General features: G+C 46.6%; 1 protein-coding gene across 4 annotated transcripts; it reads left to right on the top strand.

Annotated features, from left to right (window-relative positions):
- Positions 1-654: 654 nt before the first annotated feature.
- On the top strand, positions 655-53,091 carry l3mbtl2 (L3MBTL histone methyl-lysine binding protein 2). 4 transcript variants are annotated; one of them, XM_078430821.1, is made up of 18 exons: positions 678-744; positions 2,027-2,640; positions 4,236-4,479; positions 6,193-6,326; positions 8,486-8,609; positions 10,214-10,293; positions 12,478-12,595; positions 14,923-15,057; positions 19,077-19,165; positions 21,640-21,871; positions 25,494-25,567; positions 31,260-31,364; positions 32,577-32,724; positions 34,353-34,432; positions 38,776-39,010; positions 41,878-41,934; positions 44,187-44,279; positions 46,780-53,091. In XM_078430821.1, the coding sequence occupies exons 2-18, from the start codon at positions 2,089-2,091 to the stop codon at positions 46,884-46,886; spliced, it is 2,607 nt and encodes an 868-aa protein (XP_078286947.1). In that variant the 5' UTR covers positions 678-744; positions 2,027-2,088; the 3' UTR covers positions 46,887-53,091. The 4 variants fall into 4 exon arrangements, with proteins under 4 accessions (XP_078286950.1, XP_078286947.1, XP_078286949.1 ...); XM_078430822.1 differs by having other exon boundaries at positions 681-744; positions 2,073-2,640; XM_078430824.1 differs by lacking the exon at positions 2,027-2,640 and having other exon boundaries at positions 655-744.
- Positions 53,092-53,654: the final 563 nt, after the last annotated feature.

The following is a 53,654-nucleotide window of genomic DNA, read 5'->3' on the forward strand; positions in this document are numbered from 1 at the left end:
GGGCTACTCACTATCCCGCGGTCTAGGCTTAAGGTCTGGGGTGACCGTGCTTTTGCGGTTGCAGCTCCTAGACTGTGGAACAGCATCCCTCTCCCCATCAGAACTGCCCCCTCCATCGACTCCTTTAAGTCCAGGCTCAAAACCTATTTCTACTCCCTAGCGTTTGAGGCTGTGAACTGTTTATGTATGTGCTGTTATGTTTGTGTGCCATTGTATGTTCGTTCTTAGTACCTGAACTGTTGTACAGCACTTTGATCAACGTGGGTTGTTTTTAAATGTGCTATACAAATAAAATTGACTTGACTTGTCTTCAGGTAGAGTAAGAAAATAACTGCAGATGCTGGTACAAATCGAAGGTATTTATTCACAAAATGCTGGAGTAACTCAGCAGGTCAGGCAGCATCTCAGGAGAGAAGGAATGGGTGACGTTTCGGAAGGGTCTCGACCCAAAACATCACCCATTCCTTCTCTCCTGAGATGCTGCCTGACCTGCTGAGTTACTCCAGCATTTTGTGAATAAATGACTTGTCTTCTACGCTTGGACTACATCTCCCAGAATCCTTCGCCGACCCAGGGGTGCGTGTGACCCATGCAATACGAGCAGTGTCCATTGGTTGAGGAGGATGGTGTCTCAGCCAGTAAGGAGACGCTTTATAGCCGAGGTGCCGACCTTCCCAAGATGGCCGCGATGTGGGCAATGTGATCTTGGCTCACTGACCAAGTTAAACTGGAACAGAGCAGCAGGTGAGACGTATTTTGAGTTTTTTTTAAATTAAAGGCTAAAATAAATTGAAAAAATAACACTTTGTATCTGATATAAGCTGCAAATCATGCGAGGATTGACGGCCTCGCCTCTCACAGTGAAGCACCACCATGTTTTGTTGTTCCTTCTTTAACCCTTGGATTGGGTTTATAATATCTTTTCAAAAAGCTTTGCTTTTAAGTTAGTTTGTATCCAGATTCCAGATTGTACTTCGGAAGTAAAAAGAATGACACTGTTGTAAAGAGGTGCAAAGTGAGAGTTGGTTGGGGTTAAACGGGGTATTATTGTTACTAAGATAGACACAAAAGGTTAGAGAGTACCAAGAGTCTGTTTTATTATGTATTACTTCTGAAGCATCAGAGTGGTGTCCAGAAAGTTGGAGGTGATCATTACTGTAACAATGTTATCACATATCGAGGCGTTTTTAAAAACTTTGTGCAATCGCTCTCTGCTCAATGAGCTAAAAATAATTTTACTAGAATGAACTTATTTGACTGTGGACCATTGGGTGCTTCTGGTGCCCTCATTGTAAGCAATTATCTTCTACCTAAGTCTTAAATTGTTCCATTAGTGAAAATAATAACCTCTGTAAAATTTAAGTTAAATGCTGGAGTAACTCAGCAGGTCAGGCAGCATCTCAGGAGAGAAGGAATGAGCGACTGATGTCTGAAGAAGGGTCTTGACCGGAAACGTTGCACATTCCTTCTCGATTTATTCACAAAATGCTAGAGTAACTCAGCAGGTCAGGCAGCATCTCGGGAGATGTTTAGGGCTATGTCCTCTACTATGCGCATTCCGCAGCTATTCGAATAGTATCCATTAATGAATGTAACATATATTAGCTGCCTTTAGTGTTTATTGTACATATTAGTGCTATGTTCTAGTGAATCCTTTTTGTTCGGATATGTTTAAAACAACATAAGTATGTGCACAATAATAATATATTCCTTTATTCGTTCCGCACTGGGGAAATTTGCTGCCATATATATATTTTTTGCAAGTTTTTGTGAATTTCATAGAAATACATGCTTTCCCGTACAAATTGGTAATGGATGATATTTGGTTTATCTTCCAATTCTGTGAAAGATTAAGTCGAGTCTATTTTTAGTGTGCTGGAAAGTACATTTCCAAAAGCTTGACAAGGGGAATATCTAATTGCATAAGTGGAAATTCCCCTGCCTATTTTTAGTGATAGGGACTGTCTGCAAGCCTTATTGTGTTGAAGTGAATTGGGATTATTTATCATTTTCATCCCTGCTTTAGCAACTTATGATCCTTCTCGCTTTCATTTGCCTATTGTGAAATAAAGTTTTACACAGCTGAAAATGGACGGACAATCAACTGGGAGTCAAGCACCGTCGACTCGACAGTCTGTGCGATCTAGGAAACGTACATCTGCTGCAAAGGTGACACGTAAAACAGCTGAAATCTTTGGTCTTGGAAGTGGAATTACATCTTCAGATGCAGAAATCACAGGTTCACGTCTACCAACATGCCGCCAAGTACTACGCTGTTTGATGTATAACCTTCAGAAGGGAGTCTTAGAATCCCGAACTAGAACTGAAGCTGCAAAAATTGTTCTTTCCAAAGTTCTTCCATTTTATGGAAAAGCAAACATTCCAGTGATTTCTGAGGGCAAGGCTTGTCAGAAGATGATAAAACTGTTAGATGAAAATGCAAAAATCAGGGCCATACCAATGGCACGCAGAAAAGCATCAGCTACCCTTGCTAAGCTTACACAAATGGACACTGAACTTAATAAGACCTTTCAAATATGGCCACCAAATGTTGAGACGTTGATAGAAAGTCAAAAAGATCTTCAATTTCTTCAATCAATGATGGCAGATCGTACCGCATCAATCGGATCTAGTGACAAGGTACTTGCTGGAACAATGCAGTGCAAATGCTGAAGCAAAAAGAAAGGAAAAAGCTCACCAAGAGATGGCTGATTTAGCTTCAACTAGTTCACAGAGATTCAGTAGCAGTGGAGACGGTGGCAGTGAAAATAACATGATTGGTATTGGTAATAGTGTACAATGTACATCTGCACCTTCATCTGGTATCCCCAGGAGTCATTGTTGCACCTACACTTGAACAACTGCCTTCATTCCACACAATATATTGAAATCACCAAAACTAGTGTCATTGGCAACTCTGATGAAAATAAAACATAAGGCAGCTATTCTTTAATTATGTCAATAATAGCTGCCTCATGCTTAATTTTGTGGACATGAACACTAACCTTAAATAGGGCAAATATGCAGAATGATTATACAGGAGCCATTATTTTTCAGAGTAGCTCATTGCATAAATATAGCTGCCTTTTGGATGAAATGATAAAACTTGCGATACAATTTTGATTGGCCTGTGGATCCCCTAGACAGTAACTGATTTCAACCAAATTTTGTATGAGTGGTCCATTTAGGAAGGGGAACAAGCTGGGGGTAGGTAGAGGTTTAGTGCAAACATTTAAAAAAAGCACCCTAGTGGACCATAGAACATACCAATGCTGATGGACACGAAGTACTGGAGTAACTCAGCGGGTCAGACAGCATCTCTGGAGAAAAGGAACAGGTGATGTTTTGGGTTGGAAAAAAAAAAAGATAAGTTGCATGTTTCAGGTCAGGACCCTTCACAGTCTGAAGATAGGACTCGACCCGAAACGTCACCTATTCCTTTTCTCCAGAGATGCTGCCTGACCTGCTGAGTTACTCCAGCTTTTTGTGTCAATCTTGGGTGATATTTTGGGTCGAGACCCTTCTTTAAACTGAAGGGCCCTGATCTAAAACATGCAACCTATCATTTTTTTTCTCCAATGATGCTGCCTGACCTGCTGATTTACCCCAGCACTTTGTTTTAAAAAAAATTGTAAACCAGCATCTGTAGTGCTGGGTGTCTCCCTTGTTGTTTGATGGGTCATACAATGGGCGGAATGGCCTCTGGCAATGTCGTGTACACATATGATTTGAAGCTGCCCACACACTGGTTAGCAATTTTCCTAATCGCATCTTTGGCAGAAAATGTTCCATTGTCAACACCTGCCACAAAACTATAAGGACTATTGCAGTCCTTATAATATTGCCTTCCACTGAGGGGGGAAAGATTGAATAACAATCTGAGGGGTAGGTTTTTCTCTTATGTTAGTCTTGGGTCACGACTGGCCAAAAGCAGACCCAGTCGAGGTCCTGTGCTGAGATGAGGGAAAACCTTTTCACCCAGAGAGTTGCGAATCGGTGGAATTCTCTGCCACAGAAGGCAGTGGAGGCCAATTCACTGGATGTTTTCAAGAGAGAGTTAGATACAGCTCTTGGGGCTAACGGAATCAAGGGATATGGGGAGAAAGCAGGATCGGGGTACAGATTTTGGATGATCAGCCGTGATCACATTGAATGGCAGTGCTGGCTCGAGGGGCTGAATGGCCTACTCGTGCACCCATTTTCTATGCTTCCTGTGCCCCCCGTTGTTGTTACAGCTGCAGGATGCTACAGGAATGGCCTCTGCATATGACGCTGATGAAGACTGCAGGCTGTCCGATGGATCCGATTGTGCGGAGGATGGTGAGAGCGGCAGCGATGGGAACTACAGCACGGATGAATCGACGGACAAGAGCTCGGAAGTGGAGGAAAAGGGCCAGCAGCAGGATCTGGAGTCTGGATCGCTATCGGGAACGACAAATGAGGACGAGGATTCATCCGTCAATGAAGTGTCCGGACTGGGTATATTGTTTAATGGCGAAGATAGACACAAGGAGCTGGAGTAACTCAGCGGGACAGGCAGCATCCCTGGAGAGGAGGAATGGGTGACATTTCGGGTCGAGCCCCCTCCCCTGACATCAGTCTGAAGAAGGGTCTCGACCCCAAAACGTCACCCATTCCTTCTCTCCAGGGATGCTGCTTGTCCTGCTGAATAACTCCAGCTTCTTGGGTATATCTTTGGTTTGATCCGGCATCTGCAGTTCCTTCTGACACATATTGTATAACTTGTGAATGTCTGTTGTGAGTTGAATGTTGGGAGCTGATTTTTGAGGGGCAAATGTGGAATAGGCACTTTTGCATTTTTGGGTTGTACTAGACCAAGTGGACACGTTGGGCCCAAACCTCTCCTGCATTGGTGCAGCATCCCTCCCTCCTCCCCCCTCCCCCCTCCCTCCTCCCTCCTCCCCCCTCCCTCCTCCCCCCTCCCTCCTCCCTCCTCCCTCCTCTCCCCTCTCCCCCCTCCCCTACTCCCCCCTCCCAGTGAGTTAGGGACGACGGTGAGTAAGGTGGGTCTAAAATTGTCACGCTATTGTGTACCATTTCGGCTGTAGTTCAGGAACAAACAAACAAACAAACAAAAGTTTTAGTGTATAGATTGCCAACTGATCGGTCCTCTTACCAGCTAGAGCGTGGTCCTAACCTCCCATCCATCTGATTGGAGACCTTTGAACTATCTTATCGGACTTTATCTCGCACTAAATATTAAACTATTTATCCTGTATCTGTGGATGGCTTGTAAACATGTACAGTTTTTTTGCTGACTGGATAGCATGCAACAAAAAGCTTTCCACTGGATAGCACGTGACAATAATAAATTGAACTAAACCCATGTGATTATAACGTGGCTGGAATGTTGGAGCTGATTTTCCTTCCTTACTTATCTTTGGGCTTTGTTCCAACCAGCTGCCCTGTCATAGCACCCCTCTCTCCCCTACCTGCCAGCATTGTCGTCCCGCTTAGTTTCACTGTCTGTATCCGCTTGTTAACACCACCAACAGACCATTGTGGGCTCCCCCTTTGGTCATCGTTGGTGGCTTTCATTTGTCCTTTTGCCTACCTTTCATTCATTTGTTCTTTGTACCTTCTCGCGTCTCTAGTTTCCCTCTCCCACGACTCTCAGTCTAGAAAGAGGGTCTCGACTTGAAACGCCACCTATTCCATGTTCTCCAGACCTGCCGAGTTACTCCCAACGCTTTGTGTCCTAAAAGTGAATTTCTATTTTTTTCTATTTTGAAAGAAATGATCGTTAGAAGGCAAACCCGACCAATAATGCATCGAGCGGCAAATGTCACAGCCCTCTGCTCTTGTCCTGTGGTCCTGCAGATTTCTCTGCTGCTATTGACTATGCATCCTTTCAGGAGGTGTATCGCAGCCGTTTGTATGCGCGTACACCTCTGTGTGTGGGTGTGTGTTTATGTATGTGTGCATGCATGCATGTGCACACGTAACTAGGAAGGGTAGAGGCGAATATAATTACAACATCTGGACAGATACATAGACAGGAAAGGTTTGGAGGGATGTGGGCCATGTGATGTCAAGTAGGTCTAGCTCTGTTAGGCAACTTTGTCGGCATGGGCGAGTTGGGCTGGGACTGAATCTTGAACTGCTGCAGTTCTGCTGTTTTTTTAATAAAAACCCACAAATCTTGTGCTTTTCTTTTTTTTTCCCTTGAAGCTACATGTGAGATGTGCGGCATTAAAGGAGACAGGGATACTTTCTTTTCCAAAACCAAAAGGTTCTGCAACGTCTCTTGCTCTCGGAGTTACTCCTCCAACTCGAAGAAAGCCAGCATCCTGGCTCGGTTACAGGTGGGTCATCCTTGCCGCCCCCTGCCCGTCACCTTGCGATGTTCTGAGCCAAACCTGGTAGCTGTGGAGTGCTGCTTCTTGGTGCGCGGTGTGACCTGCTGCATTAGGGTCACAGTTTGAAGTGATGAAGAACTGAGGGTCTGCAGATCACAAGTAATGGGAGCAGAATTAGGCCATTCGGCCCATCATTTGGGGGGGGGGGGCACGGTGGCGCAGCGGGTGGAGCTGCTGCCTTACAGCTATTGCAGCGCCAGAGACCCGGGTGCGGTCCCGACTACGGGTGCCGTCTGTACGGAGTTTGTATGTTCTCCCCGTGACCTGCGTGGGTTTACTCCGAGATCTTCGGTTTCCTCCCGCACTCCAAAGATGTACAGGTTTGTAGGTTAATTGGGTTAGTAAATGTAAAAATGGCCCCTAGTGTGTGTGTGTGTGTAGGATAGTGTTAATATGCGGGGATCGCTGGTCGGCTCGGACCCTGTGGGCCGAAAGGGCCTGTTTCCGCTCTGTATCTCTCAACTAAACTAAAAAAAGTCTACTCTGCCATTCAATCATGCCCGATCTATCTCTCCCTCCTAACCCCATTCTCTTGCCTTCTCCCCTGACACCCCTGATCTGCAGGGGCGGCACAATGGCACAGCGGTAGAGTTGCTGCCTTACAGTGCCAGAGACCCAGGTTCCATCCTGACCACGGGTACTATCTATACGGAGTTTGTACGTTCTCCCCATTACCAGTGTGGGTTTTCTCCGGGATCTTTGGTTTCTTCCCACACTCCAATGACGTACAGGTTTGTAGGTTAATTGGCTTAGTATAATTGTAAAATGTCCCTAGTGTGTGTAGGATAGTGTTACTGTGCGAGGGTCGCTTGTTGGCGGGGATTTGGTGGGTCTTGGGGCCTATTTCCGTGTTTTATCTCTATATTAGATGCCGCTTTACAAAAAAAGGCACAAAATGTGGGAGTAACTCAGCAGGTCGGGCAGCACCCAGGAGAACATGGATAGGTGGCATTTCGAGTCAGGTTTGGGTTTCGGGAGTCCTGGTCTGAAATGGCCTCCTACCAGCAAGGAGAAGGATCCCAACCCATAAGGTCTTGTTATCCACGTTCTCCAGAGATGCTGCCTGACCCGCTGAGTTGGTCCATTACTTTGTCTTCTTTTTACAGCGATCGGACAGTTTATAGAGAATTAATCGACATGACAGCAGGTGGCTGAATCAACACCATTGTAGATTTCCCCAAAAGTCAGCTGTAAAATTCAAGCTCTGTACATTTAATAACCTGGAACGAATCATCTGCAATTACTGTGAAACAAACATCAGTTAGTTGGCTTAAACTGGACACGGACTCACAGCTAAACATTTGACTCAATCACCTCTCTGAGTCCACCAGAGTGAACTAAAGCACAGAAACGGCCTCTTCAGCCCACCGGGTCTACATTAATCACCAACCACCCATTTACACGAGCATAGATTGATCCCATTTTTTAAATTCTCCCATTCTCATGATTTCCCTCTGATTCAACCACTTAGACATACACTAGGAACATTTTACTGTGGCAGGAAACATGTTCCCAATGTTGGGGGGGTCCAGAACCAGGGGCCACAGTTTAAGAATAAGGGGTAGGCCATTTAGAACGGAGCCTTTCAGTCAGAGAGTTGTAAATCTGTGGAATTCACTGCCTCAGAAGGCAGTGGAGGCCAATTCACTGGATGTTTTCAAGAGAGAATTAGATAGAGCTCTTAATGATAGCAGAGTCAGGGGGTATGGAGAGCAGGCAGGAGCGGGGTACTGATTGTGGATGATCAGCCATGACCACATTGAATGGCGGTGCTGGCTTGAAGGGCAGAATGGCCTACTCCTGCACCCATTGTCTATTGCCAATTAACTTCCAAATGTGCATGAATGTGGGAGGAAACTGGAGTGCCCGGAGGGAACCCATGCAGTCACAAGGAGAACATGCAAACACTACACAGACAGCCAAGATTGGGAACAGGCCCAAGTGTCCGGTGCTATGAAGCAGTGACTCTACTAATTGCAGGTTTATGCAGACCTCGTTAAGGTTAACTGTCTCTCCCTCTCACCCTCATGGCAGTTCTTGCCTGCCCTACTGATCGTCTCATCAGTTTCTGTACGTGTAACAATTGCTTTCTTGTTGCTGCACAGGGAAAGCCACCGACAAAGAAAGCAAAAGTGTTGAACAAGGCTTTGTGGGCGTCCAAACTGGGCGCATTTCTACAATATCACACTAGGGGGACGCCGGCAAACAACACTCTGAGAGGCGGTTCTGGTAAGACGTTGGAGCAAAACGCAATTGGAAAACCACGTCGGGGTAGTGCAGGAGATGGGGTTCTGTTTCCGAGGTAGGATTGGGGAGTTTATTTAAGAACCTGGAGTAACTCAGCGGGGCAGGCGGCATCTCTGGAGAGAAGGAATGGGTGACGTTTTGTGTCGAGACCCTTCTTCAGACCCGAAACGTCACCCACTCCTTCTCTCCAGAGATGCTGCCTGACCCGCTGAGTTACTCCAGCATTTTGCCTGTCTATTTTTGATTTAAACCAGCACCTGCCGTCCTTCCTACACTTATTTAAGAACCTAACGGTTGTAAGAAAGTAACTGTTCCTGAACATGGTGTTGTGGGACTTCAGGCTTCTGTACCTCTGGGCCAATGGTTGCAGCGAGGAGAGGGCACGGCCAGGATACTGGGGACCCTTGATGATAGCTACTATTATTGGTATGCCAAGAAAATAGCAGGAAACCAGTATCTCACCTGTTGCACCAATCCATTAGTCTGAAGAAGGGTCTCGACCTGAAACGTCACCCATTACTTCTCTCCAGAGATTCAAGGTTTTAAGGTTTGTTTATTGTCACGTGTACCAATTAAAGTACAGTGACATTCAGATTGCCATACAGTCATACCAATAAAGAGCAACAAGACACCCAAATAAATTTTTAACATGAACATCCACCACAGCAACTCCCCCACCTTCCTCACTGTGATGGAAGGCAAAGCAAGTACAATCTTCTTCCCTTTGGTCTCCCGCGGCGATCGTGGCTCCCGCAACCGGCGGTCGAGCCCTCCGCATCGGGGTGATTGAGCTCCCGCTTCTAGGGGATCTCAGCTCCCCCACACCGGGCGATCGGACCCCGGTTCGGAGTTAGACGAACCTCCTGCGGCTTGGAGCTTCCCGACATCAGTCTCTACCCGAGACTGCGAGCTCCTCGAAGTTGAAATCCGCAAGCGTCGATCCCAGGCAAGGGATCGCACGCTCCGATGGCAAGTCCACGGCCCTGCGGTGGGGCTCAAAGTCGGTCTCGAGCAAGGCCACCAGCTCCATGATGTTAGGCCGCAGAGCGACCGGAGATACGATCTGGAAAACAATCGCATCTCTGGCAAGGTAAGAGATTGAAAAAAAGTTTTCCCTGACCCCCCCCACATAAAACAAACCAGAGAACATTAACACAAACTTTTTAAAACACTAAAAATAACAAAAAAGGTGAAACGACAGATTAGGCGAGGCTGCCTGTGTTACTCCATCATTTTGTGTCTCGCACCAATCAGGTATTTAGAGCTTGAGTTCAATTAGGATTGAGCACAATCAAGTTTATAAACAGAAAATGGATGGAAAAACACAGCAGGTCAGTCAGCATCAGTGGATAAGCAAAACAGAGTGAAGGGTTCAAGTCCGAGATCCTTTATTCAATGAAAAGTCTCGGAATTGAAATATTAACTCTGTTTCTCTTTCTACAGACCCTATGTGACCTGTGTGTTTCCAGCAATTTTTCAGTTTGTTTCTGATTTCTTTTTTTTTTTGGGGGGGGGGGGGGAGTCTTCAAAAACAACAAGATTTTCAAATCTCTTGCTTCCTCTAATTACTGTTTATTTCTTTCAAGATGCTGACCAGGGGTTTGAATGGGGGAAATATATTGAACAACATAACTGCAAAGCTGCCCCTGTTAGCTGCTTTAAACATGTGAGTAACCTGCAGAATGTTAAAGGTTATCTCCGTTAAAGGTGCCTCCCCAGTTCTTTCCATTCCTCGCCGGTGTTCCTGACCAATTGGTTGATGTCTGTCATAGAAACATAGAAAATAGGTGCAGGAGGAGGCCATTTGGCCCTTCGAGCCAGCACTGCCATTCATTGTGGTCATGGCTGATCATCCGCAATCAGTTACCCGTGCCTGCCTTCTCCCCATATCCCATGATTCCGCTAGCCCCTAGAGCTCGATCTAACTCTCTTTTAAGTTCATCCAGTGAATTGGCCTCCACTGCCTTCTGTGGCAGAGAATTCCACAAATTCACAACTCTGGGTGAAAAGGTTTTTTCTCATCTCAGTTTTAAATGGTCTCCTCCCCCCAAAGTCTACATAATTCAGAGCTTATCTGGAGGTTATAGTGTTTAGTAGTCTGATGGCTGTTAGGAAGGAGCTGTTCCTGAACCTGGACGTTACAGTTTTCAGGGTCCTATATCTTCCTCCTGATGGCAAGATTGAAACGAGTGTGTGGCCAGGGTGGCATGGGTCGCTGATGATGCTAGTTGTCTTTTTGAGGAAGTGACTTTCATCATACTACTCTTAGTTTAGTTAAGAGATACAGCGCGGAAACAGGCCCTTTCGGCCCACCGGGTCCGCGCCGACCAGCGATCCCCGCACATTAACACTATCCTCCACCCACTAGGGACAATTTTTACATTTAGCAAGCCAATTAACCTACATACCTGTACGTCTTTGGATTTTTGAAATACATTGTGGTTATACCAGTTCCACAGCATCATCTTTGCGAGTTTAGAGGCACAGCATGGAAACGGGTCCTTTGGCCCACTGAGGCCACCGTTGATCTCCCACTCGCACTGGTTCTATGTTATCCCACTTTTTCATTCACCCCCTGCACATTTAGAGCCAACTTTGTGGAGGCCAATTAACTTACAAACCCACACGTCTTTGGGGTGTTGGAGTAAACCGGAGCAACCAGAGGAAAGTCAGAGGGCGAACATGTCCATAGTGTGTAGGAAGTGCTGGTGTGCGGGGATCGCTGGGCAGTGCGGACTCGGTGGGCCGGAGGGCCTGTTTCCGCGCTGTATCTCTAAACCGACCGTGGCAAAAATTGCACTCTTTCACCGGAGAGTCGACCCTGTTGCCGCGGGAAGGAGGACGCACACGGACCAGGGAAACCTGTCCGGAAGGTTCATCTGAACAGCGGCTCGTGCAACAATTCAGTCTGCCTCGATTATCTGCTCACCTAAAGCAGTATTCAAATCCAGAATCTTCAGAAGGGAACGTAATGATTGCAATGAAGCGAATGGTTTGTTAGCATTCATAGCAAGAGGATTTGAGTATAGGAGCAGGGAGGTTCTGCTGCAGTTGTACAGGGCCTTGGTGAGACCGCACCTGGAGTATTGTGTACAGTTTTGGTCTCCTAATCTGAGGAAAGACATTCTAGCCTTAGAGGGAGTACAGAGAAGGTTCACCAGATTGATCCCTGGGATGGCAGGACTTTCATATGAAGAAAGACTGGATAGACTCGGCTTGTACTCGCTGCAATTTAGAAGACTGAGGGGGGATCTTATAGAAACATATAAAAATTTTAAGGGGTTGGAGAGGCTAGATGCGGGAAGATTGTTCCCGATGTTGGGGAAGTCCAGAGCCAGGGGTCACAGCTTAAGGATAAGGGGGAAGTCTTTTAGGACGGAGATGAAAAAACATTTCTTCACACAGAGAGTGGTGAGTCTGTGGAATTCTCTGCCACAGAAGGTAGTTGAGGCCAGTTCATTGGCTATATTTAAGAGGGAGTTAGATGTGGCCCTTGTGGCTAAAGGGATCAGGGGGTATGGAGAGAAGGCAGGTACAGGTTACTGAGCTGGATGATCAGCCATGATCATATTGAATGGCGGTGCAGGCTCGAAGGGCCGAATGGCCTACTCCTGCACCTATTTTCTATGTTTCTAAGTAAAGTGCAGGGGTGCAGTGCTCACCGGAGCGCCGCTCCAGCACCTCTGTAAAAAAAAATTAAAAACAACCCCCGCCAAAATAAACAGCGGGGAATTTAACAGTGGCCACTCCGGCACCTAAAAAATGATCACTGCAGCACTGGTAAAGTCTCATCTCCAAAAGAACAGGCTAGAGATGTAGACTAATGCAATCCCTGATTTCTCTCATTTAGGTGCCACTCTATGACCAGTGGGAAGATGTTGCAGAAGGCATGAAAGTGGAGATATTGAATCATAACTGTAATCTTCCTAACATGGTCTTCTGGATAGCATCTGTCATCAAATTAGCAGGTAGGTCCCATGTCTAGGTCTTGCTTGTAACGCCACTGGATTCTCCAACTCAAAGCACAGTCATCAAAAAAAACAAAAACCACCAGCTCCATAAAATTGCTCTGAGGTGAAAGCACAAAGTGCTGGAGGAACGCAGCGGGTCAGGCAGCATCTGTGGAAGGAATGGACAGGCGACGTTTCAGGTTGGGACCCTTCCTCGTAGCAATGGCAACATTTTGGATCGGGACACTATTTCATGACTGATGTGTCTCCATTGCTTTAGGTGGTTGTGTTGGCCTGTTTCTTGGCATGGGTAAGGACTCCAGCAGGAGTTGGGATGTTAAGTTACAGTTGTACAGGGTGTTGGTGAGGCCACATTTTGAGCATTGTGTTCAATTTTGTTCACCCTGCTATAGGAAAAGTGCTGTTGCTGGAAAGCATGCGGGGAAGATTTACAAAAATGTTACCAGGTCTTGACGACCGGAGACACTGGGCAGGCTAGGACTTTATTTATTGGAGCACAGGAGGATGAGGGGCGATCTTATCGTGGCGTGTCAGAACATGAGGGGAATAGACAGGGTAGATGCACAGAGTCTCTTGCCCTGAGTAGGGGAATCAAGAACCAGAGGGCATAGGTTTGAGGTGAGTGGGGCAAGATTTGAAAGGAATCTCAGGGGCAATCTTTTCACACAGAATGCAGTGGATATATAGAACTAACTGCCAGAGGAGGTGATTGAGGCAGATACTATAACAATATTTAAAAGACATTTGGACACATGGATAGAAAAGGGTTGGAGGGATATGGGCCAAACGCAGACTAGAGCAAATGGGGCATATCGGTCAGCATGGGCAACTTGGGCCGAAGGGCCTGTTTCCATACTCTATGACTCTGTTTAGTTTAGAGATACAACATAGAAACGACCCCTTTGGCCCACAGAGTCCACACCCACTATTGATCATGTGTTCACACTAGTCCTGTGTTATTCCACTCTCTTCATCCACGCCTTACACACTCGTGGCAATTTCACAGTGGCCAATTGACCTACAAACCCGCACGTCCTTGGGACGTGAGAGGAAACCGCCACGGGGAGCACGTGCACACTCCACACAGACAGCACCCGAGGTCAGGATCAAACCCGGGTCTCTGGTGCTGTGAGGCAGTCGCTCAGCCAGCTTTAGAATACGAGTTATAGAACGTCTCAGCCAGATGTCTGAAGCAAATTCAAGTAAATATATATTTTTTTTAAATGCCATTTAAAAAAAACAAAATAATAAATAATCAAAAAACATTTTGTGTGCCTTAAAGTAAACTAACTTGCATGCTGAGCTTTTTCCATGGGGGTCACTGATATAATGGTGAGGGGCAGGATGGGGAGTGCCCAGCTTCCCTTTAGCGAGGGGGTGTTCTGCCTTTGGACTCGATGGTGAACAGAGCAGGAGGTTAGATATCTCAGCATCTGTTCTCCATCTTGCTCAGGCAGCTACATTTTGTCAAGCAAAAAAAAAAAATTTGAGTGCAAAGAAAAGTTCTGTGTCCATCTTCTAAAACTCTAAATCAGACGTAGACTAGAGGCGGCACAGTGGCACAGCTAGTTGATCCACTGCTTCCCAGCGCCAGAGATCTAGGTTCAATCCTGACCTCTGGTGCTCGGGTTTCCTCCCTCATCCCAGAAACGTGTGGGTGTATAGGTTAATTGGCCTCTGTGTCGTGTCATGTGTCGGGGGTGGATGAGAAAGTGGGACACCATAGAACTAATGTGAACAGGTGATCGATGGTCGGCATGGACTTGGTGGGCCGAAGGGCCTGTTTCCTTGCCGTATCTCTAAATACAGTCAAGAACGATTCTCATCCCGAAAATTCATCAGGTAAGAGGTAAAGGAGTGTGAAAACGCACACCTCTAGATTCAGGTACAGTTTTTTCCCAGCTGTTGTCAGGCAACTGAACCATCCTACCACCAGCTAGATAGTGGTCCTGACCTACCATCTACCTCATTAGAGACCTTCAGACAATCTTTAATCGCACTCTATCTTGCACTAAACGCTATTCCCTTTTATCTTGTTTCTGTTCACTGTGGACGGCTTGATTACAATCATGTACAGACTTTCCGCATGCAACACCAAAAATAGCTTTTCACTTTACCCTGGTACAGGTGTCAATGAAAAAAACTAAACTTTGAGCCAATGATTGTCCAGATGAAAGGTTTTCAAGATGAAATGTTGACTGCCCCTCTCCTTGAGCTGCCTGGCATTTTATGTTCTTTAGTGTTATTTTTGTTCTTGGACAAATTAAACCATTGAAACATTGTTTTATCGTGTCTCTTTCATCTACTTTGTTTTCCTTTTTCAGGTTACAAGTCACTACTGAGATACGAAGGATTTGAAAATAACTCGCAGCAAGATTTTTGGTATAATCTAGGGACTACAGATATTCACCCAATTAGTTGGTGTGCGACGTTTGGTAAACCTCTTGTACCACCTCAGGGTATGTTCTCACTATTTTTATTGATGCATCATGTCTATCTATATACTAAAACTCTCGTTTGTTTGTTCCTAAACTACAGCCAAAACGGTACACGATAGCATGACAATTTTAGGCCCACCTTACTCACCGTCGTCCCTTTGGTGCTAATGAAAGAGGTTTCATTGAAATCGGTGTTATATTTTAAGTTGTTCACATTTTAAAGTTTAAATCTATCTCCTGGGGGGGGGGGAAGGAGGGGGAGGAGGGAGGATAAGAGGGGTTGAGGGAGGGGGGAGGAGAGAGGAGAGGGTGCTGCCCCAATGCAGGAGAGATTTGGGCCCAACGGGTCCACTTGGTCTAGTTATCTCTATTCCTCCCCAGTCTCGCGATGCTGAAGGGCCGAATGGCCTACTCCTGCACCTATTGTCTATTGTCTATTGAAGTGATGTGAATACTTTTACATTTTACAGACGTTTGGACAGGTACGTGGATTGGAAAGATCTAGAGGGATATGGGCGAAACACAGGCAGGTGGGACTAGCATAGATGGGGCATCTTGGTTGGCATGGGCAAGTTGGGCCGAAGAGCTTGTTTCCGTGTTTTATGACTCTATGTCTAGTGTGGCATGGCGGGAGGAAAAGAGAGAAACGGGGAGAAGTAGTGTATGTAGCCCTTGATGTTTTCATGGAGCTTTAAAAACTTTAGACTTTATAGATACAGAGCGGAAATGGGCTTCAGCCCACTGAGTCCACGCCACCCAGTGATCACCCTGTACACTAAAGGGCCTGTCCCAGTTACGCGATTTTTAAGGCGACTGCCGGCAACTGTCAAAGTCGTAGCAGTTCGCCCAAAATTTCGAACAGTTTGATTTTTCCGCGATGAGCCGAGATCTGCTACGACTCATTGGGGACTACTCACGATCATGCCCGCGACACCCCGGCGAATGTGCAGCGACAGCCTAGTTGCCGGCAGTCGCCTTAAAATCGCCTAGGGATAGGCCCTTAACACTATCCGGCCTGCTAGGGACCATTTTGCATCTTACCGATGCCAATTAACCTGCAAACCTGTACGTCTTTGGAGTGTTGGAGGAAACCGGAGCACCCGGAGGAAACCCACGCGGTCGCAGGGAGAACGTACAAACTCTACAGACAGCACCCGTGGTCGGGATTGAACCTGGGTGGCTGCCGCTGTAAGGCAGCAACTCCACCGCTGCGCCACCGTGCTGCCCTAAAGGGTGACCTCGGGAGAATTGGAGGGAAGTCAACTTGTTGTTCTATGTGGACCGTTGGTTGGTCATTCAGTTGTTGGCGGCTGGTAGAAAAGAAACCAGTTAGGAGAGGGTGCGTGGTGAGGGAAAGAATATTAACTATTGCTTGAGGTTTCCAAGAAACAATGAAAAGCTTGATATTATAGATTCCAAAACGCTTCACCAGTAACTTATTTTTCCACTTAAGAATCAATGTCGTAAATTTGGATTGGGTACGAGAGAAAAAAAATCATTAATGGTCCCTGCCTTTCGTTCCGAGTTTATCTATCATCTATGTAACCATTCCTCGTGTGTGAGCCTGGTATTGAATGGAAAAATTCAATGAACTATAAATAGGAAAATTCTCCTCTATCGGAAAATAGAAAAAGGAAAATAACTGGTTGCTACCTTGCAGTAGAGTTGCTACCTTGCAGCACCAGAGACACGGGTTCTATCTGACCACAGGTGTTATCTGTATGGAGTTTGTACATTCTCCCTGTGAACGCGTGGGCTTTCTCTGGGTGCTCCGGTTTCCTCTCGCTCCACAAAATCATCCAGGTTTACAAGTTAATTGGCCTTGGCAAAGAATTGTAAAAGTGTCCCTCGCGTGTAGGATTGGATTGCGCTAGTGTGCAGGGTGACTGCTGGTCGGCGTGAACTCGGTGGGCTGAAGTGCCTATTTCCACCCTGTATCTCTTTTTAAAAAAACAAAACAAAATGTAGAAGTGTGGAAAATCTTGGTCTCTGGAAGAATTTAAGTTCTTGTACCCATCGCATAAATTGGCATTCAGTGCAGCAAGTGATGAGGAAGCTGAACGCAAGTTTTATTTCAAGGAGCTTGCGGTATAAATGTTGCTGCATTTACGTGGGACTTTGTGGAGATCACTCTTGGATAGTCTTTCTGCTGACTGGTCATCGTCGTGGCTGTCCCTCGAGGTCGAGGGTGATGGTCTTCGTTCCGTTGTTTTCATGTACTCTCAGGTGGCTTATGAGTCCAAAGTTGAGTGATTGAATTAAGTTTTCACCGCTTCCCTGCCTGTCCTTGACGAGGAGCTTCCAGCCGTCACGTAGCCTGCTCCCGCCGTCCTTCCCCCATCGCCGAAAGTCTTCAGTGGAGTTTTGTGCTGCTCTCAGAACGAAGACGGCTGTGCGTGTGTTTGTTTAACGTGTACTTGATGGTGCACTCCAAGAAGCACACGGTCCTTCACAAACCAATCAACTAATTCCACTGGCAAGGGAACCACGACGATTGGAGCTGATAGATCTGTTGCAGCCTTCATCCGACTTCACAGCCATTGGGTTCAAGATAACTTTGTCCGCCTGTTGAGGACTTGTTCTTAGTCTGGACCCTCACTATCCGACTGGATAGTACGCAACAAAAGCTTTTCACTGCACCTTGGTACACGTGGCAATAAACTAAACTGAACTGAATAATGTAGACTCTACAATTTGGACTCCTTCCCCTGGAAGGGCAAGCGGGGCCGACTACTTTAATTCCTAGGATGAATACCTTGCCGTTCGAGTAACTGAGCGATTAACTAGAATGACAATAGGTGCAGGAGTAGGCCATTCGGCCCTTCGAGCCAGCACCGCCATTTAATGTGATCATGCCTGATCATTCTCAATCAGTACCCCGTTCCTGCCTTCTCTCAATACCCCCTGACTCTGCTATCCTTAAGAGCTCTATCTAGCTCTCTCTTGAATGCATTCAGAGAATTGGTCTCCATTGCCTTCTGAGGCAGAGAATTCCACAGATTCACAACTGTCTGACTGAAAAAGTTTTTCCTCATCTCCGTTCTAAATGGCCTACCCCTTACTTTTAAACTGTGGCCCCTGGTTCTGGACTCCCCCAACATTGGGAACATGTTTCCTGCCTCTAACGTGTCCAACCCCTTAATAATCTTATACGTTTCGATAAGATCCCCTCTCATCTTTCTAAAGTCCTAGGTTCAGTGGAATTTTAAATTCCTTTCCAACAGCAATTGCTGTTGCTGCTCACAGGCTCCTGCCTTACTCTGGAGAGTCTGGACAACAAGGATCATTACCCAGGGAGAAAGCACAGCCAATCTATCCCTGCTGCCCTGGTAAATTAATTGGGAGGCACGGGAGAGAGTCTTCATTGGCTGGAGTATTGCCTTTCATTGTGGTTGATGAACACAATCTGGATAAAGCACAATGTATTCAGTGTGGGAAGGAACTGCCAGTGTACATCGTAGATAGATGCAAAGTGCCGGAGCAACTGAGCGGCTTAGGCAGCATCTCTGGAGAAAAGGAACAGGTGACGTTTCGGGTCGGAACCCTTCTTTAGACTGAATTGGAATTGGAGGAATAGCACCTCGTATTTCGCTTGGACAGCTTACAGCCCAGTGGTATGCAGGTTGATATCTCTAATGGCAAGTAACCCTGGATTCCTTGTCTTCCTTCTCCCCTCTCCCACCCTAGTCGCCCTACTAGTTGCACTGTTTGCATCCCCGTATCCCTTTATCACCTCTTCCTCGGCCAACATTGAGCCAAGATGGGCACCACCATTTCTTGGTCATCTGTTGACGACCCTGATCTGTTCTGGCCTTGTCCTGTCTCCAGTTTCCCCTCCTCCCGCCCCCCCCCCCCCCCCCCACGAATCCAAAGAAGGGTTCCGACCCGAAACGTCACCTGTTCCTTTTCTCTTCAGATGTTGCCTGGCCCGCTACGTTGCTCCGGGACTTTTGTGTCTATCTACACCATGTTCAGGTGTTGATGGAAAAGTATTCAATGGTAAAGTGGCTTTGTATTAATTGGTGATATCCTCCCTGCAGCTGTGCAAAACAAAACCACGGACTGGAAAAACTATCTGTTAAACAAACTAACTGGTTCCAAGACCCTACCAGCTGACTTTCATTATAAGGTATGGGAATTTACCAACCATTGTAGCTTATGCCTTGACAGAATTAAACAGATCAAGTCTTAAGTATTAACCAAAGTACATAGAAACATAGAAACAAAGAAAATAGGTGCAGGAGTAGGCCATTCGGCCCTTCGAGCCTGCACCGCGATTCAATATGATCATGGCTGATCATCCAACTCAGTAACCTGTACCTGCCTTCTCTCCATACCCCCTGATCCCTTTAGCCACAAGGGCCACATCTAACTCCCTCTTAAATATAGCCAATGAACTGGCCTTAACTACCTTCTGTGGCGGAGAATTCCACAGATTCACCACTCTGTGTGGAAAAAAAACGTTCTCATCTCGGTCCTAAAAGACTTCCCCCTTATCCTTAAACTGTGACCCCTTGTTCTGGACTTCCCCAACATCGGGAACAATCTTCCTGCATCTAGCCTGTCCAACCCCTTAAGAATTTTGTAAGTTTCTATAAGATCCCCCCTCAATCTTCTAAATTCCAGCGAGTACAAGCCGAGTCTATCCAGTCGTTCTTCATATGAAAGTCCTGCCATCCCAGGAATCAATCTGGTGAACCTTCTCTGTACTCCGAGGCTATGACATACCTGGGATATGCGACTAGTGCTCATTGCAATTAGGTTGCTTTACTGAATTGCCCCACTCAAAAATGTGTGCAGGTATTTCTGTGTCCATGCTGAGTTAATTGACTTTACCAATGCAGCGAACTTGGATTGGGCAGAGAAAAAATAACTGGGGGCTCCTGCTTTTTAATTGCTATTTGAGTACATTTTCTATTATCTGAATTGATTTTGCCATTCTCAACATAATTGTATCGCCGTTGCATTAACATTCTCAATGCAATGCTGAGCATTGAGCTGGTTAACCAAAGTGAATCTTTCCGTTCCAATTTTCTTCCTTTCTATCTAAGCGTTTCCTAACACCGGCAATCACCTGCAATGATTAAGGGCAAGTGTAATGGCAGTTTCTATACCATCTCGAAATCCCACTTCGATAGCCATTACTACTCGGGGATGAAATGTAGTTATAGCTTACGCACGCACACGTCGCACCCTGATATGACAAAACGAATCTTCCAAACTTCTTTTCTTCATTAATTGGTTTTATTAAAGTAGCACTAATCATAGAGTAATTCATCAGTTTCCGTACTTCATCAACTGTTTCTTCTTCAAACAATATCTAGAATTCTTGCAGTTATTACCGTATGGTTCTTACAAATATAGATGATACGAGCGTGTGGTAAAGAACTGTATGCTCACCATCCTCCGAGTCTAAACTGACCCACACCCTCTGTCGACACACTAGCCTCCTCCCATCTAGACACTCCCAATTACGCATTAAGTCACACCCACAAGCAGGCAAAAAATACATAAACTAGAAATATTAAAACATAGCCATAACACAATGGCAATAACTGAATTAAGCATAAATGGCTCCTACAGCAAGAATCTCATCTGATGTTTTTGCTCCCTAACTCAAGATTGCTGAGATCTATTGAAGCTTCCAATTGCTGTCTTGGCTGTGGTCAGTGTGACAGCTCTCTATTGACTCGTGGTGGAAGGTTTATACGTGCGATCTTTCAATGGGGACAGGATGGCCTTGGCTATGACGTAAGATAGACACAAAATGCTGGAGTAACTCAGCGGGACAGGCTGCATCACTGGAGGGAAGGAATGGGTGACGTTTCGGGTCGAGACCCTTCTTCAGGCTATGACTTCCCTGCTTTCTGATGCTCTGCTTTGTGAATTAACCAGAGCTGGGTGGCACAGTGGCACAGCGGTCGAGTTGCTGCCTTACAGCAGCAAAGACCCGGGTTCAAAACTGACTACGGGTATGGAGTTTGTACGTTCTCCCCGTGGGTTTTTTCCGAGATCTTCGGTTTCCTCCTGCACTGCAAAGACGTACAGGTTTGTAGGTTAATTGGCTTGGTATAAAAAGAGGAAAATTGTGTAGGGTAATGTCTGCTGTAAGAGAGGACACTGTGAAAACTGTTGGTGTTTGTGGAGTTTATACCTTGTCCTTCAAAGGTGATGATGGGGGGGATCATCTCTCTTTAGTTTAGGAAAAAAACTGCAGATGCTGGTTTAATTCGAAGATAGACACAAAATGCTGGAGTAAATCAGTGGGTCAGGCAACATCTCGGGAGAGAAGGGTGACGTTTCGGGTCGAGACCCTTCTGCAGACGGATCACTGTGAAGAAGGGTCTCGACCCGAAACGTCACCCATTCCTTCTCTCCCGAGATGCTACCTGACCCGCTGAGTTACTCCAGCATCCAGCAGTTGCTCCAGAAATAAAATTCCAGAGCAAAAGGAGGCCACAGACGTTTGGTTGTTGAGTAGAGCTACTGCTCATGGAAAAAAAAGCTGTTTCTATGTCTGGCTGAAGGGTCTCGACCAGGAACATCTCTCGTTAGTTGATGGGTTTGGTCAAAATGAAACCGCTTGCCTTCCTCTGTGCCCAGATGGTGGAGAGCATGAAGTACCCGTTCCGACCAGGCATGAGGGTGGAGGTTGTCGACAAGGTGCGGATTTCCCGCACGCGGAGAGCCGTTGTGGACAGCGTGATTGGCGGACGGCTGCGGCTGCTGTACGAAGATTGCAACGACGACAACGATTTCTGGTGCCACATGTGGAGTCCTCTCATCCATTCGGTCGGGTGGTCCTTGAAAGTGGGCCACAGAATGAAGCACAGAGGTGAGCACTGGAGAATGCATGGCGATTTCTCAACAATTCAATGTATCACAAAATGCTGGAGTAACTCGTCGGCACGGTGGCGCAGCGGTAGAGTTGCTGCCTTACAGCGAATACAGCGCCAGAGACTCGGGTTCGATCCTGACTAAGGGCGCCGTCTGTACGGAGTTTGTACGTTCTCCCCGTGACCTGCGTGGGTTTTCTCCGAGATCTTCGGTTTCCTCCCACACTTCAAAGACGTGCAGGTATGTAGGTTAATTGACTGGGTAATATGTAAAAATTGTCCCTAGTGTGTGTAGGATAGTGTTAGTGTGCGGGGATCGCTGGGCGGCGCGGACTCGGTGGGCCGAAGGGTCTGTTTCCGCGCTGTATCTCTAAATCTAAAAAAACAAAAATCTAAAAAACTCAACGGGTCAGGCAGCATCTCAGGAGAGAAGGAATGGGTGACGTTTGGGTCCGAGACCGTGGTGCTGTGGTAGAGTTGCTGCCTCACAGCGCCAGAGACCCGGGTTCGATCCTGACTACGGGCGCTGTCTGTGCGGAGTTTGTACGTTCTCCTTGTCACTGCGTGGGTTTTCTCCGGGTGCTCTGGCTTCCTCCCACACTCCAAATACGTTCAGGTTTGTAGGTTAATTGGCTTACGTCTACTCTCAACGATTCAATGATACTTTATTGTCTCGTGTATTGAGGTACAGTGACATTCGTGTTGCATGCAACACGGTAAAATCACCTAGGCAGTACACAAAAGAGTCCAAGTTTCTGGTCACAGCCACCGTGAGCTTGTGAATCTTCTGGAGCAAAGAAAGCTGGGATGTGATCTAATCAATTGAATACATTTTGAATTGAATTGAATAAATTTTATTAGCCAAGTATGTACGCATACAAGGAATTTGCCTTGGTGCTTTGCTCGCAAGTAACAACACGACATACAGTAAACAATTAAGAATCTTCTATATACCAAAACTCTTGTTTGTTTGTTCCTGAAGTACAGACAAAATGATACACAATAGAGTGACAATTCTAGGCCCATCTTACTCACTGTCATCCCTTTGGTGCTGATGGAAGAAGTTTCCTTGAAATCGGTGTTATATTTTTCAAGTTATTCACATTTTAAAGTTCAAATCTATCTCTGGGGGAGGGGGTGGAGGGAGGGAGGAAGGGGTGGAGGGAGGATAAAGGGGGGTGGAGTGTGGGGGAGGGAGGAGGAGGGGGAGGGGAGAGGGGAGGGGGGAGGGGGAGGGAGGGGGGAGGGGAGGGTGCTGCACCAATGCAGGAGAGGTTTGGGCACAATGGGTCCACTTGGTCTAGTAAAACATAAAACATTAAAACATTAAGAATAAAATATTATAGTTTAAACATGTGAAGAATGAAATAAAATACCAGAGCAAAAGGAGGCTAGACTTTTGGTTGTTGAGTAGAGCTACTGCTCAAGGAAAAAAGCTGTTTTTATGTCTGGCTGTGGTGGTTTAGACAGTGTGTTAGGGTTGAAAGTGATTTTGTCTGAATATCCAAACCTGGTCCAAAATTAGAGCCAGGATGAATTGATTGATCGATTGAAAGATGTAGCATGGAAACAGACCCTTCGGCCCACCTAGTACCTGCCGACCATCGATCACCATTCGCAGTAGTCCTATATTGCCCCACTTTTGCATCCGCTTCTTGTGCTCCAGGGGCAACTAACAGAGTTAAAAAAACAAGAAACTGCATCTCTGTGAAATGTTCTGTGTCCGTCTTATAACTCTGAATCGGACGTGGACTACAGATTAGGGGCGGCACAGCTGGTTGATCCACTGCCTCACGGCGCCAGAGATCCAGGTTCAATCCTGACCTCTGGTGCTCGGGTTTCCTCCCGCATCCCAAAAACGTGTGGGTTTGCAGGTTAATTGGCCTCTGTAAATTGTCCCTAGTGTGTAGAAACAAAAGGGCACAGAATGCTGGAGTAACTCAGCGGGTCAGGCAGCATCTCAGGAGAACATGGATTGGTGACTTTTCGGGTCAGCACCCTTCTTCAGACTCCAATTCAGATGCAATTATTAAGGGGTTGGACACGTTAGAGGCAGGAAACATGTTCCCAATGTTGGGGGAGTCCAGAACCAGGGGCCACAGTTTAAGAATAAGGGGTAGGCCATTTAGAACGGAGATGAGGAAAAACTTTTTCAGTCAGAGAGTTGTGAATCTGTGGAATTCTCTGCCTCAGAAGGCAGTGGAGGCCAATTCTCTGAATGCATTCAAGAGAGACCTAGATAGAGCTCTTAAGGATAGCGGTCAGGAGGTATGGGGAGAAGGCAGGAACGGGTTACTGATTGAGAATGATCAGCCATGATCACATTGAATGGTGGTGCTGGCTCGAAGGGCCGAATGGCCTACTCCTGCACCTATTGTCTATTGCAATATCCAGAAGCTGAATTAACCTACAAACATGCACGTCATTGGCATATTGGATGGGTAATGTGAGGAAACACTTATTCACCAAAAGGGGAATATAAATCTGGAAAATGTTCCCTCAGTGTGGGGATGACCTCCATCACAATCAATGGCTGACCCTGAACAGGATCCGCACCCTCCATGCAAGAACAGCCCATCACCCGCACAAGTGGGGAATGACAGACAGCCCTGCTTGCGACTGCAGATATCCAGACCAGACCATCCCACACATGGTGAACGGCTGCTCACTGAGCCTTTTCCCTGGTGGCATCAAGACCATCCACCCAGCCACTGATGCTGCCCTGGCCTGGATGTCTACCCTCGACCTACAACTTTAGGCTGTGCACGCCATACGCAAGAAGAAGAAGTAGTGTGGAGATGGTGCAGAGTGGAATGGATGTCCAATTGAGAAGTTTCCATTGACTGAGTATAAACAGCTAGAGTACTTCGATTGCAGCTGTGGTCTGTATCTGCCGTAATCAAATTGAATGGGCTAAATAATGTAAAAGGGTCAAATGGTCTTCTCCAACACTTCCTGAATAGACTATGCAATACAATAGTTAATGGTTTTAAGATGTAACCCCCCACCTTTTGTTTCCCCCTCCCTGGAAAGCGTTGCCACTCTCTTCTCTCTCACACTCTTACCCAGACACAATTGCCTATTGTCAAGCCCGCCATTGGGCACCCAAACTGCATGGGATCAGAGCTGCGGAAGTTTGGGACTAAGTTGGAAAAGTCAAGTCGGTGGGGTGAGAGGGGGCAACTCAGCAGGTTGAGGCTATATGAGCGAGAGGTTGTCATCGTGATCTTGAAGTGTCAGGAAGGTCCATTGGCAGCGAATTTTGTCGTGAAGGTTTGGAGCCATTAGCCAACGATTCCAAGTTTAATAAGACGTACAGGTTTGTAGGTTAATTGGCTGGGTAAATGTAAAAAATTGTCCCTAGTGGGTGTAGGATAGTGTTAATGTATGGGGATCACTGGGCGGCGCGGACTTGGTGGGCCGAAAAGGCCTTTTTCCGCGCTGTATATATATGATATGATATGATATGCTAATCAACAAATTGGCAGCTTTTGAATTATTTACCAGTCAAAGTGAGGGAGGATAAATGAACAGGGTATTCATAAAATAGATTTTTTTTAAAAATCTACAATCTTCTGATCTGCACAGCTGAAATCTAAAATGTTCTCATTCCTCCTGCAGATAAAGGAGAGAATAACCCATACCGAACAAAAAAGAAAGTCTACTGTGATGCTCTACCCCACCTGTTCAAAAAGGTAACGGAAGATATTGTGCATTTTATTTCATTCTAGGGGAGTGTCTGCCTCGGAGTAGGTGTGCACTTGTGCCAGTGTGGCAAGTCGACAGTTTAATAGTGAGGTCAGAAATGTCCGACGTGCAAGGAAGGGACATTGGGTGAGATATCCTCTCCATGTGTGGGAGGCACAGTGGAGCGATGGAGAGCAATCCTGTCTCACAACATATTTCGCTTGGGCAGCCTACATCCCAGCGGTATGAACATTGACTTCTCCAACTTTACATAGTTCCTCTGTCCCTCTCTTCCCCCTCCCCTTCCCAGTTCTCCCACTGTCTTCCTGTCTCCACCTTTATCCTTTCTTTGTCCCGCCCCCTCCCCTGACATCAGTCTGAAGAAGGGTCTCGACCCGAAACGTCACCCATTCCTTCTCTCCTAGATGCTGCCTGACCTGCTGAGTTACTCCGGCATTTAGTGATACCTGTCTCACAACTCCAGTCAACCGGGTTCAATCGGAACCTCCGCTGGAGTTTGCGCGTTCTCCCTCCGACTACATTTCCCCCAAAGTGCTCCGGTTTCCTCCCACGACCCCAAGATGTGCTGCTTGTTGGATCAATGGACTGTTGTAAGTTACTCTGAGTGTGGGTGGGTATAAAGGCAGCCACGGTGGCGCAGCGGTAGAGTTGCTGCCTTACAGCGCTTGCAATCCCGACTAGGGGTGCTGTCTGTACGGAGTTTGTACGTTCTCCCCGTGACTGCGTGGGTTTCCTCCAAGATCTTCGGTTTCCTCCCACACTCAAGTCGTACAGATAGGCAGGTTAATTGGCTTGATATAACTGTAAAATTGTTCCTAGTGTGTGTAGCGTAGTGTTAATGTGTGGGGATCGCTGGTCGGTGTGGACTCGGTGGACCGAAGGATCTGTTTCCACGCTCTATCTCTAAACTAAACTAAACTAAAAAGAATCGGGGTGGAGTTGATGGGTATGTGAGAGAGGAGAGGTTGCAGGAAAATAAGTGAATGAGTTTATGGGTTTGGTTTGTGAGCCAGCATAAGTTAGATTTTCTTATGTTAATAGAAAAATTGAGAGAGTAAAACAAAATAAGATCATATCAAGTTCTCCTCAGCGACCATCTGAAAGCTTTCTCATGCAATGTGAGCACAATTCTCACAAACGGGGACAAGATAAGTCAAGTCAAGTCAAGTCAAATTTATTTGTCACATACACATACACGATGTGCAGTGAAATGAAAGTGGCAATGCCTGCGGGTTGTGCACAAAAAGAATTACAGTTACAGCATATAAATAAAGTTAATAAGTTACTATTAGTGTCGACAAAAATTTAGTCTCTGGGGTTATAAAAGTTGACAGTCCTGATGGCCTGTGGGAAGAAGCTCCGTCTCATCCTCTCCGTTTTCACAGCGTGACAGCGGAGGCGTTTGCCTGATCGTAGCATCTGGAACAGTCCTTTACTGGGGTGGCAGGGGTCCCTCATGATCTTGCTTGCTCTGGATCTGCACCTCCTGATGTATAGGTCCTGCAGGGGGACGAGTGTAGTTCCCATGGTGCGTTCTGCCGAACGCACTACTCTCTGCAGGGCCATCCTGTCCTGGGCAGAGCTGTTCCCAAACCAGACTGTAATGTTGCCGGACAGGATGCTCTCTACAGCCCCAGAGTAGAAGCAATGAAGGATCCTCAGAGACACTCTGAATTTCCTCAGTTGTCTAAGGTGGTAAAGGCGCTGCTTAGCCTTACCCACCAGTGCGGCAATGTGCGTTGCCCACGTCAGATCCTCTGCGATGCGGACTCCCAAGTATTTAAAACTGCTCACCCTATCCACAATAGACCCATTTATCTCCAGTGGCGTGTACGTCCTTGGATGTTTAGCCCTTCTGAAGTCCACAATCAGCTCCTTTGTTTTAGTGACATTCAAGAGGAGGCTATTGTCCTGACACCAGAGTGCCAGATCAGCCACCTCCTCCCGGTAGGCCTTCTCATCGTTGTTGGAGATCCGGCCCACCACCACAGTGTCATCAGCAAACTTGATGATGGAGTTTGAGCTGAACATGGCCCCACAGTCATGTGTGTACAGGGAGTACAGTAGGGGGCTAAGGACGCAGCCCTGGGGGGATCCTATGTTCAGGGTGAGAGAGCTAGATGTGTGTTCCCCCATCCTGACCACTTGGGGCCTGGCAGTGAGAAAGTCCAGGACCCAGGCACACAGAGGGGTGCTAAACCCCAGTTCCAGCAGCTTCTCAACCAGTCTGCTGGGGACTATTGTGTTGAATGCTGAACTAAAGTCAATGAACAGCATCCTCACATAGCCCCCCTGGCTGTCCAGATGAGAGAGAGCGGTGTGTAGAACCTGGGAGACCGCATCATCCGTGGACCTGTTCGGACGGTATGCGAACTGTAGTGGGTCCATGTTGCGAGGAAGGAGGGCGCAGATGTGCTTCTTGACTAGCCTCTCAAAGCATTTCATGACAACCGAGGTGAGGGCCACCGGTCGGTAGTCATTTAAACACGCTGGAGAGGCATTCTTTGGCACCGGTACAATGATGGATCTTTTGAAGCATGCAGGGACCACGGACTTTGCCAAGGAGAGGTTGAATATTGTGGTGAGCACTGGAGCAAGCTGAGTAGCACAAGACTTTAGTACTCGCCCAGATATACCATCTGGGCCTCCAGCTTTCCTCGTGTTCACACGCGTCAGAGCCCACCTCACCTCATGCTCGGACACCGAGAATGTGTGCACATCTCCAGCGGTGGATCCCCCTCCAGCCTCGCTAGCCAGCGCCCCTTCAGTGCTGTTTTTAGACGGCGAGCTGGTGGTGTTACCCGTCTCAAACCGTGCATAAAAAGAGTTCAGGTCATCAGCTAAGGAGGAGCCAGCACTTCCGGTTGAAGGGGTGCTGGACCTGTAGCTAGTTATAGTCAGTAGCCCCTGCCAAAGGCGCCTGGTGTCCTGCTGCTTCATCTGTGACTCCATCTTGTCCCGGTACATCTTTTTTGCATCCTTCACTGCCCTTCGCAGTCGGTAGGACTCTCCCTTGTAGTCGTCCATGTTGCCGGATGCCAGACCGGAGTTGTAAGCAGCGGTGCGAGCATTCAAGGCCATGGGGATGATGGTATCGGCTATTGTGGCAATGAAGTCCGTAACCGCTTCCGCAAACTCATTTACGTCTCTGGAACTTGCTTGGAACATGTTCCAGTCGACTTCGCTCAGTGCATCCTGCAGCATGGCCTCTGAATGGTCAGCCCACCGCTTTACGTCCCTCGTCACTGTCGCTTCCCGTACTATCCGTTGTTTGTACTCCGGCAGCAGGAAAATGGCAGCGTGGTCAGATTTCCCAAAAGGAGGGAGAGAAACGGCCTTGTAGCCTTTCCTGAACGGCGTGTAGCAGTGGTCCAAAGTTCTTTCCCCCCTGGTGACACACGTGATGTGTTGGTAGAAGTTGGGCATGACCTTTTTGAGATTTCCCCTATTGAAGTCTCCAGCCACCAGCACAGCCGCATCAGGGTTCTTGTTTTGGTGTTGACACAACACATCGTGTAGGGTGGACAGTGCCACGTCGGTGTCCGCATACGGTGGGATATAGACGGCTGTGATGATCACCGAGCTGAACTCCCGGGGTAGGTAGAATGGTCGGCATGAGATAGTTAGATGTTCCAGGTCCGGCGAGCAGGAACGAGAAAGCGTCTTAATATTTCCAGGATTACACCAGTTATTATTGGTCAAGAAGCAGACTCCTCCGCCCTTGGATTTCCCGGATTCTTCCGTTCTGTCCGCCCGGAAAACAGTGAAGGACTCGGATGGGCAGATCACCTGGTCAGGCACCAGCGGGGTCAGCCATGTTTCAGTCAGACAAAGGATGTTACAGTTCTTTATGTCCCTCTGGAATCTGATCCTTGCCCTCAGGTCATCCAGCTTGTTCTCCAGGGACTGGACGTTGGCCAGAAGTATGCTGGGCAGAGGTGGACGTAAGGCTTAGGTTCTCAGCCTGTTCCGAATCCCCCCTCGCTTCCTTCGGTGTTTTTTCCGACTTTCCCACTGACCTGCGCTCCCACTGCTGCTGCCGCGGTGCGCTCCTTTGATGATCTCTATCGGTATATCGGTGAGTAGTTTTCTGTTTAATAGTGCTCCGGTAGCGCTCGAGTTTAATTTTACGAGCGTTTCCCGGTCGTACATTGGTTAATGCTAAGTGCTAGCACACGCTAGAGCACTTAGGGATAATTTTAAAGTAAACATACCAGTTTAAAACTCACAGTTCCCGCAGAGCTACCACGACGGCGACTGGACTGGACCGCGCCATCTTCTGTTGAGTTGCATGTGATAATTGAAAGATAAGTCTAATCTTGGGGGTGGCAGGGTGGCGCAGTGGTGCCAGAGGCCTGGGGTTGATCCTGACTATGGGAGCTTGTTTGCATAGATTTTGCATGTTCTCCCCATGACCTGTGTGGGTTTTCTCCAAGATCTTCGGTTTCCTTCCACACACACCAAAGACATATAGGTTTGTTGGTTAATTGGGTTAGTATAAATGTAAAATTGTCCCTGGTGTGTGTAGAGTAGTGTTAATGTGCGGGGATTGCAGGTCGGTGTGGAGTCGGTGGACCGAAGGGCCTGTTTCCGCCCTGTATCTCTAAACTAAACTAAATCTAGGGCCCTGAATCCCTTGGCTCCGGGGAAAATACCAACAAACGTTGACATAAAGCAAAGTGATGGGTGCCAATGCTTGAGAGGTCAGCCAATCTGATGAAGTTTCAGCAACATGAAATGTTAATCCTGCTTTTCTTTCCACAGGTGCTCCAACTCTGTTGAAAAGTTTTAATCTATATACTAAAACTCTTGTTTGTTTGTTTGTTCCTGTACTACTGCCAAAACGGTACATGATAGCGCGACAATTTTAGGCCCACCTTACTCACCGTCGTCCCTTTGGTGCTAATGGAAGAAGTTTCATTGAAATCGGTGTTATATTTTTTAAGTTATTCACATATTTAAATTTAAATCTACCTGTGAGGGAGGGAGGATAAGGGGGGGGGGGGAGAGGATAGGGTGCTGCACTAATGCAGGAGAGGTTTGGGCCCAATGGATCCACTTGGTAATAGAAAATTTGAATCTTGTGTTCATTTTTATAGAAATATATATATATAATGGAAGTGGAAATCGATTATAAAGTCCAATGAGTCCGTTCCAGCATTTGCTAAGATCGTGGATTTGCACAGGGAAAGGGGAAGGGAAGGGGGAGTGTTGTTAGAGGTTACCTGAAATTGGAGAATTCAAAGTTCATACTATTGGGTGGGTTGTAAGCTATCCAAGTGGAATATGAAGAAATGTTAGTGTGTTGGCGTTTCTCCAAACATTGACTGGTTCGTTGAGTGTTTCAAGCATTTCCAGATTGTCATGGAGTGATACAGTGTGGAAACAGCCCCAGCTTGCCCACGCTGGCTACACTACACTACTATACTACAGCTACAGCTCATAGCTACACTAGTCCCACCTGCTTGCGTTTGGCTCGTATCCCTCCAGACCTGTGCTATCCATGTACCTGTCTAACTGTTTTTTAAATGTTGGGATAGTCCCTGCCTCAACTACCTCCTCTGGCAGCTTGTTCCATCCCCCCACCATCCTTTGTGTGGTCTTGCAGTATATTTCCAACATGTTTGCCTATTGTCTATTCTTCCAATTCTTGGATTTTTGTTCCTTTCCGATTTACAGGTTCGAGCAGTTTACACACACAATGGTTGGTTTAAAGAGGGGATGAAACTGGAGGCCATTGATCCATTGAATTTATCCACCATTTGCGTGGCTAGTGTCCGAAAGGTAAGCCTTTTTAGTGAAGTATATAAATGTATGTTTACGGGGTTAGCTATTGGAAGGAACACTCCACCGTCGAGAACAGGTCAGGATACCATTGTTCAGTTAGTGGCAGCAAGTCCTCTGTTCCACCTTCGTTTCAGTCTCACTTCCAATGTGGATGCTCAGTAAAAGGCAATCTGCAATTGATGGAAAAGAGACCTGGAAGAAAGAAAGCTTAAAGTTAGCTTCAACTCGGTGGGGTGGCGAGCCTGTTTCTGTGCTTCTCTCTAAACTAAACTAAACTTGTGTGTAAGCTTCAAAACTGTTCCCTTGATTTCCACACACAGATTATTAATACATACGCAAAAAAAATCGTCCATTCAGGGAGGCATAGCCCACACTTTCTTTCAGTCTTCATTTGTTTGCCATCATACTCTGCTTTCTGTCTGCAAATTTCACATCTACAAATACGATTCTTCTTTTGCTCCATGAGTTTCAGTTTTGCAAACATCTGATGTTTAACTGGTCATACCCGAGTGCAAGTTAGAAACATAGACATAGAAAAATAGGTGCAGGAGTAGGCCACTCGGCCCTTCGAGCCAGCACTGCCATTCAATATGATCATGGCTGATCATCCAAATTCAGTACCCCGTTCCTGCTTTTTCCCCCATATCCCTTGATTCCGTTAGCCCCAAGAGCTAAATCTAACTCTCTCTTGAAAACTTCCAGTGAATTGGCCTCCACTGCCTTCTGTGGCAGAGAATTCCACAGATTCACAACTCTCTGGGTGAAAAAGTTTTTCCTCATCTCAGTCCTAAATGGCCAACCCCTTCTTCTTAAACTGTGACCCCTGGTTTTGGACTCCCCCCAACATCAGGAACAATTTTCCTGCATCTAGTCTGTCCAATCCTTTAAGAATATGTTTCTATAAGATCCCGTCTCATCCTTCTAAATTCCAGTGAGTAAAAGCCCAGTCGACCCATTCTTTCATCATATGTGTTGTGTTATAATTGATATCGGACTCCCCCCAACATCGGGAACAATTTTCCTGCATCTAGCCAGTCCAATCCTTTAAGAATTTTATATGTTTTTATAAGATCCCCTCTCATCCTTCCAAATTCCAGTGAGTACAAGCACAGTCGACCCATTCTTTCATCATATGTGTTATGTTAAAATTGATATCTGCCTCCAGCACGAAAATGTGATGGATTGTATTCTTGACCCAACGTATGGCAGGTGCTGCTGGACGGGTATTTGATGATTGGAATTGATGGCTCCGAGGTGGCTGATGGATCGGACTGGTTCTGTTACCACGGCTGCTCCTTTTCCATCTTTCCTGTGGGATTCTGTAAGAAGAATGACATCGTACTAACGCCTCCACAAGGTAAGTTGTTGTACAATGACGCAGCCGGTAAAGCCGCTGCTTCTCGGCGCCAGAGACCCGGGGGAGATCCTGGCCTCGGCTGCTGTCCGTGCGGAGATTGCACGCTCATCCTGAGACCACCCGGGTGGATCTTGTTAGATTGTACATGGCTTGTATTCACTGGAATTTAGAAAGCAGTGGAGACCAATTCACTGGATGTTTTCAAGAGAGAGTTAGATTTAGTTCTTCGGGCTAACAGAATCAAGGGATATGGGGGAAAAAGCAAGAAGGGGGTACTGATTTTAGATGATCAGCCATGATCATATTGAATGGCGGTGCTGGCTCGAAGGGCCAAGTGGCCTACTCCTGCACCTATTTTGCTATGCTTCAATGTTTCTATGTTCTATTAACTGCAATCTGTTGTAAATAAGGAGATAACATTTGTTTAGAGTCATAGAATGATACAGTGTGGAAACAGGTCAATAGACAATAGGTGCAGGAGGAGGCCATTCGGCCCTTCGGCCAACTTGCCCACACTGGCCAACATGTCCCTGTTTGTTTCCCCCTAACGGGAAGGTGATACTATTTGAATTTGCACTGCTGCTTTTTGCATTCCTTTTAATGTATTAATGTTTTAATGTAACTCTTTCACAGTTATTGACGTGCTTTTGCTCGCTTTTGTAAGATAAGAAATCTGCCCACCTTTTTTGCAGAGGGCAAACTTGCACAAATAACTTGAAAATGACGAGGTGATGCCTTTAAGTTGTTGGTTGAGGGATAAATATTGGGTATGACTTCATGAAGAAGTTCCCCAGTCTATAAATAGCATTGTGTAATGTTTAAGTAGCTGGGCCTTAATGTCTTTCCACATGGTCTTTGGGACTGAGTTGAAAGACATTCTTGCCATAGAGGGAGTACAGAGAAGGTTCACCAGATTGATTCCTGGGATGGCATGACTTTCATATGAAGAAAGACTGGATAGACTCGGCTTGTACTCGCTGGAATTTAGAAGATTGAGGGGGGATCTTATAGAAACGTACAAAATTCTTAAGGGGTTGGACAGGCTAGATGCAGGAAGATTGTTCCCGATGTTGGGGGAGTCCAGAACAAGGGATCACAGTTTAAGGATAAGGGGAAAGTCTTTTAGGACCGATATGAGAAAGTTTTTTTTCACACAGAGTGGTGAATCTGCGGAATTCTCTGCCACAGAAGGTAGTTGAGGCCAGTTCATTGGCTATATTTAAGAGGGAGTTAGATGTGGCCCTTGTGGCTAAAGGGATCAGGGGGTATGGAGAGATGGCAGGTACGGGATACTGAGTTGGATGATCAGCCATGATGATATTGAATGGCGGTGCAGGCTCGAAGGGCCGAATGGCCTACTCCTGCACCTATTTTCTATGTTTCTATGACTTGTCAGGGTAGATGCCAAGAGGTTATTTCTTCAGTTAGGAGTTTTGGTATGTCTTTATTTGTCACATGTGCCAAGGTACAGTGAAATTCATTTCTATGTACAGTTCAGTATAAGTATCACTATACATAAGCACTTAAATACATATTAGATAAGCATCTCGGATACAGTTCCAATGTATAGCAGTAGTACACTGATACAGTATGCAGCTGGTGACCTGATTTGTATTTTATGCTTCCAGGATGCAAGACAAACTTTGACTGGGAAACATATTTAATAAACTCTGGCACTGTAGCAGCTCCTGCTTCTCTCTTTATTCGGGTGAGTGTTGAGGAATATTTTCTTATGTGACTATTCCCCCCCCCCCCCCCCCGAACCTTGTTGACAATTTGGACAAACAAGTGACTGCAAATGCTGCAATCTGGAGCAAAAACAAACTTTCTCTACTGGAAAAGGTTTAGAGGGATAGGATATATGGTCCAAACGCGGGCAGGTGGGATGAGCGTAAATGGGGCATTTTAGTCAGCATGGGCAAGTTGGGCCGAAGAGCCTGTTTCCATTCCATGTGACTGTTACGGAGCAACTCGGTGTGTCGGGCACCATTTGTGGAAGCGTCTTTTGGGCTAGCACGGTGGAGATGCTGCCTTACCGCGCTAGATCCTGACTACGGGTGCTGTCTGTATGGAGTTTGTACTCCCCGTGACCGTGTGGGTTTCCCCAGGTGCTCTGATTTCCTCCACACTCCAAAGACGTACATGTTTGTAGGCTAATTGACTTGGGTAAAGATTGTAAATTGTCCCCAGTGTGTAGGATGGTGCTAGTGTACGGGGGTCGGTGCGGATTCGGTGGGCTGAAGGACCTGTTTCCACGCTGCATCTCTAAAACTAAACACTCGTTCTATCCTACACACGGGACAATTTACAAAAGCCAATTAACCTGCAAACCTTTGACCTTCATTCCATCTCCAACCCAAGGATGATCCAGCTGTACTGCGTGTTCTGTATTACCTCAGGCTCCTTTGGAAGCATCCTCATCTGAGCCTGAAAGTTGTAGATTCAAGTGAGACCAGTTGACGCTACAAACATAGAAAATAGGTGCATTCGGCCCTTCTAGCCAGCACCGCCATTCAATATGATCATGGCTGATCATCCAAATTCAGTACCCTGTTCCTGCTTTTTCCCCTATGTCCCTTGATTCCGTTAGCCCTAAGAGCGATGTCTAACTCTTTCTCGAATACGTCCAGTGAATGTGCCTGCACTGCCTACTGTGGCAGAGAATTCCACAGAATTCACAACTCTCTGGGTGAAAAAGTTTTTTCCTCATCTCAGTCCTAAATGGCCAACCCCTTATTCTTTAAACTGCGACCCCTGGTTCTGGACTCCCCCAACATCGGGAACATTTTTCCTGCATCTCGCCTGTCCAGTCCCTTAAGAATTTTATATGTTTCTACAAGATACCCTCTCATTCTTCTAAATTCCAGTGAACACAAGCCCAGTCGACCTATTGCAATGCAGTATTCTGCAAGAGAGTCAAGAGTGTTCAATTGTCATAAGCACAGGGAACAGAACAATAAATTATTGCGTGCTGCAGCTTTATTGGCACGTTGCTGCCACGACTCAATAAATATACAATGAATATAATGGAATAAATGATCAATTATTCTATGTAACCAGACCATAGTAATCCAAGCTGAACTAGTCTAGTCCTGAGGGAGTGCAAAACTCCAGGGGAGCTATCTTTCAGATTAGACATCAAAATTTGCCCCATCTTTACAAGGATGTTGTCAGGACTCCCGGCAGGGCCTGAGCTAGACGAAGAGGCTGAGCAGTCTTGGAGACTATTCCTTGGAGCGCAGGAGGATGAAGGGTGATCTTATCGAGGTGTACGAAATCATGAGAGGAATAGATCAGGTAGATTCACAGGGTCTCTTGCCCAGAGTAGGAGAATCAAGAACCAGAGGACATAGCTTTAAGGTGAGTAGGGAAAGATTTAATAGGAACCTGAGGGGTAATTATTTTCACACAAAGTATGGTGTGTGTATGGATGAGCTGCTGGAGGTAGTTGAGGCAGGCATTATCGCAACGTTTAAGAAATAGACAATGCTGCAGGAGTAGGCCATTCGGCCCTTCGAGCCAGCACCGCCATTCAATGTGATCATGGCTGATCATTCTCAATCAGTACCCCGTTCCTGCCTTCTCCCCGTACCCCCTGACTCTGCTATCCTTAAGAGCTCTCTCTAGCTCTCTCTTGAATGCATTCAGAGACTTGGCCTCCACTGCCTTCTGAGGCAGTGAATTCCACAGATTTACAACTTTCTGACTGAAAAAGTTTTTCCTCATCTCCATTCTAAATGGCCTACCCCTTATTCTTAAACCGTGGCCCCTTGTTCTGGACTCCCCCAACATTGGGAACATGTTTCCTGCCTCTAACGTGTCCAACCCCTTAATAATCTAAACATTTAGACGGGTACATGAATAGGACTGATTTAGAGGGATATGGTCCAAACGCAGGCAGGTGGGACTAATGTAAATGGACATGTTGGTTGGTGTGGGAAAGTTGGGCCAATGGGTCTGTTTCACGCTGTCTCTATGATCTACCTTCTCTGGTAGATTAAAATAGTTCTTGTGTTATTCAGTGAGGAACAAGGGTGTGTCCTGCTATGTTCTCATTTATAATTATACCACAGCAAGTATCACAAAATAGATGATTGGGTAATTACCACATTATTTATAGGACCTTGTGGCAACCTTAGTTAAAAACCAGGAGATCCAGCAGACCGTGTTTCACTTATTTTGGTCCCAGTATGGCATTCTGAACTTGAATTGGGGCTGAGTTTATGTGCAGATAGCAGCGGTAGTTAGGAAAATGCTCTGCCTTAAAGTTACAGATGAAATAAGTTCATAAGTGATAGGAGGAATATTAAGCCAGTCGGCCCATCAGGTATACTCCACCATTCAATCATGGCTGATCTATCTCTCCCTCTCAACCCCATTCTCCTGGCTTCTCTCCATAACCCTTGACACCCGCACTCATCAAGAATATCAATCTTTGCCTTAAAAATATCCATTAACATGGCCTCGAAAGCCTACTGTGGCAACGAATTCCACAGATTCACCACCCTCTGTCTAAAGAAATTCCTCCTCATCTCCTTCCTAAAGGAATGTCCTTTAATTCTGAGGCTGTAGTCCTAGACTCTCCTCTGCAGGTGTAGGTTTCTGCTGCTGTCGTTAATATGCAGACACTCCTGGATGCTTAGGGAAAAAAAACTGCAGATGCCGGTTTAAATCCAAGGTAGACACAAAATGCTAGAGTAACTCAGCGGGTCAGGCAGCATCTCGGGAGAGAAGGAATGGGTGACGTTTCGGGTCGAGACCCTTCTTCAGACTCCTGGATGCCCACTGCTAAGGTGTTGTAGTGCCTATGATGGCAGGGGAAAATGCCGGGTGAGGGCTGGGTGGGGAGGGACGTGTGGAACTAGGGAGCTGCTGGATAGCCCCCTCCACTTCCATGGTGAGGCCAAACGCAAATGAGAAGAACAGCGCCTTTTTATTCCGCCTTGGTTGTCTGCCATCCAACGGCATGCACGATGAATTCTCCAATTGCATGCCATTGATCCCATTCTGTCCCTTTCTCTCTCCTCCTGACCCACCACTTCTGACACTCTCACACACAACCTGCTTCCCAACTCCCCTTTCCTACCACCGTAACAGGCCAGATCTCGAGTACAGGAAGGAGATAGCGAGCTTAGTAACATGGTATTTATTCACAAAATGCTGGAGTAACTCAGCGGGTCAGGCAGCATCTCAGGAGAGAAGGAATGGGCGACGTTTCGGGTCGAGACCCTTTTTCAGACTCTTCTCTCCTGCCTGACCCGCTGAGTTACTCCAGCATTTTGTGAATAAATACCTTCGATTTGTACCAACATCTGCAGTTATTTTCTTACACTTAGTAACGTGGTGTTAAGCCAACAACCTCCCACTCGATGACAGCAAGGTGAAATAGCTGGTTATGAACTTCTGGAAACTGGGTGGTGTTTTTTTTTCCCCACTGTATCTATGTATCGTGACAATAAACTAATACCAGTCCAGCCCCCACCCCCTATCAGTTTCTCTCCCCTTACCACTCACTCCATCTGTCCCCTCATTGTCCTTCAGTCTGAAGAAGGGTTTTGACCCGAATCGTCACCTATTACATTTCTCCAGAGACGCTGCCTGACCTGCCGAGTTTTTTTAAAGAGAGATACGGCACAGAAATGGTCCCTTAGGCCCGGTGAGTCTGCTCCCACGCACACTAACACCATCCTACACACACTAGGGACAATTTACACTTTTAACAACCCAAATAACCTACAAACCTCTACGTCTTTGGGGCGTGGGAGGAAACCGAAGATCTCGGAGAAAACCCACGAAGGTCACGGGGAGAACGTACAAACTCCGTGCAGACAGCACCCTTAGTCGGGATCGAACCCGGGTCACTAGCGCTGCAAGCGCTGTAAGGCAACAACTCTACTGCTGCGCCACCGTTACAAGTTACTCCAGCTTTTTGTGTCTGGTCTTCAGAAGAACAATATAATAATAATAATAATAATGCATTACATTAATATCACCTGATTTACAGCACGACAAGTCTGTGGTGCTGACGCCAGTTGTCCCCTTATTTCGCAGGACATTCCATGTCACGGTTATGAGCCCGGGATGAAGCTCGAGGCTGTCGACCTGATGGAGCCTCGCTTGATCTGCGTGGCCACCATCAGGCGAGTGGCGAACCGCCTGATGAAGATCCACTTTGATGGGTGGGGCGATGAGTATGATCAGTGGGTGGACTGCGAGTCGCCAGATTTGTATCCAGCGGGCTGGTGTGAGCTGACTGGCTATCAACTCCAAGTGCCTGTAACATCAGGTAAGAATGTCAAAAAATTGCTTCTCCTCTGGAGACCATCTCTTCAACGCAAACATAAGGAACCATCCTAATTTCACTGTGACATCTCTCGTGCGAGAAAAATCAAGTATCTACCCATGTAGGAAGGAACTGCAGATGCTGGTTTAAATCGAAGATAGACACAAAATGCTGGAGTAACTCAGCGGGACAGGCGGCATCTCTGGAAAGAAGGAATGGGTGACGTTTCGGGTCGAGGCCCTTCCTTCTCTCCAGAGATGCTGCCTGTCCTGCTGAGTTACTCAAGTATCTATGTTCAGTGGTGTAGGAAAATAACTGCAGATGCTGGTACAAATCGAAGGTATCACAAGACGCTGGAGTAACTCAGCAGGTCAGGCAGCATCTAGGAGAGAGGGAATGGGTGACGTTTCGGGTTGAGACCCTTCTTGAGACTGATGTCGGGGGGGGCAGGACAAAGAAAGGATTTTTTTTTAGGGAGAAGGTAAAATCGGCTCCCCCCCCCCCCCCCCCGACAACAGTCTGAAGAAGGGTCTCGACCCGAAACGTCACCCATTCCCTCTCTCCTAGATGCTGCCTGACCTGCTGAGTTACTCCAGCATTTTGTGATACTTTCTATGTTCAGTAGTAGTCATCTCCTGATAACCTGCCACAATGTCCAGTTTTGTGCCTTTGTCAATGTCATGATCTTCAATCTCCCACACAAAATTCTGCTTTCCGCTGAATTCATCTCCATCTGTCACTACAATTTCAGACATTTGTTTTTCTTGTTGACATTGAGCCGATTTTTAAACCCTACATTACAGTCCACACAAATGTTTCACCTCTACTTCTGAACTTTGCTTCCACCCGGCCGTCCGATCATTGAGATTATTGTGTCAATGACTCTAATATCTGTTTTAGGAGAAAAACTGCAGATACTGGTTTAAATCAAAGGTAGACACAAGGTGCTGGACACGCTAGAGGCAGGAAACATTTCCCGATGTTGGGGGAGTCCCGAACCAGGGGCCACAGTTTAAGAATAAGGGGTAGGCCATTTAGAACGGAGATGAGGAAAAACCTTTTCACTCAGAGAGTTGTGAAGCTGTGGAATTTTCTGCCTCGGAAGGCCAATTCTCTGGATGCTTTCAAGAGAGAGTTAGATAGAGCTCTTAATGATAGCGGAGTCAAGGCATATGGGGAGAAGGCGGGAACGGGGTACTGATTGTGCATGATATGCCATGATCACGCTGAATGGCAGTGCTGGCTCGAAGGGCCGAATGGCCTACTCCTGCACCTGTTGTCTATTGTCTGTTGTAACCCAGCGGGTCAGGCAGCATCTCTGGCGAGAAGGAATGGGTGACGTTTCGGGTCTGAAGAAGAGTCTCGATCCGAAACATCACGCATTCCTTCTCTCCCGAGATGCTGCCTGACCAACTGAGTTACTCCAGCATTTTGCATCTGTTTAGTTCAGTTTAGATATACAGCACGGAAACAGGTCCTTCAGCCCACCGAGTCCGCACCAACCAGCGATCCCTACACATTAACAATATCCTACACACACTATGGACAATTTGCATTTACACCAAGCCAATTAACCTACAAATCTGTATGTCTTTGGAGTGTGGGAAGAAACCAAAGCTCCCGGAGAAAACCCACGCAGGTCACAGGGAGAACTCCATACAGACAGCACCCAAAGTCAGGACCAAACCCAGGTCTCTGGGGGGGGGGGGGGGGTGCTGCACCAATGCAGGAGAGGTTTGGGCCCAACGGGTCCACTTGGTCTAGTTGAAACTAAGGGGCAACTGTAAATAATTAATCTGAGGAATCTTTCTGAGGAATTTTTCTCGAGCAAAAGGATGGGACAGCTGAGATCTAAAAGCAGCAATTCCAGTGCCATATGAGAACCTCCAGGGGCTTTGTGTGTCCTGCATAGTTGTACCAGGTGGCCCCTCCAGTTGCTCAAACTGGAGCTCGGGGTTTGCAAAATCTGGTGCCGTCTCGAGTTGCAGCCAGCAGGGCAGTGGGTTCCTGAAAATGTTTGATCAGAGAGCAGAGGGTGGTGGAGTTATCATGAGCACAGTTTCTGTTTAATATCAATGGAGGGTGCGCTAAGGGAGTGAGAAGACCAATCTATCAGCAGTGCAATGAGGCATCGTGCCGCTGCAGAAGGACAGGGGGATCCTGGAAGCATGTCAACAGCACTCTCACGGTTTACATAGAAACATAGAAAATAGGTGCAGGAGTAGGCCATTCGGCCCTTCGAGCCTGCACCGCCATTCAATATGATCATGGCTGATCATCCAGCTCAGTAACCTGTACCTGCCTTCTCTCCATACCCCCTGATCCCTCTAGCCATAAGGGCCACATCTAACTCCCTCTTAAATATAGCCAATGAACTGGCCTCAACTACCTTCTGTGGCAGAGAATTCCACAGACTCACCACTTTCTGTGTAAAGAAATGTTTTCTCATCTCGGTCCTAAAAGACTTCCCCCATATCCTTAAGCTGTGACCCCTGGTTCTGGACTTCCCCAACATCGGGAACAATCTTCCCGCATCTAGCCTCTCCAACCCCTTAAGAATTTTATATGTTTCAATAAGATCTCTGGTTTAGGTTAAGTTTTATTTTTTTAGGTTTAGATTCATTATTGTTACCTTTTCCCAAGGTACAGTGCAAAGCAGATCCTTTGTCTGAAGAAGGGTCTCGACCCGAAACGTCGCCCATCCCTTCTCTCCAGAGATGCTGCCTGTCCCGCTGAGTTACTCCAGCATTTTGTGTCTATCTTCGGTTTAAACCAGCATTTGCAGTTCCTCCCTGCCCAGATAGATATTGCTGTTGAGCCTGATTACAGCTTCTTAAATTTGAGATTTCTTTTTCTTACTTTGTACGCAGTTCCTGAAAAACCGGCAACGGAAACCAACACGTCAAAGAAGTCTTGTAAGAAGAGAGGTAGGTCCTGACACTGACCCTCTTTCATGGTTTTGTGCTTCATTGAGTCATGGTGTTGCCCGGAAATATGAATCTCTGTTTCCTGCCCCAGGTGATGTCATGGCCTGAATATCCCGTACATGATCGAGTTCCTTTATCTATGTTGAATCACTAGCTTTTCTTACAAGATAAACCATTAAGCAGCCAGCTCTTGGTGTGAAGTTGCACAGTTTTGTTCCATTTCCCCTTCAATCGAAACCAAAATTCTACAAACGTTCAGTCTGAAGTCGGGTCCCGACCCGAAACCCATCACTTTATGGTTCTCTATGGTTTACGGTATTTATTGACAAAATGCTGGAGTAACTCAGCAGGTCAGGCAGCATCTCAGGAGAGAAGGAATGGGTGACGTTTCGGATCGAGACCCTTCTTCAGTCTGAAGAAGGGTCTCGACCCAAAACGTCACCCATTCCTTCTCTCCTGAGATGCTGCCTGACCTGCTGAGTTACTCCAGCATTTTGTGAATAAATACCAGACTAAAGAAGGGTCTCAACCCGAAACGTCACCCATTCCTTCTCTCCTGAGATGCTGCCTGACCTGCTGAGTTACTCCAGCATTTTGTCAATAAATACCTTCGATTTGTACCAGCATCTGCAGTTATTTTCTTACACACTCTATGGTTTATGGTCTCTTTATTATCATGTGTACCAAGAGTACAGTGTAATGCAGGTGCTCCTCAACCTAGAATGTGGTTACGTTCCGAGAAACCGAAAATACCGTAATTTGAAATGCATTTAATACACGCGATCACGTGGCCGGAAGCGAGCTACGGGTCGCTGCCGTTTGCACCATCGCAAAGTCGAAATATCGTAAGTTGAAGCATCGTAAGCCGGGGGAGCATCTGTACTTTTTTTCTTGCATACATTTTAGCAAGACTCTCACCATACATAAGCACAATCCCCCAGTTGGTACAGAATGTACAGAACAGCCCACTGTGTAGGTAGGGAAGAGTCGCCTGGTTTTGCCGCCATTTTACAGTCCCAGCTGCAGCTGGCCACAAAGGCCCATTGCAGCCGTCACCTCCATTCCACAGAGGTCTCCACGTTGCCACAGAGCGGCCGCGGAGGCCAAGTCAGTGGATATATTGACAAGTTCTTGATTAGAACGGGTGTCAAGGTTTATGGGGAGAAGGCAGGAGAAAGTATGAGGTGGCAGAGATCAGCCACGATCGAATGGCGGAGTAGACTCGATGGGCCGAATGGCCTAATTCTACTCTGATAACTTGTGAATTCCATCGTCCCTCTCCTTGCTTCCCTGGCGGACGCCTCCCGCAGTCGACCTTGTGGGTGCGGAAGGTAAGACCCTGTTTTTTCTTACCGAGCCCTTCGTCCAGCTTCCACCGCCGTCTCCCTCCATCCTCCTCTCCCATTCCCAGTCTTCAGGCACGAGCGGGAGGAGCAAACACCTATCCATATTCTCCACAGGTGCATGAGACGCTGTCTCAAGGTGGCATTTATCATCTAGAATCTTTGCCATCCAGGCCATGCCTTCTTCTCATTGTTACTGTTGGGAAAGAGGTACAGAGATCCAAAATCGCGTTCTACCAAGCTTAGAAGCAACTACTTCCCGACAGCCATCTTGAATCAACCTGGACAACCCTAACCCCACCTCAGCAACAGAACTCTACAGACCACCTCTTGCATTACCATGGGCTTTTCTGTGTCGTTTTGCACTAAGTTCTCTTATTTTAGATAGTCTTTTTAGTTTCGTTTTTAGTTTAGAGATGGAAACAGCGCGGAAACAGGCCCTTTTGGCCCACCGGGTCCGCGCCGACCAACGATCCCAACACATCAACCCTAGCCCACACCCACTAGGGACAATTTTTACATTTACCAAGCCAATTAACCTACATACCTTTACGTCTTTACTTTTCACTTTCTTGTACAATTTCTGTGTAACTTGTGTATAATTTATATTTCTGCGTCTTGCGGTGTCTGTGTGCCTGTGATGCTATTGGTGCTAGAGAAACGAGCAACTGCAGATGCTAGTTTATCATTTTCTTTTTAAAAGACACAAAGTGCTGGAGTAACTCAATGGGTCAGGCAGCATCTGTGGAGAAACTGGAAGCTTCAGGTCCAGGAGTCAGTGTGGGGAAGGGTCCCGCAAAGCATCCCCGATCCATGTTCTCCAGAGATGCTGCCGGACCTGGCTGAGTTACTCCAGAACATTGTGTCTTTCCCTGGGAAGAGGATAACTTTCCCACTTCATCTTTGCAGATAGGAAGATGCTCACGGTGGACGATGAGGTGAAGTACAAGGCAGAGGTATTACTCAAACCAGAAGGAATGGAGGAGCTGACTGAAGATGAAAGTAAGAATAACCATGTCTTCTGATATTAAAAAAACAGTTGATGTTACCACCCGCATATTAATCAGAGGAGTTGAGTATAGGAGCAAAGAGGTCCTTCTACAGTTGTACCGGGCCCTGGTGAGACCGCACCTGGAGTACTGTGTGCAGTTTTGGTCTCCAAATTTGAGGAAGGATATTCTTGCTATTGAGGGCGTGCAGCGTAGGTTCACTAGGTTAATTCCCGGAATGGCGGGACTGTCGTATGTTGAAAGGCTGGAGCAATTAGGCTTGTATACACTGGAATTTAGAAGGATGAGGGGGGATCTTATTGAAACATATAAGATAATTAGGGGATTGGACACATTAGAGGCAGGAAACATTTTCCCAATGTTGGGGGAGTCCAGAACAAGGGGCCACAGTTTAAGAATAAGGGGTAGGCCATTTAGAACGGAGATGAGGAAGAACTTTTTCAGTCAGAGAGTGGTGAAGGTGTGGAATTCTCTGCCTCAGAAGGCAGTGGAGGCCAGTTCGTTGGATGCTTTCAAGAGAGAGCTGGATAGAGCTCTTAAGGATAGTGGAGTGAGGGGGTATGGGGAGAAGGCAGGAATGGGGTACTGATTGAGAGTGATCAGTCATGATCGCATTGAATGGCGGTGCTGGCTCGAAGGGCTGAATGGCCTACTTCTGCACCTATTGTCTATTGTCTAAAGGAGAAAATACTACAGATAAGTTTTATATTGTGGCCCTGTTGAGTAATTCAAATGTCAGACAGGATACAAAAATTGTAAAAGGTGGAGAAGAATTTGTACAATACTGAGAGCGATAAACTGTTTTAAATACCCTGATAAAATAATTTTATTATTAATATTATTATACGGAACATATGCGGAGCAGAAGTAGGCCACTCTCGACCCCTATCAAGACTGCTTCTCTAAGTAATAAGGCCTTGATCAATCTGATTGTAATCAAAACTCCACATTCCTATCTACAATGATGACCTTTCATCCTTTCTTCAAGAATCTATCTACCTCTACCTTGAAAACCTTCGGTTTCCTTTGAGGAAGAGAATTCCAAAGACACTCAGACCTCTGAGAGATAACAATTTGCTGAATTTGTCTTGAATTAGTGACCTCTTATATTTTCTTTTAAGCCGTGGCCCTGAGTTGTAAAAGAAACATTCTGCATCCACCTAGTCGATACCTCACAGGAATCTCTAATGTTTCAGACAAACTTCCCCCTCACTCTTTCAACTCTAGTGGATACAAGCCTGGAATGTCCAGCCTTTCCTGATAAGATAAACTGTTCATTGCAGGTATTAATCTAGTTTTCGGAACTGCTTACAAACTGAGGTGTTGTGGGCCTAACTCAACGAAACACCAGTGAAGGGAGTTGCCCACTTGCTAATCCAATGATATACTTGCATCTACACGATCAGTTTTTTTAATGTACTTGTTCGCCGGTAGGTTGCTTATGATTGCATACGGAGTTAGTCATTGTCCTTAGCAGAAGTGTGTACAGGTATTCCCCAGCTTACGATGAGGTTCCATTCCGAGAAACCCATCAGAAACCGAAAGTATCGTAAGTGGAAACGCATTGTAATGCACGCGATCACGTGGCCGGAAGCGAGCGGCAGGTCGCTGCCGTTTGCACCACTGCAAAGTCGGACTGTCGCAAGTCGAACCGTCGTAACCTGGGGAGTACCTGTGCATGCAGTTTAAGCTGCCAGTGTTAGAAGACTGGGACTCTGAGGTTTGAAGCACTGAAAGAGGCTGCAGGTAGAGTAACACAGCATGGAAACGGGCCCAACTCATCCACACAGACCCAATCGCCCCATCCAAGCTAGTCCCATTTACCCAGTTTGCCCCATATCCCTCAACCTTTCCTATCCATATACCTGTCAAAGTGTCTTTTAAATGCCGCTACCTGTATCTGCCTCAACTACCTCCTCCGGCAGCTTGTTTCATTTACCTACCAGATGTAAGCAGTTGAAGCCATGCAGGAATTGGATGCAAAACTCAGACCTGATAAAAATAAATGACACTTTATTGCAAGGAAATCAGTCGACGAGCAGCTTCTCCCTATGACATAACTATAGAGTCATTCAACAGCTGTTCCCATTGCCAGTACCACAGCAACACCTCCTGACTGGCAGTGTTGAGTGTAGCGCAGCTCTCCACACTGAAACCTTGCACTGCCGAGCTGCAAGTGAACCTCCTGCAAGTGTTTGTTAACAAACGTATTGAACGGACCAGTCCGAAGAAGGGTCTCGACCCGAAACGTCACCCATTCCTTCTCTCCGGAGATGTTGCCTGTCCCGCTGAGTTGCTCCAGCATTTGGTGTCCCTATCTTCAGTATGGAACAGACCGGCGGTTTCAGAGGTGTTCGGCTCGATTGAGGGGAATGACCCTGTTCTGTGCTCTCTCTCCCTCTCCCTCTCCCTCTCCCTCTCCCTCTCCCTCTCCTCTCTCTCTCTCTCTCTCTCTCTCTCTCTCTCTCTCTCTCTCTCTCTCTCTCTCTCAGTCATCGCCGTGCAGGTGAAGGAGGAAACTGTTGAGTTACCAATGTCGGCGGATCCCAACTGCTTGCCGTTGCCTCCAGAAAACCTCAAGCAGGAGCTGGAGGACTGAGCGTCAGTCGGGCTCCGACCCACCCGGACACGGCACTGCTGGGAACTGGCCGCCTCCCGATCCTGTAAGTTTCCTCATTTGGGGGGACTGGTCGTGGTGAAGGAATACTGCGGACAGAAGCTCCAGACTTTGACGCTGTGTGTTCAGTGAAGCAAGCTGGTTTAATCTGGCTAGGACTGGATCCGACTATATGTATATACTGGGGCTCTTTTGATACCGATTCTGTGCTGCCGGAGTGAATTATGATTTATTAATATGAATTGTGCAGTGATAAGCTGGAAACATCGCGGCGGAGGCATTTGTAGGCGATTGGTCCTAAAGCTGGTCTGCAGAGTGTTGTTTTTCTGTAAGGCATTGGTTTCTTTTCAATTGATATTACCACCGATTGTATTATATTTAAACAGACGTCCTGATGCAGTGGCCCGGTTGTCCTCTATCACACCCAAGTGGCCAATCTTTGCATGCAAGTGTAGACAACAAATAGGCATTCATCATTTAACCACTGGTTGTAAATGTATAATTCACTGCTGCTCCCGAGCAGTGTGGAGGTGGTGTCTCTTCTGTGGTCAGCAGCAGTAACTGGCTTTATGTTTTTCCTTGTGCAGTCCTTTATTCAGACCGGCATCCCTGGTTCCTATATTTGTCCTGCTGCAGTCAGGTAATTAGCCGCAACAGGAGCCTTTGGTCTGTGTAGACATCGAAACATTGAGACGTAGAAAATAGGTGCCGGAGTAGGCTATTCGGCCCTTCGAGCCAGCACCGCCAGCACCATGATCAATATGATCATTCAATATGTATATAGGATGGTGTTAATATGTGCCGGGATCGCTGGTCGGCGCTGTATCTCTAAACTAAATTAAATGAATCTGCCATTATAGAAACTTTATTCCCCCTTCTTGTGACGCACAATCTCATGGCTGATCATCCAAGATCAGTACCCCGTTCCTGCTTTCTCCCCATATCCCTTGATTGCGATAGCCCAAAGAGCTGTATCTCACTCTCTCTCGCGTACATCCTGTAGCTGGCTCTCTTGTAGAGCTCAGTACCCTAAATGGTAGATCCTGGTCACCTCCCGCACCATTAAAGTTCTCTACTTTACGCCCACGCAAGGCCACAGAAGTACCTTAACGGGTCCCTTGAGGCTTGAGCTGTTATCCTCGCAAAAAAAACAACCAAATTGGTGAAAAACTCAGTGGGCCAGGCGCCATCTGTGGAGGGAAATGGAGAAGACTGCGTTTCAGGTCAGGGCCCACTTCTTCAGACAACGGTTCCTCCATTAGCCTCCACAGATGCTACCTGATCTCCTGAGTTCCACCAGGACTTTAATCTTTTTTTTTTTGCTCAAGATTCCAGCATCTGCAGTTCCTTGTAGATATTCTGATATCAGTGATGCTGCCAGTCCCGCAGAGTTACTCCTGGATTTTTTTGTCTCACTTGGATAGGATGTTTTACTGAAGGTCTGTCTACTTTCAGGTGGATGTGAAGGGTCCTATGGTACTGCTTCAGTGAAGCATAGAAAATAGGTGCAGGAGGAGGCCATTTGGCCCTTCGTTATTCATTGTGATCATGGCTGATCATCCACAATCACTAACCCGTGCCTGCCTTATCCCCATATCCCTTGATTCCGCTAGCCCCTAGGGCTCTATCTAACTCTCTTTTAAATCCATCCAGTAAATTGGCCTCCACTGCCTTCTGTGGCAGAGAATTCCACAAATTGACAACTCTCTGGGCTGCGTGAAGCATGAGAGTGCTCTACCTGTGGTTGATCCCTTGATCAAGGTCATTGAAGGTGTGCTTGGTCGATTTAACATTGTTGTGGGAACGAATTGTCTATGGCATTGCCTATATCATAACAGTACTGCACAAGGTGTTTTTTTTATTAGCTCTCTCGGGGGTCTTGAGGTTGTGTCAGGTGCTGTGGAAATGCAGGTTTTTGGTCGGGGAGGGAGAAAAGTTCTGCCTTATTTTTTTAGAGAAACTCGAGGTTTATAAAGTGGGTTGCAAATAGAAGCTTAAAAAGTGGCTGAGAGTTTAAAATGTGGGGTCCACTTGGTGGTGCCTCAGTGTTTTTAATGGCTTTTAAAACATTTCCAAGGTTGTGTGAATCACTCTGTGCAAAGCTGACACACGAGCCTGTCATGAAATGACTGATTCCCAGGTGATCTCTGAAAGCCTGATAAATTGGGTTAAGTGGCATTTTTACAAAAGGATGCTCAACATCGGCAGAATAATTTGAAGGTTGAGATACGATTACGGGAACAAATACCACACAGTCTTAATAATTTGACAATCGGAAATACTTATTGCAGACACTCTGAGAATCTCACTCCACGGTTTCTTGCATTGACCCATCCAGTTTTAATCCTACATCTCGGGCTACTCCGTGTTATGCATTCAATTGTCTATGAATTGTACTTTCTCCCAGTATCGTGTTACTGATGGGGAGAATTCTCTGTGAAATAACTTCACCTGCGGTGCTTCCATGTATTTTAAAGGTATTTATTGTCAGCAAACGTCTGCCAGTGAGTTGGAGATGGTCCAGCTTGTGTGACTGAGCAAATGGTCTAGGCTACAGCAAACCTAAGCCGATTTTATTCAGAAAGCAAATTAAAAATAAACTGAGTGCTGGAATAAAAACCCGAAATGCTGGCAATTCTTAGACTCTGTGCAATATGAAACGGTTAATATTTCAGATCGGGGACCTTTTCAAGGGTAGGATTTGAGTTGAAATCCACATGGGACAGTGGGGCTGGAGATGTGAATGTGACTGCAGGTTTCAAGTCCGAGCACCTATGTTCTGGCCTGAAATGTTACTGTGTTCCCCTCTCCCAAGCTGCTGCCTGAACTGCTGAGTGTTTCCTGTGTTTTCTGGTTTTATTTTCTGAAAGCAGCCTCTTTAAAGCCGGTGGCAAATGGGATAACCCAGAACCAGCGTGAACAGGTGATCGATGGTCGGCATGGACTCGATGGGCAGAAGGGACCATTTCCATGCTTTATCTCTCGACTAATCCAAATGGGGATAACACTAACTTCTCCCTTTAACCGGCACACTCACTTTCCTGTGAGTGAACGAAATTTGCAGGTCAATAATGTCCGTCAAGCAACATCAGCCAGGAATTCCAGACCTGATCAGAGTCATAAAACTCAGTGGGTCGAAGGGCCTACTCCCCAGCTGTGCACCAGGGAGACAGGCCTGTCGACCCACCATGTTCGTGCCGACCATCAACAGCCCATTCATGCTCGTCCTACATGGTCGGACCCCACCCAAGTATCTCAGCTCTGCTGACTGTCTGTAGGTTCTTCGTTCTATGAAAGCTTTGGACGGTGAACATTTCCAGCAAATTATTTTCATTTCAGATTTCCAGAATGTTGTCATTTATGATAACCATCCTCCTTCTCCCATTTACACGCCCTTTACACCAATCTTTTGCTTTTTTTTTAAACACAAGGAATACAGATGCTCGTTTATTTTTTTTAAAAGTCACTATGTGCAGGAGTAACTCTGCGGGTCAAGCAGCATCTCTGAAGAACATGGATAGTCGATGTTTCGGATCAGGACAATCCTTCAGACTGTCCATGTTCTCCAGAGATGCTGCCTGACCCTGCTGAGTTACACCAGCACTTTGTGGCTTCTTTTGCTGCTTAACTTGTCCTGTTTGGTGCTCGTTGTCCCTCTTGCCTAGTGCTCGTTGTCCCTTTTCTCACGAACCATCTTATCATTGTTCTCGCCTCCCTGCTCCTTCCGCGGTGGTTTCTGAGAACTTTTCCCAGCTTTGACGATGGGCGACCAATCCAAATTGTTAACACTATTTCTCTTTTCTGTTCTGCTGATCATTTCCTGCTTTTGGTGTCTATTCCTCGGAGTGCACCTTAGTTTAGTTTACTTCAGAGTCACAGCGCGGAAACGGGCCCTTCGGCCCACCGAGTCCCTATCGACCGACGATCCCCGTACACTAGCACTATCCTGCACACCAGGGACAATTCACAGTTTCTACCAAAGCCAATTAAACTACACACCTGCACGTCTTTGGAGTGCGGGAGGAAACCAGAGGACCTGAAGAAAACGTACGCGGGTCACGGGGAGAACGTACAAACTCCGTACAGGCAGCGCCCGTAGTTAGGAAGGAACCCGGGTTTTTGACGCTGTGAGGCAGCAACTCCACCGCAGCACCACCGTTCTTTTGCTCTGTGCACGGCAGCTGGCAGGCTCCGAGGCATTGGTCCTCATTTGTGGTTGCAATTGAGTTGTGGACTCGTGACAACACAATGGCACAACTGGTAGACCTGCTGCCTCACGGCTCCATCGACACGCGATGAATCATGACCTCGTCTGTTGCTGGCGTGGAGTTTGCACGTTCTCCCTGTGACTACGGCCCCCCCCCCCCGGCCTGTTCTGGTTTCCTCCCACCTCCCAAAGAAAAGCTGGTTGGCAGGTTCAGTGGCTCCTGTAAATTGCCCCAATAGACAATAGGTGCAGGAGGAGGCCATTCGGCCCTTCGAGCCAGCACTGCCATTCAATGTGATCATGGCTGATCATTCTCAATCAGTACCCTGTTCCTGCCTTCTCCCCATACCCCCTGACTCCGCCATCCTTAAGAGCTCTATCTAGCTCTCTCTTGAATGCATGACCCGTGTGGTGTGCGGTTGACTGGTAGAATTTGGGGAAAGTTGCTGAAACACTCAGTGGGTCAGGCAGCATCTGTGGAAAGCGAGAGAGCAAACAAATCACTTTATCTTCACACAGACCCTGGCACTTTGTTTTATTTTGTCTTTCCAGCGTCTGCAGGATTTTGCTTTCGGTCCTTCTTGAAATATATCGCGAAGGGATTTTGTGCATGTTTGCAGTTTACTCACTCTGAACCCAAGCAAACTTGGCTGATCAAATCGGGCAGCTTGGATGGTTTACATGGGGAATCAGGGGTTTCTGGCCTCAGAATCAATAAGATTAATTTAAAACTTTTGAATTAAAAGACTGAAATTAGAGTCAATAGCTTGTGTAATGCAATAAAATAGATTAGAATTAAAATCCTTGCCTCCAGAAAGAATAGATTAGAGGTTTTGAGGTGTTCATTGGTGTTTAATATATAGATATATTAATGGTGTTTAAATTGGTCACTGAAGATGGAAGGCCATGATGACTCTTCAGATCTCTCTGGCTTTTCTTCTGAAAGGAAGCATGTCGCGGTCGACGGTGTGCTTTTAATCATGTCTTTTCTGCTGGATTTCCCAGAAATTACGTTCGACTCGTTGCCTGGAATTGTGTCTCCCATGTATCATCATGTTAACTAAAGCCGCAGAGCCCATTTTAAAATTGTGTACGAAAGGTGAAGCTTCTTCTGTGAGAGCTTGCACGCGCGCGTACTTTTATAACTGTTGGGACTGATGCGGGTGCACATTTATAGAGGTTTTCTGCACATTGGTGTCTGGCAACAGCAGGGGACTCCTCGGTCAATTCCCCTCCACCACACCGGGAATAAACCTTCGTATTTAATTGCGTCAGCAGAAATTGGACTTATAATTGTTGCCCCTTTTGCCTTCTCCGTCATCACTCACTCCGTCTTTTACCAATGTGCGTGATGGTCTGAGTGTGGATTTCTTGAGAAGTTAAACTTCTCGGCCAGATCGGTAGTACAATAAACATTCTTCGCTTTTATGCACGCCTTTCTGTCTCCATAAAGCTAGATCGAATTTCACAACTTTATTTTACCATCTTCTTCACAGGGTAATTGGGTCCGATTAATTTTTGAGGATTTTTGTTTTGTTTTGTGATGAAATCTATCGCATAAAGTCCACCATCGTGGCATTCCATTCCATGGCCCAGTCCATTTTTTAAATTAGATCTTGAAGTCCAGTCCGAGACTCCAGTGGCGTGAGGCTGCACTCGTGGAAGTCCTTTGTTCAGACTGAGGCACTCTCTGCCCCAGTGAGGTTGGATGTGAGGGTTTGAAAGTACTGGTATCCATTCAGGATTGCAAAGCAACTTTGTCGGGAAATCACTGGAGAAGAATTTATTGTTTCATGTATAATTCAATGGAGGTACACCGGCCAATTTTTAATATTTTTAATTCTCTCAGAGGAGATTGCTCTCCTTTCCAAATCTATGGATTTTCTACCTGTAATATTATCAATTGTACTGATCTGTAAAGAGATGAATCACTGTAAATGAATTTTATTCAAGATAATAAACCCACATGGTTTAAAACAATCATTTGCGTTTCCTATTTTTGTTATCCTGAAAATGTAACTTGTTTCTTCCTCCTGCTTTTGAGATTGTAATTTGGTTCCCTCATTGATACGGGAATGAGAATCGGCATTAGGACCTGTGGGTGAGTAGCTATCTGAGGACGTGGTTACTGAAAGCAGTGCGTAGTATGGTCAGAAGCTAGAGAGCCCCTGGTTTGCCACAAGTTTCTGTCACTATCCATGCCGTTGCATTCGGGTCCATTCCACTATCTAATGGTTGCAAGGTCACTGAAATGCTCCACGCAGGGACACCAGCATGGTTAGCATTCCCTCCTTCATTCAGAGGTTATTGCTTCAAGTCTCTCTCGGGCATTTGAGGCCAGTTCGTTGGATGCTTTCAAGAAAGAGCTGGATAGAGCTCTTAAGGATAGCAGAGTGAGGGGGTATGGGGAGAAGGCAGGAACGGGGTACTGATTGAGAGTGATCAGCCATGATCGCATTGAATGGCGGTGCTGGCTGGAAGGGCTGAATGGCCTACTCCTGCACCTATTGTCTATTGTCTATAACATATCCTGCACTGTATCC

The sequence above is a fragment of the Rhinoraja longicauda genome, chromosome 40 (assembly GCF_053455715.1).
Source record: "Rhinoraja longicauda isolate Sanriku21f chromosome 40, sRhiLon1.1, whole genome shotgun sequence".
NCBI classification, from domain to species: Eukaryota; Metazoa; Chordata; class Chondrichthyes; order Rajiformes; family Arhynchobatidae; genus Rhinoraja; species Rhinoraja longicauda.

What these genes read in the sequence shown, in the direction of transcription:
- l3mbtl2 (XM_078430821.1), top strand. Translation starts at nt 2,089, where the DNA reads ATGGACGGACAATCAACTGGGAGTCAAGCACCGTCGACTCGACAGTCT. An exon ending in GCATCCTGGCTCGGTTACAG is followed by an intron (nt 6,327 to 8,485) that starts GTGGGTCATCCT and finishes GTTGCTGCACAG; the next exon opens with GGAAAGCCACCGACAAAGAA. An exon ending in CAGCTGACTTTCATTATAAG is followed by an intron (nt 19,166 to 21,639) that starts GTATGGGAATTT and finishes CTCTGTGCCCAG; the next exon opens with ATGGTGGAGAGCATGAAGTA.